Below are 72,089 nucleotides of genomic sequence, written 5' to 3'. Positions count from 1 at the left end.
GCTGTTGGGTTTCAGCTGGGGGCAGATGCAAAGAGCCACCCAACTCGAATGTGTTTATGCCTGGTGTCCAGGCACCAACTTTATTTTAGAAGCTGATTGCACTTAAGGAAGGAAACAAGCTTTTGTTACTTGCATTCACCCCCTCACAGAAAAGGCTTCTGCACCTGGAAGCTGGTAACAGCACAGCCTGTTGGTGCAAGTTAAAAATACTGTTTCACTTTGGAAAAATAATGCCCTTTTAAAAACTGCAACTAGTTGAACAAGTGATGCAATATGCATACAAGGTCTTTCAGACCAATGTAACTGTTACCCCTGGACAAAGTGTCTATTCCTCACTTCCTCTACATCACTATAGAAGTTCAACATCAGAGTTTCAAAAGAGATCCTCAGATAATGGTTACTTTTGCAAGACAAGTAGAAGAAAAGTCTGCTTGTGTCAATCAGCATGAAAATGTAATTTGATTCAGTGCAACAGAAATAATTTTTTTTCACCTCGAAGCTAAGATAACTAAATACCACATAGTCAGCTTAATTATTTTCTGATATTTGTCCAACTTCACCTTTGAAGTCTGGAAAAATCAACGTTCCCGTGTTTGTTCTTTCTAATTCCTTTCTATTCTGCTTTACTGCTTAGAAGAAGGAGGTTTACAAAGATTCATGAAGGCAATAAAGTCTTATTTCAGTTCAGACCTTATTTTGTCTGCCATGAGAAATCATTGGAATCAATGCTCCATCAGGCCATCTCATTAGTGTCACTAAAGCAAGCTCAGCAAGAGGAAAAACACAAAACCAGTGGTCCTTAAACCTTTAAAAAACCCCAAACCTCTCCCTTTTCTCATCAGTGGCCTTCCCTTGAAAAGCAGCAGCACATTAACTACAGAAGGCACTCATTCAGTTATCTGTTTCCCCAGAATTTTATCTGACCAAGTCTTTCCTGGTATTAGTAACTTCTCTGGAAGCTTCTGCTCTGCCACCTTGCAGTTCAGGGGCACCCAGATCCCAAAGTCTGGGCTAGGAGCTCTCCCAAACTCTCAAGTGCAAGCACACTACAGGTCCTCTGCCCTCCTGCAGCCCTGCCCAAGCATTCCCCATCTGTATTTTCTGGCCTGTCACACCACACAAGGCCCTGCAAGGAGTATTTAAACATACTAACACCAGAATAAGTCTTCTTTGTACCTGTGGTATGTGCCATGCTCTGCCCCAGGGAGTGCTCAGTTAGCTGTACCAGTCTCCAGGACCCAGAGCTTGGAGGTGGGAGGCCAGCAGCAGGGTGCTGGGAGCACAGAGCAGGTCCCATGAGAAGGATAACACACAGATTACCAGGCCACAGCATCTTCACCAGAATGGGGCAGAGAAATAAGCAGAGCAGAGCTAGTAGCAACCACAAGTCCCAGCAACAACACAGTGACTACCAAACACGCAAGGGTGTAGCAAGCCCTAAGACATGCTAAGAAAACTGGCAAGCAATTGAGGTGGGGTTTGGAAGCACCAGGAGAGGTTGATGAGGGTAAATAGCAGCTATTAGCACCCTCAAGCCCTGCCAGCTGGCCCTGCTTCTCAGGTTGGTTTGAGTCAAGGGTTTTACCTCTGGTCCATGAGACAAAGAAGATGCTTTGGTTTCCAAAATTCAGACTGCATGTCCTTGGTTAGAAAAGTTTTACCTGTTATAAATGTTTTAAGCAGACTCTTGCACTCATTCCTTATCCAAGATGAGGTCTGTAATGGTTGAACTGAATTGGCTTGTGTTTGGGCCAAGTTGGTCCCAGAAATCACCCAAGAGAAGGGTGATTTCACTTAGGTTTTTGCCTCACACACCCTACTGGCTACATAGTCCTTTTCCAGGCTCATATGCTTACCATAAGTGCTATCCTTGAACAAAACCAGGTCTGTGAATTTCACAGGCATTCAGGACAGGCCTGGTCCAGCTGTTCCTATAGGTCACATATGTAACCTAGGATGAAACAGATTTCAACCCCCATGTGATCTATGTCCTGTTCTCTAGAGCACAACAAGCCCTTTCATTAAGCCATGCTCACTAAAGGGGGCTTTACAGCATACCACAGCTATCCAGAACTTTTATGACTATGGTTAGTTAGGGAGAGAAAAGGGAAGGTTGCTCTAGCAGAGCTGTGTTCTTCTTTAAGTGCAAAGTCATGATGTGATAAAATGAAAGATGAAAATCTGCATGGATATGCAAAGTGCAGTGATAAAGATGATTATAACCTCCAGTTCTCTTTAGACTTACCAAGGGCAAAGGGGTGACAGCTTAGTTAATCAATCCTGAGGAATCTTTTCCCGATACCTTTTTCCATCAGTGAAAGAATGAAAGCACGAATTATGAACATGATTCATTCTCAGCAAACAGAGGCACAAGAAGCTCAAAGTGCAGCTGGCTCAACACAGCTTAATTAAACCAGGCATTGCAGCCTGTTGATAATGCCCTCTCAAATCTCTTCTTTTTGAAGTGGCTGCATCCCAATTAGATTAAGACCTCAAGTAAAACTGCTCTGACAATGAAGGCAAAGAGTGTGTCACTGTAACACCTAGATCCACTGAGGCAGAAGGCATTACTAGTATTCCAGTCAGGGCACACATGTCAGAAGCTGTATTGGGATCACTGTGTTTTTGCCATGTGTGTGGCTGCTGAGGATTTCAGAGGGATTACCTGAGTGACAAGCTGATTATCAGCAAAAGCTGAAGCATGGTACAGAAAACACAATCCTGCCCTTAAAAACTTGTAATTCACAGTTCATTACTGACTCTTGGTTTAGTCATAGCACTGCAGAAGATATTGAGAAATGAGCATGTGCATGTGTCTATATAGAACTGATTGTAGAGGGAAAGAGAATAGCATAAAAATATTAAAATTCAGACTGTCAGGAGAAGTTCGTTGGCATGAGGCCAAGCCTCTGCAGCATGTTTGATTACTGGTGATGGCAGGAATTCTGTGCACGGTTTAGAGTCTTCTCATCTTTATATTCCCACTGGAGCTGCTCATAACATCTAAAATGAAATCTCCTTCTAGAATCTGGGCTGCAGTCATTCTCTGCCAAGTCAGACCTACTAGTCTGCCCTACCAACACAGACATTAAAAATACCATGCAGAGGGCATCAAAGATGAGAAGCCTAACTTCTTGTTAATGAAAGCTGATACTGCAGCATAGCTACTTCACTTCAGGAGGTGGATTTTTCTAGGAAAACTAAAAAACCTCAGAACTTGCAAGATTCATGCTATAAACTCTTCAGATCAGTTTTATATCAGAGGATGATTATGGAGAAAAATCAATCCTGTAGCCATAATGGTGCTTGTCACTCCAAGCTGCAGCCTTCAAACAGGTCAAATAATGGAAAACAAAGGAAAGACCTTCCCCCTTAGGAAGAATGACTTCTCTAACACAATGTGTATTTCATTTTCCTTATATTTCATTAGTTTAAAAATTAGCTAGTTTCCAACTGCAGCTTTTTAAGTCCAGCTGCATTGCTGTGCACCAGCTTTTCAGAACTTTTGACAAGAACTCATATTGGGTCTCAGTTTGTCTTTTCAGGCATACTTTCAACTTTCTCATCCTGTAAATTGCTGGGCAAGCTACTCAAATTTTAACTTTTTCCTGTCTTGTCTCTGATCCTCATTACTTTTTCACATATACGGGGAACTCTGCTGAACGCTGCTACTGAGAGCTACCTCCTTTCTGCTACTTAAATAATAACTTCCATGTGGATTTATCCTTGGGTTAGAAATACATACCAAGGTCTCATCTGTTTGTTAGCTGGAGAAAAATTAGGTTTATATGGAGATGGAAGGTGTTCATGACAAGAGTTAAGAGTAGCACTCATTTTTTGATCGCTGTGGCTGTAACTACATTTGGCATAGATCAGGGCCAATCAATTAGTGGCTGAGAGCAGAACCGACCTTTGAAATCACTGATGGGACAAGTATTAGCATCCAGTGTAATACTACTGACATCAAATAATGATACAGAAAAAATATGCAGCCCTGCAGCCCATATGGACCAAAGGTATGGATCACACCCTTCTAGGACCTCTTGGTTTTCTGCATTGGTACCATCTATATTAAGATCCCATGTGTATGGTGGAGCTTAGAGCAACCCCAGACCAGCTTTAAATAATAATGTGGCCGGTTCTGGTCTGGGAAACCATTGCATTGGAAACAGCTTTCTCTCAGTCTGCAGTTTCTAACATTTTATCAGTCTGCCTGAAGAACCTGACAGTACTCAGTCCGCTGTATTTAAAGAAGAGGCTTTTCTAAAGCAGTCATGATTAATTTTGGTTACTTAGTAAGACAAAGCAAGGAATTGACTAATTAGCAAACATTGTCTGATACAAATTGTCCAATATTGAACGTCTGATCCCCTATCTGACCTTTGTTGAGTATTAGTGGTGGTTAATTACTAGTGCTATTTTCAAAGTGTCTAAGACAGTTTTTACTTTGCTAACCTGGACACAGGTAAATCTCAGATAGCCACCCTTTGGTTCCTCTGTAGGATAGAGGTATATAGCTTGTGGGATGTAAAAGGTGTTCAATTCAGAATGTGTTCACTTTTTTGTGAAACAGCAAGTAGCAAACTACAGTTGTCCTTCTAGAAACTGACAGCCATGCCACTGTCCCTTACATTGCTGTAGGTAGGATGTAATTCCCTTCATTTCACACAGAAGCGAGCTGGGCAGGCAGACACTTGCAGCCCTCTGGGACAGCCCCAGTTACTGACCTGTTTGCTAAACACTGGTTCAGTTGTGTCAGTTCTGTAGAAAACTATTTCCTGGCACCTGTGCTCAGCTCAAACTATTTTGCAGTAACACAGCCATGACTGTCTCCCTTCTTGAGAAAAATAACCTCTCTACTTAGGCCACTGAATACCTGGGTGTTAAAACACCTTCCATATACCCTTTGTCAGCACCGTGTGCTGCCTTCTCCACTGTGAGAAACCATTCCTGTTCACAGCCTTTCCATTTGTCACTCTCCACATCCACAGACTGTTAGTGGGGTTGTATCTGATGAGCTACGTGGCACAAAATGACCTCTGAACATTCTGGACCATGCAGCTGCATTTATGCTTAGAAGAAAAAACCCAGAAGTGCTGTCCCTTGCACAGCAGAAACAGCAACAGCTGCCTTGGGCTGGGGGGGAAGCTGCTTCCTGACAGGCACCAGAGCCTGAGGCTGCTTCCTTCCCTGAGTTCTTCAACTTAAGTCATTGGGAAACAACTGAGGAAAACACATCTAATTACAAAGATCAGTTCTGAACATCATGACAGCATTTTGTAGTAGAAATGTGCATAGCTCCTTCAGTAGCAAGCAATAACAGTTACTCACCAGCATGCCTGCAGTTATTGAACACACACTGTAAGCAGCATAGAGCATAGCTTTGTGTCTGCATAGCAGCTCCAGCACTGCTAGATAATAATTCTGTTAGTGTGACAGCACTTCTGATTCGAATAGGTACCATGCCATTGCATTTCAGAACCAGCTAACCCCATACACTTCATTAGCACAGTGAGATTTGTTTGAATGAGATGAAGTCCCGAGATTCTGCAGCTCAACAGGGGAAATGCATCGGAGCAGGGAAAAACTACAAAACTACATGGAAATTAGTGAAGGTGTAGTAACTTACTTTTTCTTTCCAATTATGTTGCTGGAAATATACAGATGAGTACAGCACGGGAAGAAAACGCTGAAGGAGATGGAGTGGTGACAATTCTGATAACAGACCAGAATTAGGCATCAGCAAACAGCACATCCAGGAAAAAGTGGCAATCTGGACTGTCTTTACTGTCTTTACTCTGCTGCAGTCATTTCTTGAATTTCGTGCTGAGTCTGGGCATTATTTTATCAGTGGGGAGAGGTCAGAGCTGAAAGAGAAAAAAATTGATTATCAGATCACTGTCTTGGAATGAGCAACTTGGGCTGCATGGGAAAGATTAAAAGTACTAAAGTGATTTATGCCAGCTGAGGATCTGAGCTGGCTAGCTGAGCTCTAGCTTTTGGCCACTGGCCAGCCTAAAGGGTGAGAATGGAGCTCAGCAGCCTGCAAATAACTGAAGTCTGTTAAATACCAAAGAGGAAATGAAATGATTTAATGAAGCACACAAAGGTGTAACTAGGAGTAGTTTGACTTAATTAAGGACAAATTGTAAATGAGCATCCAAAAGGCTTCTTGGTTAAATGGAGACCGGTCATGATAAACGTGGCAGAGGGAGGGAGCCAGGATAGCCCTTATCAAAGTTCTTGAGTTAAAAGATATTTCCTGAGCTATCTCAAAATTCTTAGAAAATGCCTACACTGGAGTGAAGGCACTACAACGGGACTGTCTGTGCATTCCCTGGCAGGAGAGAAACTTTATGTCCACTGGAGCATTCAGGTACCTCCACGATGGAAAGAACTGGTGTAGAATTATTGCTGCTCCCTTGACATTAAAACCAGTAGTGACAAAACAGGGAAGTGACATTTTCATTTGTGAACAAACTGAATCACTAGCTCAGATATTTGAGATACAGAGATTATTCTGAATTTGCTAAAATGGCCACATCTGAATTTATTTCACAGCTCATTAGGGAGCTGTGTATAATAAATTATCCAGCACGTTCAGCTAACCTGCCAGTTCCCTGATTTGTTTTATCCTCTGGGCTGCTGAATGTGAATAATCGAGCAGTGCCTATTCAGCCACTGTTTCACTGTGCAAATGACAGAGACAGTGACTTCACAAAGCCTTTTTTCTTTCCACTGAGCCTAAAGTGGTTTCTCAAAAACCAAGAGGTGATTTCTTGCTTTCTCCATCCATGAGGGCTGTTTTCCAACTGATAAAGGACACATTAGCAGAAGATCAGAGCTACTTATGGGCAGGAAGGTCTATTTTTGTTTCCCTAATGGTGCCCACAGGGATGCCCGGGGTGCAGGATTTCTCAAGACAGGCTTGAGAAGTCTTGTAGACTTCATAGACATGCTGGCCTCCTCAGGCTCAGCCTTTCTGTTCTGTTACAACTGGCTGCTGCAGTGTGGCAACAGTTCCTGTGTTTTGTGCTCTGGCATATTTGCATTAAATCTGGTCTAAACACAAAAACTGTATTGGCTGCCTAGGCAGACTTCTGAGTTGCTTTCATGAAATCAGCAACATTCATAACTTTGATACCTATTGTGCATTTGAGACTCCCTTATTCACTGTTCCCTGGGTTGTTAAAAGGATTAAAAAAAAAACCAAAAACCAAACATAAGTATTTGATGCTCTTGCCTTATGTAAGGAGTGCCTGGTAAGAAAATAAGTGTGTCTCTTCCAAATCAGATTTAAAACAGAAACAGGAAGGCCAGTACTCAGATGAACTCAGATTCTTCCATAAAGTAAGCAACAATGTAGACTTTAAATCACACGCTGGTGCTAAGGATCAGTAGCATTCACAGATACAGGAAAGCAATATGCTGGCAGCTGAAACCACTGGCTCAATTAATAAAAACACCCCCTTCCAACTACTGGAACAAGGGTGAGGTTGTATTCTGCTGTGTGGCTGAGCAGCTCTTGCACCCAGATGGCTTTGGAGAATGGCAGGCGCCTGGCAGCAGCCATGAGTGTAACTGGGGGCAGGCTGAGCCATGCCTCAGCTTTGCTAGCTGTGGCCAGGGGAAGAGTTGTGCTCACTTCTGTATAGATCCTTTCATGGTAAGTGCTCTGTTAAAGCTAGGCACTAGGGCTATGAAAAATGGCCTGTCCTCATCCCCTGTGCAACTACTAAACAATCCTCCTTTACACAAAGACACCCAAACAGCTCTGCAACCTTCTGATGTCTTCTGACAGTGACCTAAACAGGAGATGGAAACAACCTGCTCCATGCAATGGAACAGAGGGATTTCCATTTTCTCCAAATCATACAGTCTACCTTAATTGCTTTCCTGTAATAACATAGTGATATGGTGTTGACTTTGTATGAATAATTCAGAGCAGTAAAACGATAAAGTTATCAACAAAAGATGGCTAACAGTGATTATTTAATCCATTTCAAAGATATTTCAAAGACAAAAAGATATATCCACAAGTGGAATGTGAAATACTACACTGAAAATATGTCCACATACATTAACTGGGGCAGAGGAAAAACAAGACAGCTGAAGATAGTGAATAAAACATTTCTGTGTTTCCTGAATGTACGCTACCTTCTCCTATTAAATAATGAACAAAAGACCTTTGCAAAAATCAGATAATCTCTTCTTGTGCAATGCACATGCTTTATATTATGAAAAGGAATAGCAAGACTTGAAGATTACACGGGACTCTTTTCTAGTGCACTGGTTCATAAATGTGGCAGTAGGTATGAAGCAGCAATATATAAGGGAACAGATTTTATGTATGGGCTACACATCATCAGAGGGTGCTTGGGCTTTAGATTAGAAAACATGCCCTGCATGTGAAAGCTCTTGTGCAGTTCCCCTCACTCCCCCATGGTGTGGGAGTGGTGACCCACAGCAGTAACAGAAGGCAGATAAAAAACAAAACATGAAATATTGCAGCTCTGAGTGTTCAGGTCCCAGTAGCATTTTGTACTGTCCCTCTGGGACAGGGTCATGCTAGAACTGAAGAAACTGGGGGAAACAGCTCTTCAGAGCAAAACTCAGTGACTACTGAAGCCTCCCAATGGCTTCAGCTGTCTTACAAACCCGAGTGATGGGGTGAGGAGCAGCTCACAATTCCACAAATCACCAGTTCCCAGAGTGAAGAGGGTTGCTGTCAATTGCTTCCTGCTCCAAGCACTGGGAAGGTAGGGAGCCTCCTGACAATGCAGAGCAGAATGGCCATCTCTTCCCGTGCTGCTCTTGCAAGCTAGCCACCAGGAAAACAGGTAGAACAATATGTTTTATCTGGGAATCTTCCTGCATGCTCAGTCCTCACTTCTGCACCTCCCTCTCAAGGAAACCAGTCAGTGTCCTGTTATAAACACTGGGAGAAGTGGGGAATGCAGGGATGCACATTTGGAGTCTGAGTCTCTTGGCAGGGTGCATGTTCAACCACTGCCTCTGCTGTGAGGCACAAGGGACTGTGGGGTATCTATTGCTGCCCTGTACAGCCCATTTACAGGAGGCAATATAGGCACAGCCACGTGGCCCAAGAGAACTGCAGACTTTGTTGCATAGACCTTGACCAAAACCCACAGCTTAACAACTGTTGTGAATATCTAGGACTGCAAAGATGGAGGCCTTGAATTTTTAGGGACAACTCTAAAGTCACTCAAGTTTGGATCACAGTTTGCTTTATGTAAATAACGTGTCCATGCAGTAATGGGGTCTTTTTTGTGTGTCTGTTTACCCTTGAGAAGTGCCAGGACTGCTAATCATCTGCCTCTGAAATAAGCTTGGAGTTTCTCTTGAATTAAGTAAATTGCCTTGTTAAATACATCCCTTTTTTTCCACATTCCTCTGCATTTGTAGCAAATTAAAGGGGAGTCTTTACAGTCAGAGAAAAAGAAAAAAAAAATACTGCCTTGTCTCTTTTCCTCCCCATTCCATTATCCTTTATGCTATTCATTTGCCTACCCACTATTAAAATAACTATGTGATGGCAGCATTACTTGGTGAAGTGATACAGATATGCTAAGTGGAGTGGGACAGATTAATTCCATAATTTGAAAACCTGCTAGCTGTGAGGTAGTAGCCACTGCCTTTTTCTGTCTCTATTTACTATTAAGAGCTCTATTTTTCTGCACCTAGTGTTCCAGTGACATGCTTTTCCCTGCAAAACATCTTAGTTAACTATTTTTTTGAAACTAAAAATCTTCCCTTCTGAAGTTCAGGTGGGCTATGTATTATTGCTGTCATTTAGGCCAGAGAAAATACTTTGCTTTGCTAATAGGATGGCTTTTCATTAGCTTCCTGGAATGTAATTTTTTAATAGGTAAACTAAAACCATACTTATTAGCTGCAGTGCATGCAAGTGCCATTGGAATGCTTTCAGTATACCCATGCCAAAGCTCTTGCTGGCCAGGATGTGACAAGGGAGAGATCTGAGGTTACATGAATCCATCTGGTGTGAGTGATCCTGATAGGAGATCTGACCACAAATCCCTCTTAATTCCTCTCTGTGATTGCTTTCTGCTTTAATTGCTTTGTAAAAAGACAGAATGGTTGTCTTTTCGATAAACTGACATAGTTCTTAGATTGAAACTGTAAAGCGTTTTTCTTTGGTGGAGGCTCCCACTTTAAAGGACTGGGAGTGCTTACAGACTCAGATAGCTTCTCTCATTTTGGCTCAATTCAGTTCACCAACAAATGTCTGAGGAGCTACTTCATTAAATATGAGCTGTGTGGCAGGGGAACATTGCTTTGCCAAATCTATACTTATTGTGAAGTATGTTGTTTTAAAGAGGAAAAGCCAGGATTTCATTATGCATTTATTCCCATAGTGGAGATAATTGTCTCTCAAACAGCAGCTTTCATGGACTTTAATAAACGTGAATTAAACCTAACCTAATTATTTACTCTGCAAACAAAATGATAAATATCCATCTCTAAAAATCAGCTCTGACGGGCTTTTATTCTATGCATGTATTTGCTGTTAATTGGACTGTGTGCTGAAAATGAAAGGCCAGCTCCTGCTGTTGGTTACCTACTAAAGAATGACAATATATTTGCAGGGGCTGACAGATTAATGCAGATATTTTCACAATAAAAAGCTTGACTGTGAGTGTTAACGTTGGGATTGTGGCCTTGTCCTTCACTCTGTGGTGGCAGGTGTGCACAGGCTGCTCTGAGAATGGGGACTCAAGTTGCCTTAAGTCTGCTCTGAGTCCTCTGCTGCTGGAAGGCCTTTTGTAGCTGACATCCAGGATGCAGTTTCTCATTGCTTACAGCTGCCCTGGGTCCCTGCCTACCTCTTGAGAAGTCTGCTAATCCAAAACTTTGGCACTGCAGAGGTTTATAAGAGGATCATAGGAGCTTTCTTCCCTTGAGTTTATGGTGGTGGACATCTAGAAGGGTATTCAGAGAGCTCAGCTTTAGGCAAGCAACTCCGTGTAAATGTGTGGTATGGGTATGATTAAGGTGTCATGATCTACCTTCTGTCCAGTGTCTTTGTACATAGGAAAGATACAGAAAGCAGTTTCCTGTGCTGGATGTCAATAGACATCTTATTTATTTCTAGGCTAAAATCATCTCACTGAGACAACAACTCAACTGAAATCTCACAAAACCCTTTATCCCATAAAGTGTTACTATCCTTTTTAGGTTTCAAAGTATTTAAGTATTCAAAGTATTTAATTTCTTAAGTGCTTCATTTAGATACTTTTAATCAAGGACACAAACAGGCTGGTATCATTCAACCAAAAGCAAGTTTCTTCTGGCTGCTGCAAAGAGTTTCATTTTAGTTCATGCTGTTCCTGAGCTCAGCTTCCAGGTCACTATCTGCTGAACCCCCCGAGGCCTTCAGTGTTTGTTAAGCTCCCTCTGGCCAAACGCCCAGTCTACACTAATGCACGTGCTGTGATTTTCAAAATTCTGCCCATATGGTATTTTCCTAGTTTGTGATGATCAATCTCCCCTTTTCCTCAGGGGAGAAATACATAATTTAATTTGTGGTATTCAGTAGTCTTACTAATTACTTCCTGCTTGTTCTGTTGTTTTTAAGTAGTTACAGATGTTTCACTGGCACTTTTATATTGTCCTGTATTGTTTCCATCAGCTGTTGGATTTCAAAAGGGAGAGAAGTAACCTGCACTTCAGCTTCTTTGAGACATTAAAAATGACACACATGATGCTGCTGAAGATTTTGCTTTTTGGGTTGCATTCTTGCAAGAGAGAGATGGAAATGTATATCCATATGAGAAGCTAGTGATACTGAAATTTTTGTCTCTCAAAGTCTAAAGAGCATCAAGTGGGAAACCATTAACTTTTGGCTCAGAACTTGCCCTAGAGCAATACAAAACTATTAAATAGAAGACTATTAAAACAACCTTTAAGGATCTCACTGGTAAAGACATCTGACTACTCAGCAGAGCTAACTTAAGGCATGGCCCTCATCCCTGAGGAGCTCATCCTGTCTCCTGATCCCACAGGTTCACAGGGCTCAGCAGCGTGCTGCTGGGGGGGAGCCCAGCCTGCGTGTCACCTCCAAAAGGGTATCTCCTGGGGTGGGTGGGTGGCATTCCCTAAGGCTCTATGTCTCTTAAAAGAACCTCCTTCCTTGCTTAGGAATCTTTTAGAAAAGTGTGCTGCAATAGTTAGCATATAATAACAAAAATAATAAAGGCAGAACAAGCAGAAATGTTTTCATCCTTACCTTCTGGTAAGCCATTCAAAAGCAAGATGGATGGTGGCTATGTTCCTGTTCGGACAGGTTCTTTTTCACCCTTAAGAGCTACAGGCAGCTGAAAAAAAAAAAGTTTTCTGTGAGAAACTTCAAGACTCTCTTGTTTTGGTCCTATTCATTAAAGCTGTATTTTTATTCTGATGGAGGAATGAAATACTGGAGTTTAAATGGGTGTTAGTCTGCTAAGGGAGTGCTGTGAAAGAAATATTTTGATGGGGAGTTTATGGTTCTCTCTAAGTAGACAGACCTTTGCTCATCTTAGAGCAAGTGGTCAGTCTGTTTTACTCTAAATTATGTGAATTCAAAGAATAGGTATGAATTCAAATGTTAATTAGAAACCTGAGGCTTTGCAATATGTCCATTTTTTAATTACTAAAACTGTATATACCAACAGTTCACATTGCATCTGGCTGCTTTAATACCTAAACCTACAAAGAAAAACTGCAATAAACAGTGATCAAGTCTCTTTAGTAGTTGTTTTCCATGGCTTTTCTTGGCTGTGGAGCTTTCCCATGCAAATCAGCTCCTTTGAGAACAGAATCAGACTCCCAGTTCCTCTGCATGAACAGCAGTATAGATTCTTTACCTATAAAGAAACTTGCAGGCACGGCCAGTTCTTCCTGGGGCTGACAAAACGCCAAAAGCTCAGGAACAGTGACCAGAAACCTGATGGACTCAGGAATCTATGGTGCTTGTACATGGTTTGCTCTCAGCAAAATGTCACAGTTCAAAGCAAGCTGGAGCAGTGCTGATCACAGTTGTTTGCCACTCCAGAGAGAGAAAAAAGAGACAGAAACCGTGAAGGTACAAGTGTGACTGTCACATGTGAGTAGCGAGTCACCATGGTCAACTCACAGCTCCCAGTCAGCACGCCAGAGCAGTACACAAGGATTATGTCTAAGGATACCTGCAGCAGTTCACGATTTGCCAAGTACCTGACAGCATCAAGTACTGTGCATATGGAAAAATAGCTGATGGTCAGAAGAGAAAAAGAAGGCTCCACCTCACTGCTTTACAGGACACAACACCAGTACTAAGGCTATATAGGATGTCTAGCAACCTGACTGGTGGGACTGGTGGTCCTTACAAATGCAGATATAATCCAGTCTCCTGCTTTAAGACAGCACAGGTAAGCCAGGGTTCTTGCAGAGTTCTCCTCTTAGTAAAAACAAAATCAATAAACATGTATCTCTCCTTGGCTTGTGGACCTAGTTATAACTGTATCATGGCTGTTGGGCAACTGTGGATTTTCCCTTTCCACTGGTAAATTTTTAGCCCTGGAAGATTGCAGATGCGACACTGAATCTTACTTCATTTCACTCTTATATATGAACTGTGTCTTCAACATTTTAGAGTACTTCCTACAGTTGGGTACAGAGGAAGGACATTGTTTCCATCTTGGGGCTCTATTTTACAGCATTTTTGAAGCTGTTTATGGATCTGTGTTGCTTTCTGACACATAAGTCCTGGTGAAGCATTCTGATATCTCACCTGCAATGCCCCAGTGTTGCTTCCAGGACTGTTAAATGTCAGGCTCTCCTTGTCACATCTATCTGGATGACCTTGCCCCCAGCATGAGCTTGGAAATTGCAGGAATGCCTAACACTTGTCAGCCTTCCAACAGCATCAGCTTTTTTTTTTTTTTTTTCCAAAGCAAAGATAATTCTGACAGCTGGATGTAACCACACAGTGGTTGTCCTGATATTGCTTGCAAGCTGATCACAGTCACTCCTGACTAAGAGCTGTTCAATGGGAGCTCAGACTCCAGAGGTGTTGAGGGATCTGCTGTTGTCCTAATGTGTGAAGCAACAAGTGCTGTCTTTTGGCAGCCTGAGCTTGTGTATCAGTTCCTGTCAAGGTTTTAAGAGTCTACTGTGGCAACCGTCTCCTCTGTCTTTGCTTGTCCTTAGAGCCAAATTATGTGCTGCTGTCACATGCTAACTTACACAAGCAGCAAGCCTCCTTTCTTATTGCCTACAGGACAAGGAATTCTGTGCCTTTCAAACTTCACACAATTTAGTGCATTCTTTCCTGCCAACTGTGCTGTACAGAAGCAAATGTTTTACATTAAAATGCTTCTCTGCCAATGTTGGTGTGATAAAAGAAAGCATGGATAAACTGGGATGTGTCAGGAACAGAGAACCAGGTGGAAAATGCACCTTTTTTCCTTATTTTAAAAACAGAAAGCACCAACCAGTCATGGACAATACCCATACTGGGGTGGGGTAGGGTCAGTTCTTCATCAGGGTCATAACTGAGAATGGTAATAGTCTGGGAGCAGGTAATTTACCTGTATCAGCAAAAGAGTCTGAAAAGGAGAAGGAATCAGAAAAAAATTTCAATCTGCTGTGCATATCTGCCTTTGTTTTTTAGTTTTGCTGCATGTCAATATTTTTCCAAATATTTCAGGCTTGAAAAAAACTGGCACTGAACAACAGTTCTAATGAAAAAAAATAAATCCTCTTTTGTTCACTTCTGTTCACTAAGTTCAAGTTTTATGGAAATCTGCTGTTTCTCAAAATCAGTCTGCTTTGAGAGAAAAATGTGACAAGAAGATTTTTTTCAGTCACAAAATTAATATAAAAAAAGACTAATCAATTTCCTTTTAACTCAATAATAATCTTTGGGCTGAGCTTCAATATTAAAGGTCTCGTATTAAATGAAAACTTTTCTGAAAACTTGAAGGTTTGTGAAAGAAGGAGGTTATGCTGACAGATGTTTCAGAAACATACTCAGTGAAGCCCTGAAATGAGAACGACCAGGAACAATTTGGCTTCTTGTATGAGAAGAAATAATGCATAACATCTCAAAACACCAACCACCCCTAGAACTCCAAACAAAAAAGAACGATTGTAAAGCAGGGGTGAGGTTTCTTCTCATCATTGTAAACTTTTAAAACACATTTCTGGAGAGAACACATGAAATTTTGTGACATTTACTGAGATTTCAGGATTTTTACACATTCTACATTGGCAAAAAAACCTTTTCGAATATTTTTATGTTGAATAGCTCCTTTAGGAACCTGCAGGTGCTCTAGTCAAGGTTGTTCTTTCCTCCTATTGCTCAGAAATTATTAAAGATACCAGACTGTTCTGAACCTCAAAATCTTCTCATACAAATAAATCATTTTATGTGCTTCAGTGTCAATGAAAGCTGAGTACATTAACAATGTTTTGTTTTCCTGAAACTATTCCAAGTGGCTCCAACTTCATCTTGCATGTAATAGTTTTGCACAAAATAAAGATGCATTTAATCTTAGCTGATCATGACTTTGGGCTTTGCCAGTTCTGTATTACTGCCATTTGTGAAAAACAGCTTTGCTTTACTGCATTTCTTTTCATCATCCTTGCTTAGTGGTTGATCAGCTTCCTATAAGATTCAATCTTACCCGGTGAATTACCATCTATTATCTTGTCAGGAGATGTTCTTGCAGGGGGATTAAAGAAATCCTGTCAGTAATACATACTCAGTTGAAATTAAGCAAGGACATGAAGTAAGCTTACACCGTTGCAAAGTACAGGGCATCAACACCTGTCCTTCATTAATCCACTCAAGTCCTCTCTTTGTACTGTGAAGTGGCATGATAACATAAACCCACAATGGAATACATGAAAACTGTCTGTCTGTACATGCTTTGAGGGCTCCCGTCCTAGATTCTGCCTTGTTGCTTGCTTTGCTGCTGGGCCTGAGTATGGGTGCTGAGACTGACAGAAAGCTCATCACAGTGGCTTTCCCCAGGCCAGCAATCTCTTGTTATTACAGGTATTTTGTCATTTCAGATGCCCAGTCCTGTTAACACTGTTCACTAATTCAGTCCTGCTAATTCACTATTAGCTTCTCCTATGACTTCTCAGTATCTCAGGACATGTCATGCATGAGGGCTTGGCTCTCTAGAATTCAAGCATTTTCATGACTTGGTGTAGTGTGGATTATTCCACCAACAGCAACCAGATAAACTCATACATGTGAAGATGATCCCATGTGTGAATAGTGACAGGAGAAGAGCTTTAGTTTGGAAATTGCCTTCCTTTGGGGGTCCCCCTCACTCTCCTTTTTAGTTCTGGCAACAACTGATCAAACTGTCTCCGTTATTACATGGAGCTTCTTGTTCTGAGTTGCTAGACAAGATGTGTTAAACCCCTAAATTTTCTGTAAGATATAGTAGAATGGAAAGAGCTGTCTGCAGAAATCCATGGTGCCCACTGTAGTCCTAGAGTGGGGACTGTAGTCCTAGGCAGCTCACACTGTAGTCCTAGGCAGCCCAGTGAAATTTGGGGAGAATGCCTAAAAAAACCCTGCTAGTTTTCTTAAATCCTACCAAAAAAGTCATAAAAAGAGAACCAAAGTTCAAAAAAAGCTTGGGGAAGCCCTTTTAGATAAATTGTTTTACCATTAAGGCTTATTTGTTTGCTGTGGACTTGTGAGAAAATTAGTTATTAGGAAAGAATAGGAAAATAATGAAATTATCCAAGCCTTGAATTAGTGCTCTTATGGTTTTAACTTGTTTTACTTCAGTTGAGTTTCTCTGGCAGAGCTGCAAGGAAATCTCAACCCCATTAAATGAGTCCACAGTACTAAATACAAGAAGGTTCAAGATCCTCTGTATATTTGCAAGCAACCCCTATGTTGTCCTGATGGACTCATGGCATTTCATTAGTAAATATTTCTGAAATAGATGACATTTGACATAATTTTGTAGCTGTATACTAAGGGTGCATACATAGATACATACACAGCTACCAGTACCTATGTATATATGTGGACACTATTAAACATCTTTCTCTGTAGATAATGGTGGAATTTGGTGCGTTCATTCCCGATTCCTTGGGGGCTCTGGAATGTCAGGATCTAACTTCTAATAGGTAATCTCTAGACGTGTTGTTCCTGGTTTAAATACTTTAAATTATTTCTAGAGGTTTAAATTAAAAAGCCCCACAAACAAAGCAGCAGCAATACAGCACGTTACAAGAGCAGGTTAAATATAGACATGGATCACAGAGCCATTGTTTTCACTCCTGCTAAATAAGACAATACTCTTTAAAAGGAACACCACTTGACCTTTTGAGTCTCACTAGTTTGTGACTGCATTTAACTAATGGGGGGAGGAAACATTTTGCCCCCGGAACTGTCTCCTATTGGTATGACAATCACAAGTGCTGGGTCACACCATGCAGGGGAGGCAGAAACCCAGCACTCCAGAACACCAGGAGGATCTTGCAGCTCGTGAAGGAGCTCTGCCCATGTCCCAAAATGACAAACCCTCTATTTTCAGTTTCTCTAAGCTTGCGGTCTCTACTGGCCACGTCAAACCACCACCAGTGCTCAAACATTCAAAAATCACTTACTTTGAAGTAGAAATTCTTGATGTACAAAGCAAGAAGCAGATCTGCATTGTGGACAAGGTAAGTGAATTACTTTTCCAGCATGCTGGGGGTGTACTTGGTTCACATAGTGCCAGTTCAGGGATTCTGTTTTCATTCTGTAATAGAAGTACATTTTTTTTTAGAAGAAAAATTTCTCTAGAAAAGGTAAAAAAACTTTTTATCTAGAAAAAGCAGAATTTTTTTCCTCTAGGAGATACTATGAACTTCTCATTAGTCACAGCCCTTGGCTGTTAATCTCCCAGCTTTATCCAAATAATCCAATGCTCATTTCTTTTAGACGTCCTGGCTGCTTTGTAAAGTCAAGATATGTGATTAGGCTGTGTCATGACACTGAGATTACAGATTTTGTTTCAGAGCATGATACTTAAATGTCTACTTCAGAGTGGATATTGAGTTTTAATACATTTGTAAAGTTTAGCATCACTGCAATTCTGTGGTTCCTTCTTGGTATCTAAATGTATTCATCTACACCCTCCTAAGATCAAGTAGGAACCTGGTAATTAAAAAAAAATTTTGTATTTTTAAACACAGAGTCCGAGCTAAAGGAAGTGGCTTTTCCGTTATAACAATGTGCATCAAAAAATCATAAACTATATATAGTCCAGTTGTATAAGTAGGATGAGAGGACTGGGTAGAAAGAAAGTTGACAAGATATTAAACAGCAGAAAAAAATTTTCATAAACATTTGCATCACAGTTTTTGTGATTGGTTGTCTATCAGTAGAAGAGCTGGTTGCTTGTGTGACATAAAAATGGGAACCCTAATCTATTTAGACTACAGAATTGTTCAGTAGCATAGTGGAGTTTTAAGGCTTACTGTTTTGCTAGAAGAAAAAAAAAAATTCCCTTACCCTCACTGGCAACAGCTGGAACCAGCACATAAGTTTGCTTCAAATGAATAAATAATTAAGCCTTTGAAATACGCAGGGCGTCATACTACCAGATTTCTAATGTTCTTGATTGTTTAAAGGGTGTTTTTGCAATTTGTATGTCTAGTTAAAGGTAAATATCTCATTTGTGGGTTTTTTTCTTAATGAAGAAAAATATTGAGGTTTTCTTTAATTGAGCCAAAGAGGAAACATTTAAAAAATTGTCAAAAAAAAAAAAAAAAGTATTGAGTATTAATACCAGCTTGAATGATAGCATTTGCATTATTTAATTTACTCAGTGATATTTACACAGTTAGTAAAAACGTTTTATCTAAATAACATACTGAATCATGTTTTGATTTAAGAAAAAGGACTGAGTCTGTTTCTTATCATAGGCTTTCCTATGGTGTCATTAAAAGAAACATATTAACAGAAACCAAATTAGGTGAAGAGCCATATTTCAGGAATCCTGTGATGCACAGAAGAACTGCCATCTGCTGATACACTAGCACACCTACATTTTAAGCATTATTCTGAATTTTGATGAGCCTGGAGATTTTCCTCACCTTCTCCAAGCCATGGACATGGGCAATGAAACTGGCGAAAGGCCTAGAGCACAAGTCTTCTGAGGACCATCTGTGGGGACTGGGGTTGTTCAGTCTGGGGAAAAGAAGGCTGAGGGGGGACCTTATTGCTCTCTACAACTACCTGAGAGGAGGTTGTAGCAAGGTGGGGGTCAGTCTCTTCTCCCAAGTAACACAGGACAGGATGAGAGGATTTGAGGAAATGGCCTCAAGTGGCACCAAGGGAGGTTTAGATTGGGTATTTTAGGAGAAATGGAAAAACCTGAAAGAATCTGCTGAGGAATCCATGTCCAAGTGACATAGCTATTTATTTTGCCCAGTACCAAGGGACTGGTGCACGTATAGTGCAAAGCCAAGATTTCCAAGACTGCCTAAAGAATTTGGATTTTGAATGCAAATTCACCTGTCTAAATCCCTTAATCTGCCATTATAATCCCCTCCTAAGGCAACCCTGAAAGTACAGGCATTGAGTTCCTTACTTCCATCAACACTTGTTAGTATTGGTGAACTCAATTTCAGCTGGTTATTAGAGCAAACAAGAGACAATTTTACTGGATTATGCATAATCACCTGCTTAATTAAATGTAACATTGATACGGACCCAACATGACACTTCTAATGCCTGTTTTCTGTTTGTAAGATAATTATGATTAGCTTCATTTCTTGTGGTTGCATGTAATTACTACTTGTCAGGATTTATAATAGGAGTGAATAAGAACCATAGATTTTGAAATGTATGTATTTATGCTCTTTCTGCAGACTGTTAGTAGCTGAGACTGTTATGATTTAGCAAATATGTTAGTAAATATTCTTGGATTAATAAACCTAAAGGGAAAAACTATACTATAATGGCAGAGAGAAGACCCCTTTTCCTTCTCCACCAAACAGAAGCTCAGGAATAGTGATTAGGTAAATAATGCTATGTGGTTAAATGCCAGTCACTGCTTCCAGAGGGCTGATTTCTGTGAGTCTCTTGCATATGCATATGAATCCTATTCAGATTAGTGGGAGCTCTCCAAAGTCTGCAAAGTGATGATCCATCTAACTCGTTCCAGTATTTAGAAAGATAAGATGTCTTATGCTCAATGCAGAGTCAGGGATTTAGAAGAGTTGTGTTAGCAATCAGTTGATACCAATAGGCTCTGGATTCAACAAAAGTAACTGTGAATTAATTCTCCATCTGTAAAATGAAAATAAAATTCCTCTTGTCTTTCTAACCCATCTGATACCTTGGGAAAGGATCTGTTACTTATATCAAGTGAACCTAGTGGTCTTGATTGTCTTTAAGACTGGTTTAAAGGAACGGAATAAAGACATATTTGACTGTGTTTTTAAAGCCTGTAAGATACATTCACACCCTACTGCAAGCTTTTGCACAGTCAGGAAAGTCAGAAAAAAAATACTGAAAGAAACTAGTAGAAGAGGAAAGTTTACTTTGCCCCATGATCATCCCCCTCAGGAGCTGGGTCTTGAGGAAAAGTATGTAATCTTGGAAAACTTCAAGTAAACTCACAAGAATCAGCACCACTGGCAATTCATTTTTACATGTGTACTTTGAACATAGAATTTTTTATAGGAATATTATTTTTTTATTATTATTTAATATTGTTAACCAGCTTTGGGGACTTCCCCTGCTATGGATATGACATTGTGAGAGCACTTTGGTGCTCTAAGACTTTTCCAGTGAGTTACTTAAAAGAATGTAAAAGGGAAATAACAGTAGTGTGAGATTTTTTTTCTCAGATTTGCTCTTGGTATAGGAGCTAATTTTGAGCTGATATGTCATGGAGGAGGCCTCAGATTTTGGGGATGGGGATATGAGGGAGGAGACTCAAACTTGCCTCAAAAATTTTTTTTTCCAGTTCTAAAAAAATGTCCTCAGACTACTGCTTCTGGCAGGACAGAAGGCATCAGCAGTTTATAGACTAAAGAGGGCTACTTGGCAGGTGGAAAAAGGCTTCAGAAAGGAGTGAGAAGGAAAAACTGAACTTAGGCTACAACTCTTTCCCCTTTCCTGCTGTCCTTAAATGCTCAGAGTAGGTAAGCTGTGACTGTACTCATGTGGCAAAGGTACCCACTGCAATGGCAGCAGGGGGACAAGAGGCACTGCAGCTCCAAGATGTACAAGTGGCCTCCTGCCCTGTGCCCTGGCTGTGAGAGGCCAAGAGCCCGGGCACACAGGTCAGGCTGAAGGACAGAGCCTGGGGCTTTTTCCTGCCACTCCCCAGGGAAGGCAGGCCAGGCCACTGACCTCGGCTGTACCCAGAGCATCATCTTGTCTGACCTGAGATCCCTCCAGAGCCCAGGAGAGGAGTCCTCAGGACAGAAAGGTGTTTACCCAAGCAGACAGAGGCCGTGCAAGAACTGGTGGCTGAAAGCCACTATTAGGCCAATTTACCTGATAAATTTGGCCCATACAAGGGGTGATAAGGAACAGCTAGGCATCTTGTGGGTCAGTGTTCAGGCTCTTGAACATGCAAATACTGCTTTTTTTTTCAGATGATCTGTACTTCAAACGTGAGTTGTACAGTTTTCTTGCATAAGGAGTGAAAGAAGTATTGAAAGCAAAGAATAAATCTCTTTTTTTGGGCAGTGTAAAATGACGGGTGAGCCTAGATTATCAAACATCAGTTTTTTCCTAACAATTTATTAATTTCCATGGGTGGAATTCCTGCCTGTTTGCAAAGAAGAGAGGACAAGTAATTAGTGCTTTCTTGTTAGAAATATTTTTAGTGAGAGTCCCAAAATATCTATGGATTTTGATTCCTATATTAATTCCAAAAAAGCAATAGAATGCATCAAAACATGTGGAATTCAACAAGACTTTAAAAGGAAAGAAAATTATTTCACATTTTTCATCATCAGTCACAACTTCAGAAAAATACATAGCTGCTAAAAGTTGTTTTGTTTGTACATTATTCCAAAAGCCTGATGTAGGTTAAAGTTACTGATATGCAGTGATTTGATTTATAAATGCTGTTAAGGCAACTTATAACTGTTTATGTTATAGCACTCATCATACAATATTATTTTCTTCAAATTATCTTGTAGTAAAACATCTTTTCCCACAAATATAGTGCAATGTAATTAATTTTGCATGAGTTGCTTTTAAAGCAGAAAGTATTACACAATACAGTTTTTATAGAATAAATCATGTCTGGGGAAAGCAGCAGAGAAAGCTTTCTCCCATCAAAAGCCTCAGTAGGGGTCTATGATTTTCTGAGTTAAGCTATGAGCAGAGGTGCAAACTCAGGTTTTGGATACTACACAGTGGCCCTCCTTTCCAGAAAACTTCATAAGGCCTAGAGAAGAGAGCTTGCTTCCTAAGCTGTGCAGGAATCATAAAACTGCTTTTGATGGAAAAGACATCTAAGAGAAACGAGTCCAACTGTTAACCTAGGACTGCCAAGTCCACCACTCAACTGTGTCCCTAAGCATCAACTTTACATGTCTTTTAAACACCTCCAGGGATGGTGACTGGGCCACTCCTCTTGGCAGCCTGTTCCAGTGCCCTACAACCCTTTTGGTGAGGAAATTTTCCCTAATATCTAATCTAAACCTCCCCTGGTGTCACTTCAGGCCATTTCCTCTCGTGCTATCTGACCTTGCTGAGACTCAGCCTGGCCTTGCTGCAGCCTCCTCTCAAGCAGCTGTAGAGAGCAATGAGGTTTCCCCTCGGCCTCTTTTCCTCCAGGCTAAACAACCCCAGTTCCCTCAAATGCTTCTCATAAGACTTGTTCTAGACCCATCACCAGCTCCATTGCCCTTCTCTGGACTCCCTCCAGTACCTCAATGTCTTTCTTGTAGGGAAGGGTTCAGAACTGAATGCAGTTCTGAACTGAACACTCGAGGTGTGGCCTCGCCACTGCTGGTGGCCCTTCCTGGCCACCCAAGCACCCTGCTGGCTCACATTCAGCTGGCTGTCAACCAGCACCACCAGGTCCTTTTCTTCTGTGCAGCTTCCCAGCTGCTCTTCCCCAGGCATGGGGTTGTTGTGACCCAAGTGGAGGAGCTGGAAGAGAGAGACTGGGGATGGGAGATGCTGGTACCTTTAGGTCACTAAGCATTTGTAAAAGCATAATGTGAAGGATTACAGAAGCCAGACAGAAGACTACTACTTCACCTACTACTAATTTTCAAAGCTAAGAAGTGCCTTTAAGTGACAGGGTGGGGAGGAGAGAGTGAAATACAATGAATTATTTTAAAAATTAAAGCTTGATTCAAAGTTCAGAGAAAAGGAGAGAATGAATTCCTGAGACAGTGGTGGTGCTTCAGCTCTTCATGAATGTAAGCCATTCTGGCCAGTAGGAGAAGCAGCTATGCTACCAGAAGAGTGAACATTGCCACAGGGGTATCTCTAAATCCCAGCCAGTGTGAAAATGTTCTCATTCCCAACAGGGGAAATTGTCCCAAATGACATTTTAACCAAGCTGCACATTTGCCTTATTGCATCAAAGATAATTCACAGCTTATTGCAAATCATGAATGTACTGGAATAATACAATGGAATATTTTCATCTGTTATGACACAATGAAATCAATATAAATAATAAATAGAGCCTTAAAGGCCTGCCATCTAACACCTGATGTGTGATACCTGAACTGCTTCAGTGTACATGAACAGCAGCACGAAGCAGCAGCCTCATTTCAGGCAGGAGGGACACAACCTGTCACCCTTGCTGCTGAACCCCTCAGGAAAACCCTTTCATGTCTTTAAGAGATGTCCCACAACGTAACTTTAAACAAGCCTCATGTTCTCCCTCTGGTTTGAGCGTGGGGCAGTTACTGCCTCAAACAGGGCCAGAAGCTTTCCCTCTTGACCCGTGGGACTTGACCCTTCCATTGGCAAAGCAGAGGTGGTCCAGGTAAAATGTAAACCAACTGTGGACAGTCCTTAGTAGCATACAAACATATGAGAGCAATGCTGCTGACTTGCTTCATTACTGCCTCAGGAGCTTGCAGACAAATCGAATTATCTCTTTGTTAGAAGAGGTGAGGAAGCCAAAGAAGCCTCAAATTGGTGCTGTGCACGAGGTGACTTTACTATCAAAAAGTATATAAGAAGGAAGATTCTTGATCCATTTTCTGATTTGCAGAGTGAAGAAGAGAGAGAAATTAATCTGCATGCATTTTGCTTTCATTTCCAGGTGTCTCCATCATCCACCCTTCTTGATGTGAAACTCAAATTTCAAAAAGCATGTAAGTACTATGGCTAGCAGGCTGGAGTCATGGTTAGAGGCCTCTCAGCTTGGAGAAATTTTCAAATTTATTTTTCATGAAAGCTGAGACTGCTTGACAGCTCCAGTGCTAAATAAAAGCAGTGTTTACACTGAAGTTCTACTGTAGCTATCAAAAATGTGAGAGGCTGGAAGGAGAAGGCTGCATAATTTATCACTGCCAGCCCATGAGGGGCAATACTTTTCTATTCTTTTTTTAACATTACCCAGTATCAATTCAAGGCCAGCACTGCACCTGCCCTTTCAGTGTTATAATAGATAAGCTTTGATAACATGAGGTTGCTTGAAGAAGGCCATAAGCAGCCCATGCAGACCAAACAACCACTATAGTGGGGAACTCAAGCACAGAGATTAAATTACTGAGTTGGCATTTTGCAGCCAATTTGACACTTCCCAACTGACTCAGCCACCTGCAGGTTCCTTAATGATCAGAGCAACATTCTTGCCCTTTCTTCTAGTACTACTTTTTTGTTTGTTTGTTTTTCATATCCATGAGAAGGGGAGAAAGTGGGGGAGAGGGTAACTTTTGTACAAAAGGCTGCAGATATGGACCTTGTACATGAGAAGAGATTCATGCAATCATGCTTGAAAACTCTCTCCTCTCCTCTCTCTTCTCCTCGCTCTTCTTTCTCTCTTCTCTTCCTCCCAGATGAAAGCATCTCTGTTGGATGCTTCCCTTCTGCCTGCTCCTAGACACTTGCCTCCTGCCCTTACTAGAGTGAGGTGGTTGGGAAGGTGGGAAGAAAGAGCAGTGAAAGTAGCTGAGCACCAAAATGGCATTTACCTTTATCCACTGAATTCATGGTCAGGGTTTTGAGGCCAAATATACCTGAAACCTACAGAATGTATTTGTGTCCCCTTTGCCTTCTGAAATGCTCAAGTACTGCTGCAGTGTGTTTATAGAAATCCTAATTGCCATCCTAGACTGAGAAATATTTTCTTCCACTCTTGCCTGTGGAAAGAAAGGTGCTACTTGTGATAAGGACTGGATGACACCCACATTTGAGATGTGCAGGTCTGTGCAAGGCCAATTTACTTGAACTGAATTTCTTAGAACTGCAAAGGTATTGAGCAGAAAAAGGGGCAATAGGAATTGAGGGTTGGAAGTGAAGGCTAGGGACACACTCAAATTAGGAATGAGGTATTCGGTTCCAAAAGGCAGTTTACTGTTGGAGTAAGTGTCTTAGATGATGGGCTTTCATTAGTTTTACAAAAAAGAATATTCAAATAAAGGCTATATTTCTTTTGAAAAAAAAAAAAAAAAAAAAAAGGTTTAGTAAGACACTAATATTCTGAGTTCAGAGACAGATAAGTAGAAGAAATATGCTTCTCCTCTGCCCTCAGAACTTTATAAAACACTAAAGCTGAAGGCTCCTCTGGTTGCATGAAGTCTCAGCTGATGAAGCAAAAGGCTGTTGACCTGACTGCTCTAAAACTACTTGTTTTGACTCCCTCTAAGGGCTTGTAAATGGCAGAAGACCTCAACTTCAAAATCCCTACAGCTGAATATGAAAAGACTGAGTGTTTTCATATTTCAGTAAGAGTATGTCCTCCCATCAGCTTGTGAAATGCAGGGCATTTCTGCTTGGACTTCATTAAATCAACTGAAACTTGATCTATACTGATGCAGCTTAAATAATGAAGATCACTGGAACGTGGGTTTATGCCAGTTTATCTGGAATTAAGTTTTTAATGGATTTGGGCTAAAATGGTGCAATTCTGTATATATAGTATGGTGCCTCTTTTCATATTTAGAGGTATCTTGCTCCTCAAATACTGCTAGTGATGTAAGTGGAGCTGAGTACAAAGGAAGACAGCAAGCAACACAACAAAGGATGATACAAAATGTGAGCTGAAACTCTTGACAGTACTGTTTCCCAGCACAGGGAAGGGCTGGCCTCTGCATTCAATGCTTTTTCAGCTCTCCGGTTTTTATATTAATTCCTCCTATTCTCAGGAGTACACTGTATCAGTGGCCTGTGTTCTTTCTTCCCATTCCAGCTCATTGCTTTGATCTCTCTTTTCCAGTTCAGCCTGGATGTTGTCTCATGAGGTTCCCCCCTCCTGCTTTCCCACTAACAAAGAACAAGCCTTCCCCTTTTTCTCTTCATACAGCTTGGAGGATGACAGCTAATGGAATACAGTTCTTTTTAGGCAAGAGCTGAGAAGGGGCTGAAGCTGATCTGTGGATGCCTTTGGTTTCCATGCTATTTTTTGAATGCTCATGCATTCATTTCTGTCATTTTCATGTGTGCCAGATTCACACGTTCCCCTATAATCTCTTGCTAAAACACACTCCCATGCACACCCCCATAAAGTCTACGTCTTCGTGCACTCTCCTTTGATCACCCATGCAATTAAGTTTTCTCCTGAGCTGGTATCTTGTCAGCCCTTTAGTGAGAGGAACCCCTGTGCAGCAATTTCACAAGTATTGTCTCTGTCACTGATTGGTTTTCACTGCCTGATTCAAGATGAGGAAAAAAGACTGAATTGTGAATTTCAGGACAGGAGCCTGTTAATCATTAAAATAAAATAAAAGGGATGCAAGTGACACGCAGCATGTAGTTTGGTAGTTTCTAAGTCAGTGAAACACTAGTTTTGACCCATGGTTATATGAAAGGCAGAATATGGATTTAGAATTCCAAGAACAAATATTGAAATACAACTCAGACCTCACTTCAGAAAAACCACCTCTGCTGAAACTACTCAGGGAAACATGAACCCCGTGCTTTCTGTGACACTCAGTTTAGAGGAGCAATCCAGTTCCATAACTGGAGATTTGGGATGGATGAACTCCTAGGGGACAATACCCACTGAAGACATACTCTCATTTCTATGGGAATTCCAAGGCTTTCTCCAGACTGAAGATGGCTGTTGTGAACCAGCCCCTTGTCTCTGCAGCCACTGTCCCTGGCAGCAGTTTCCCTGTTACAGCCTTCCAGCCATCAACTCTATAGGGGCTTTTTGTAACAGATGTTAGATCCAGGCTGTCATCCTTAATAGCAAACATCACGAATCTGTCTAATCCTTTGTAAACCTACTTACAGTTTTAACCTCAGCAAAGTCCTTTGGGAAGCAGTTTCACAACAGGTATATTGCAGACAAATGTCTACACTTCTACTGCTTGATATTTTCTGCCAAAAACTGAGTGGCAGCTCAGTGCCTGGGTGTTACTGGCCATCACTGTATTACCTATGTTATGGCCAAAGAAGCCTCAAATTGGTGCTGTGCACTAGGTGACTTTACTAACAAAAAGTGTATAAGAAGGAAGACTCTTGATCCATTTTCTGATTTGCTTATAATGAGTTAGGTACCTGGCATTTTCTTTATCTATAAAGATTACATTTTCAGTGGAGAAAGAACTACCTTTTAGGCTAAACTTTGCAAGCACTTGTCCTTGGCAATAACTCTTCACCTTTAATTTATTTTTATCTTTGCAAAATACATTGGACTGATAAGGGCGGAAACCTTACAGATAAAGTAAAAACTGTAATAATAATGCTAATTCAAATATATAAATTCAAAATAAAATACACCTAGTACAGGTAATATAGTGGAGTCAGTGATCAGTGCATATTTTCAAGGTTGCTGGATGAAAATTGCTGAAAAAGCTCTTGAAAGAAAAGGAAGGGAGAGGGGAGAATACTGTAGCAAACTCTTGGGTGCAATCTCCTGTGCAAGGACATAACACACTGGAGTTTTAAACTCAAAAAAGAGATCTTAGGGAGGTGAGAAATTGACCTTTAGGGTGAAGAAGAAGTCAGGGAGGGAAGGGAAGATGGAAGGAAGCCTGGCAATGGGTGGAAGGAAGAAAGGAAGTTGAAGAGAGAATTGAAAACATCATGTGCAGAGTACCTCTGCCTGCAGTGGAGAATGAGGTGCTCAAGGAATAAGTAACATCACAAGCTGCCAGCTGTCCCAGTAAAATACTAATTCCTAATACTTCAGCTCCAAAATTGCAGGACCCTCTATCTAAGCTAATAGATGTCACACAGGACATTTAAAATAAGCACTGTCAATGGAAGTAGAGCATTAAGATAGAAATTGTCAGTAGATGGCACTCAAGAATAAACAGCATAATTTCTGAACACTGAGATACCTGAGAAGGCAGCTGTGCCATCTTACAAATGCTCCTTACAGGTATTTCTATAGCAATCCTATGAGCTATGGTCCCTGGAAAACCACTGAGGTATTTGCTGTTGATTTCCTCTAGAGAGAGCACAAGGCAAAATCAGTGCAATTAATTCCTCACTTTGGGCAATAATCTCTCTTTTAGTCTCCTCCTGTAGAGCAGTGTGTTAGGGTGTGTTCATCTGCCCAGCCTTGCTTACTGCTCCCCTCTGCATGTTCCTCAGAAGCCATAGAAGAACAGGCAGCCCTATAGATGCCTTTACCCTCCCAGGCCACCCGAGTTTACCTCATCTGACTCCCTGCACAGAAACAAGATCAGAGGCTCCTGTGCAGGCCCTTCTAACATGCCATTTCACCAAGTCTGCCAAACACTCCCACTGACTTCCATGTGCCTGGTGAAGAGCAAGGAAAAGAATCTCTAATTGCTTAGAAATGACAAATCAAGCCTTATTAAAGGGTGTACTAAAACTAATCATTTAGCAGAGCAAGTTCTCTTTCTTTTCTCCTTTCCAAGTAATCTGCTAGTGGGTTTCATTCTCTGAATCTGCAACTTCCCTGTTTTTTATGACATCTGAGAGCTGGTAGCATGATTCCAAGAGCAAGGGGTCATGGAATAACTCTGTATTTTGCCAGACCTGTGCTAAATCACAAGAGCTGGATGCAGAGCTGTTGTGTGACTGCACCACATAATTCCTTTCTAGAGGCTGTCCATGATGTTATACTGCAAAGCTCAGAGGTGAGGAAGGATGCTGTGGGGATTAGTCATTAAGAGCAGAACCAGAGAGAATGGTGACTGCTAAGTCAGTGCCTCACCTACCTGCTCTGTATAATCAAGATAACTGATAACAGAGCCTTGCTGAGAACCTGCAGTTCCTTCTATTTCTCTAAGCTATTACAACTGGATTCTCAAGTTGAAGAAAGTTAATGAATTCTGCCACTTTTGATGCCTGGAGAGACTCATACGCCCGTTGAATACAGCTGATGGGGACACAGAGATGCTGAATTATGCTATTTATGGCTTTCCCAATCTGAGTTCATAATTTTGGCCTGTCAATCAACCAGGAGCCCTTCATATGTCTCCCAAACTGAAGAGACCCAAATAAGTAATATCTAGGGCATACAGCCTTCCAGAGGAATCTTCCCTCTGCCCTTCATTAGCAAATAGGGCTTTGGAAAAGCCAAAATTTTGGAAAGAGATCTGATCCTGCTTTGAGTCACCTTGAGCTGGATGCACTCCTGAGTCTGAAAGGCAGCTACAAAGTCTATGGCTTTTAAAATCTCAAACTTCTTCCCACCTCACTTTTATCCCAAGTGGTTCATGCTGGACCAAAGTGACAGCTGAACCCCATGTAGAAATGGGCTTTAAAGGGTCAGGGAAGATCCTGCTGGCTGACTTCAGAGCTCAGAGGCCCAACATTATGTCTTCAGTAGAGATTCACATTTGGCTGGCAGTCACATCCAACTATTGTTTTCAATTAATTTTCCCCTCTCTGTATTTGTAACAACACAACTAGAAATTAAGAATGAAGGCAAATCATTGGGGAGGGACAGTTACTGCAACAGTTACTGCAAATGGGCACTAACAAGTACAGTCATTTCATCTGGGTAAATTGCTCATTCATCTATGTTGATTTTGTTTCCTCCTAGATTAGGAGGAAACACAATGATTTTTTTTTCATCTTATATATTTTTACACTTCATTTTTCTTTTGTCTCAGTCATACAGCAGATAGCAATAGGAACCTGGTTTATGATGAATTTCAGGATCCCTCAAATGAGACAATTCTAAGCTCTTTTTATTTCTCCATGCCTGTCAATACAACTCTGCTTATTATGAACTCCTCCATTTTCTTGTTACTGCCACAGTGAGGCTTGTATATATTTAAATACTTTACTTTTTGTTTTGCAAAGCTAAGCACAAACCAAGCAACAGCTCCTGCCATAAAACTCAAACTATTCACTACCATCTTCCTCTCCATTCGCAATCAGAGATCTAATCTGTGAGTAAATTGCTTACTGCATCTGCAGTGCGTGCATGTCAGAACACAGACCTACATTCTTGCCTTGGCAGGCTGCTTTAGCCACGAGGCCAGCCAGTCTGTGAGGCTTAATTTCTGATCTGTGCAGGGAGACCTATCAAGAAGGTGACCTCCTCACAGCTTATTTGTGGCATATTTGGGCAAATTTCTCTAAAAAAAATAACAAGAGTCTGTCTGCTGGTATAGATTTTTAAAGCTCAAATTTACGACTTAGCTGTCACAATAATTGGAACAGACCTGCAAAAGCTGGGAATACTTTCACTGCTTTTGTAACAGACAGTCAGGGAATGAGAAAGGTGTCACTGACCTAAGAGAGCTGAAAGAAGACACCAAACTGAGTTAAACTCAAGATTGAAATCTTCAAAATTACTTAAAATTTACCTTATACTTAGACTCCAAAATATTTACCCTTTTCCCTTCCCTCCCCCATTTCCCTAACCCTTCACTCTGCATTGGATTTACAGAAAACAAATTCAGGCCAGTTTTCAAAAGGGACAGACAAGGCATGGAGTGCTAGAGCTGAAAACACTGTGGTGTAGCCCTCCTGAAGGTGCTGTGCACTTCACAGACACTGTTTTGCATCTTGAGCTGTGATCATAATAACCCTTCCATTTGAGCCTTGACTCTCGTGCCTCTTGTTGGTACTGCTAAAGCCCAGAACTTGCATTTGGACATTTCTATCTGGAGTGCTGATGTCTGACTCCTTTCTACCAAGTTAATTGGATGTAATGATAGGAGCAAGCATCAGATGAGACACTCACAGTTCACTTCTGCTGAGTGCTTGAAATTCATTATAAGTTATGGAGAAGAGGTATTAAGTCAGTCTGAAAAACATCTGGTCAGACATCCCTGGAGTTCTGCTTTCTGAAATGCAGTGATTCAGGAAACTGTGGCTGAGGTGGGGCTCACCCAGCTGGTTTAGAAGCAGTGCACTTAGTGACACAGCACCTTCAACAAAACTTGCAGGGTCCAATTTTTAAAGAAAGAATTATGGTCTTCTAAAGGTAACAATAAAAGCCAGCTGGGATTTTTTAAGCCCCCTAATTCACACTGAAATCAATGTAATTATGTTAAGACTTAGGTCTTTAAGACTTGATTCAAAATGAATGGGAGTCACACTACTTCCTCCCTTTTGAGCTTACTTCTCATCTATTAAAAAGAATAATTAACCTGCCTTTATGCCACCTTGGGGTCTTTTGAGTGTTTTGGCTGTGATCCTGTAAGAAACATTTGGGACAAAGAATGACTTAAATATATGCCTAATAACCTATTGAACCAGAGGGAATAAGGTGTCTAAAAGACAAAAGCCAGGCTGCCTGTTAAACGCTCAGAGAAATAAGATGACCTTCAGAAAAAAACCAGCAATATTTAAACTAGCAATGGGAAGAGTGAAGATCAACTTAAAACTTTAATATAAATTCACATTATTTCTCTTTTATTTGGCAGCTGCTGCATCTGATGTTATTGCACTTCATTAGCAGGATTACAGATATCATTTGAAATTAGTAACATAATAAAAGAAAAGGCAGCAAATCTATTGAGATGTGGCTTGAAGAAGAACTGGCCTCTCTGCTCTCTGGGATATTGTTCCCAGCTGAGACTTACAGGGCTCTAACAATGCATCACAAATTACATCCTATGTAAACAACCAGAGAATAAATGTGATATGCTATTTAAATGCCTCATTAAGAAAAGGAAATTTCATACCTAGAATCTTTGCTTTTCCTGCCTTTGCAGTAGATTTAAATGACAGGTCTAAATGAGAAACACCAAAATTTGTTTACTAGAATTGCCTATTATTAGTTACAATGTGTCTTGTTTTAGTGCCTATAGCTGAAATCAGAAAAGGACAGTGCAAGGCCCAATAGAAGTAATATGGGCCCAAGGAAAGTGTCTAGTCTCATGTAAAATGAAGAATTAAAGGCTACTGGACTCTTAATATAAGACATCAAAATAATTTTGTTTTCTAAAGAGCTCCTGCATCAATTTAAACTGGGATATTACCTTTTTTGTCTAAAGCACAGACAGACTTCAGAGCTGGTGTTCACAACCAAATACATGTGGTTTTATGTTCCCTCAGGGAACTCAAGGTACTGAAAGCACCAGTGGGTGTTCATGCTTGTGAAAACAATCTCAAATCCATTAACAAGACAGACGCCTGGAGACTACAGCAGAGTAAAGATCAGTTCAGGCCTTTAAACTTGCTCCTCACCTACACCAGGTTTTCCATAGAAGTCCCTGTGTTTTTGGACACCAGGTAGATGGTGTTAAAGGTTGTCTTAGTTTACACTGGTATTCCTGCTGGGCAGAACCTTTGCTGAAGGAATATTTCTGATCCTTAAAAAGAACTAACACTGTCCTTGAGGTTTTGGGGATCTCTCATAAATGTTTTGAAGTGAGTAGCTGTGTGAGTCCAAAGGGTTTTCTGCTACCTAGATGCTGTGGTGTGAGCCAAGCTTTGACTATGGCCAAGTACAGCAACAGTTCCTGTAAGGTTTAGACAAGACTGACAACATGAAGGTCCAGGCATTTGACTCCAGGGTAAACGTGGGTGCTTTGGGGTATGCTTAGCATACACTTGGGAAATCTTAACTTTTCCTTCACTTCTTTTGTGTTGCTGTTGTCATGACACATTTTGGATGTGGGCTTAAGGATGCAGCACGGACACTTAGCCAGTTTTCAATGCACGCTTACATTTTAACTTGATTTTGGGTAATATGGCTCATAGTCTTGATTTCCCATCAAAACAAATACAGGAGGCACTATGATTTCAAATAAATATTCCCAGCTCAGAAGGCTAACTTATGCCTAGCATCAAATGATGAGACTGGATTTTCTTCTTAAGGCAGGCAGACATATCTACAAACCCTGCCAAGCAGAACATACCAAAATTTCAGGCAAGAAAAATAAAGTTTAGAGCATAAATTATTCCATAAATCTGGTTAGAAAGAAACTATGGAGGCAGAAAATGTAAATAGAATTGTACATGAATAATCAGAGGCTGCAAAAGAACACTGAATTCAAACCTAAGTGGTTTTTTTCTGGGTTTGTAATATACAATCTCACTTTCTTCATTTTACTCTGAATTCTCAAAAAAACCCGGTGTTTCAACAATATCAAAAATGTTCTTTAAAACTTTCAACTAATGCTGCCTGCAAATAAGAAGATCAGCTCCAAAAACTGTCACCAAATGGCATAAATTACTCACCTCTCTATTCACTACAGACCACTGTGTCTGCAAACATGGAGCCAGCCCAGTGCTCTTGGATCACAGGACACAGCCCTTCCTCTAGCTCTTGGTCCAAAGACTCTCCACACCCCCTCCCTGACTGAGCTGCCACCACCCCAGCAGGACAGAGCACACTTCTGGCAGGGTGCTGTGTGGCACAGGCACTGCAGGTAGACACGAGCCCCGGGGAGCCAGCCTGTGGGCACTGGGCCGGGCAGAACCTGGGGCTCACTGCTGCCCCTCTGCTCTGCTCTGTCCGGCACCCCCACACACTGAGGATTTGCCCTGGGGAGTCTTGCTTCAAGCCCCAGCCTTGTCAGAGGATCTACTTTCTTGTTTCTCTCTATTCTCCTCCCTGGTTGCTATTAATGAATAGCAGGTGAGCCACGTTCCCTTCCCTTGCCCACACACAGTAATTTAAATGCAAAGCCTCACAGAGGGATCAAATTTAATTATACTTTCTGCAGCAGGCGACACGGAAAATTGAAATGCACGAGCCTGGCTTTTATTTTCCCTTTTCCCTCTTTTTTTCCCTAGTGGTAGGGAGAAACAATATATCAGAAATATTAAAATATGCATCTAAATGTTGTATGCCTGCTTGTTTTTAAGTTTCTGATGGTTTTTGCTTGTCTAAATTTTCACAGCTGCTTGCAGAGTTAAGCTTTCAGAAGAAAAATTGAAAGCTCAATCTGCTAGTGACATAAATTGACCTCTAAATGACAAATAATATTCTGTTAACCACTAATAACAATCGATCTTCATGAAGAAAAACTATGCTGACTCTTAAGAAATTTCCCATTATCGCCCAATCAGAATATAGCTAAAGTCCAAGAATTTTCTTTTTTTTTTAAGAGAGACAGAGAGGAGAGAAAAAAAAAAAAAAAAAAAAAAAAAAAAGGTGTCGGGTAGAGGAATGCTCTGCTTCTGCTTCTCAATGAATTCAGGCACTTATATACATATATATATACACACATATATATATCTATAAGATTTTTTCAGTGAAAATGCAATCAGGTGACTTTGCGACCCAAGGTGCAGTGCAGAGTTCTAGGGGATGGAATCCCCTGCCTGGGCACAGTCACAGAAAATCAGCTGTTCCAGGAATCAACAGAACTAGCCTGCTTGCCAGATCCTAGGCAAGAAAAGCACAATTCTGAGACTTTTAAAGGGAAATGGTTGCAGGCATTGTAGGCATTTTAATACTCTTTGCTATAGAGACGTTAGGTATGCTCTAACCAGGCTCTGCAGGGTATCAGTGGAGGTGCCAGGGTGACAGCCATGTGACTTCAGGTAGGAAAAATGAATGCTCACACATTTCTATGTTGTTCTATCCCTTGGCCAGATCCTGTCCTTAGCACTTTTTGTCTTAGCAAACACCTGGAGACCTCAACCCAGCCTGCCCACTGCTTGCTCCCCTTGTATGGTTGGAGCTAAAAGAATTCATGTATTACAAAACAGAAAAAAAAAATGGATGCTTATGATCAAATAGCTCCTTTGCAAACTCCACATGACATTAAGAAAGTGGCTATTTGTATCCCCATAGCAACTAGAGGTCAGGGTGTCCTTGTAAAACACATGGCCAGAGATCTTTTCTCAAAAGCTTACAAATCAGAGAAAAGACTCGGAAAAAAAGCTGTAAAGAAAAAGAGATTTATCCCCACATGTAAGCCATTAAAAACAACATCCATTTCAGTACCCTGCTGTGATTTGACTGAACAGGATACATTGGATCTCCTCTTTCCACTGACTTCCCATAAAGACATGGTTCTGGTTCCAAATCTTGCTCCTGCTTTTTAAATATTTCGATACACCATATCAAAGGTCCTCTGCAAGAAAAAAACAGCCTAGCTGAATGGTCCTACATCCAGCAAGCACCTTCTCTGTGCCCTGAAAATTCAGTGAGAGGTAGAGGCAACCTACAACTGTAGCCTGGCCCCTGCAAGACCCTCTGGGCTCAGGTCAGTACTGTGCCAGGCCAGCACAGCTGGGTGGGCCCAGAGAGGGGCTGGCCAGAGCTGGTCTGTGAAAAAACACAAGACCCAGGTGACTGTGCTAGCAGTTGGTGGGTGAAAGCAATAAAACATGATTTTGACCTGTTGCCAAAGGGAGCCTTTTGAGTGGGGCCACGTGAAATGATGCTGGGGCTTTGCTTGCCCTGGGCTTGCTGCTGAGATGCAGTTCCTGAGGGGCTCATAATTCAGACTGCAGTACTCAGCAGATGTCATTCACTACCGTGAAAGCAAGCACAGCAAGGAATAGGTACTTCAGATGCTTTCTCTCTTAGTTTTAGTATCCTTTCTTAGGTGTGCTTTCCTTACTGCCATTGTGCTCAGAAGTCACTTAAGTGCAATGTTAGCACAATAAACCCCACAACCTTTTCTTCCAAATAAAACAGAAAAAAACAGCTACAAGTTATTTCAGTGTCTTGTTTTCTTGCTGCCAGCTCAGGGAGGCAGAGGTATTCCAACTTCAGTTCAGCCAAGACTGCACCTCTCTGCATGGTGGTATCTTTGTCTATTACTGTTTGCTTAGAAGTGTTCTGGAGACTGGTAAAACACACCAGCACTTACAAAAAGAAACAGCACTTACAACCATAGCTGTTTGAAGATGCAGACATGGGATAACTGTGTGTGTTCAGCATTTCATAGAATCATACGTTCGTATCTGTCTTAATATCTTATTCACAAACACCCCATCCTCACACATACTAATATGTGAATCTTTCCTAACCATCTCTTCTTTTTGTTGCATAGATATCAGAACTACCAACTGGGTAAGGTGGTAGAATGCATTTCAGCCATGCTCAGTTCACATGATCAAGTGCTGTTAAGTTTCTCATTTGGAAACTGTCTAAGGGATACTGGTGCCCCAGTAGTCCCCAGAATTTCTTGTATTTCTGCAAATTTTAACAGCATGCTGCTGCTTGGCTAGAGTAATTTTGTATTTCATATCATCCTATTCATATCACAGCAGGTATTGCTTGTAATTATTAAGGCTATTTGTTATTAGAGATGCATGAGTAGTGACATACAAGGAGAAGCAACTAATTTAACTGATAATAAAATTAGGTGATCATGGAAAGTCAATTTGCTAATTATCTCCAAACTGTGGCTGTCAGCTCTGTTTTTCATTACTTAGGTTCCTCACTCCTCAACAGAAAAGCTTTTGCAGCGCTGAGCTACAAAGAACACAATTTCCCAGCCAGAGAAATCATCTTATTTCACCATCTAAGACCCCACTGCCATGGGATCCTTTCACTGAAACACACTGTAATAGCAGGCAGGGGAAGGAGAGGGGAAGATTCCAATTAAACGCAAGTGCGTTGCATTTCAGGCTACCAAATAACTATTAAGATTCCTGAAGCAAATCATCTCTTCCTTGACAGGCCAGGCAGCTGCTCTTTTTCTGTCTTCCTATTGTTATCTTTAATAGCCACAGAGATTTGTGGTACCATGAAAAAAAATACTTGCCACTTGATGGATGTCTCACCTTCTGCCATCAGCCCTGGTTCATGGGTTCACCTAATGCTTGTTCTTGCCTATAGAACTCAGACCAAGTGGTTTTGAAATGAGTGTGCTGGGTGCCACTGCACAGTGGGTGCAGTGCACACTGTACAGCTTCCTCTTCCCCCCTTCCTCCTCCCCCTCCAGCTGGCAGACAGGGGGGTGAACAAGCTTTCCTGATCCTCCTGAAATACAGTTAAGGTAGAAGCAGCCTCTGGAGCTCATTTGGTCCTGGCTGCTGCTCAGAGCAGGGCTGAACTTTGAGTTCCCATGGTCTCGCTCAGCTGAGACCTGACTACCTCCAGGGAAGCAAATCCCACAGCTTCCCAGGGCAAATGTTCCCCATTTGATCATATTCATTGCAGATAATTTTTTTTTCATTTGCATTAAGGGAATTCTACTAGCTTAAACACAGGAATACTAACAATTGTAAATTAGGTCTAAAGAAAAGCATTTCTATATTTGACCAACTTCACCCAGACTTTGAATGGAAAATACAATGCAAATCTCTTTCAGGCTATCTACTGTCCTAGGAGGTGTCATTCTCGAAACGCAGTAGAAATTCTGGCTGAGGGTGTTGAGAGTGCAGCTGCTCCCTCTCTTTCCTCTGTCAGACTTTGCTGCCCCTAAATCTCAGTCAGCACCATGGGCTAAGTAAGATCTCCACAGGCTGCTCTAGGTCAGGCCTAATATTAGCCAGGTCAGCCCTTAAATACCTTCAACAGGAAACCAAAGGGGGGGGAAGAGGGGCTAGGTTATGTGTCTTTTTTATGTTATTGTGTCTATTGTTCATTCAGTCAGCACAGCTTTCTGCATGCAGGCACCACAAAGAGCTGGACAAGTTAAACCATTTCAACACCTGCCATCCCTCCTGCAGCCTTTCTGTGGCACTCGCCCACCCACTTGTCCTGACACTGAGACAAATGCAGCTGGAGATTTGTTCCTGTTAGATCAGACTGATGGGTCTCTGTCCAAAATCACCAAAGGGCACCTGTTAACATCTGCCAACTGCTGTTGTGCATTTAGGAGCAACATTTAAACCAGAGTATTTAAAAATGTGCTCCTAGGAAACATCCTGAAGATGATGGGTCTTATGGAAGTCTTATGTAACCCAGTATTAGCTACTTGGATGCCTCTGGTTTTTTGTGTCTCTATTTGCCTGATTAATCTGTGATTAAGAACTAGGGCCAGCTATACCTCCCTACTCAGGCTTTAAATCCCTGTATGGGAAAGACCACCTCCTTTGGACCAGAGATTACAACAAGCATCATTCTGGAAGGAGGGGCAAGACCTGCACCTTCAGTATGAAACTTTGGCAAATACCACAATAAACAAGGTCCTCTTTACACATCCCAGTAGTGGGTACACATGCACTGATGGAGCATTAAGCATGGAGATTGGCCCTTCCAACACTCAAGTGAGAAGAAGGGACTTCTGTAAAGTGGATACTGTATGCTCCTCCTAGCTCTCTTGTTTTGTCCTTGTATAGGTGAGACTGAGAGGATTTTTTTATCATCTCACATTTGCAGCTATCAGCAAAAAAGAATACTAACAGAGAAATGTCTATCTTTCACCATGAAATTAACAGCTATGCTTTGTGATCTGAACAGGTCCCCAGTGGTACCCTTCCCGTGTTGGCCTGCAACTGGAACGCAGTAAGTATTCATATGGTGAATACAGCCACCTAATACATTACTGAGCCTCTGGCAAGTTCTCCTCCTAAATATTGCTCTCTCTATACTTGTTACTGGGTGAACTGTTAGCACATTTTCATTAATTGATATCAATAATTAACTTATTAGCTTTCTTACTAACAAAGGAATCTAACAGGTTTTGTAACCACTGAGTAAAAATGTTTCAGAAGACAGTATATGGTCGAACAATGAAGACAGGGTAGTTTTAAAACCATTCACTCACTTCCCTCACTTCCTGCATTATCTGGTTTAAAACTTGCTCAGATCATAAGAAGATGCAGCTGGCTGCAGAAGGCAGCCTCTTTTTTTGTACCAGTACACCAGTTCTTGGGAGACTTGACTGTGAGAGGTGGACCTGCCAAGGGCTGCATGGCATTTGGTCTGAGGACAAAGAGTGCTGCAGAGCCAAAGAAAAGGAGGGCTCAGAACCCAGTCGAATTGAGCACCTTCTCTGATTTAAACAGTCAATAAACACATATTGAGAGGGAAAGTACATAAAGAAAAAACATGACCTGAGAAAGAAGTGTTGCAGCTGCAGCAGCACTGCAGCAGTGGCTGTTGGAGTTTTTTAATATCCACCTCACTGCCTCTAGGGAAAAAACCCAAACAAACCAGAACCAGATACTGCCATCTTACATCTCTCTCTGTGCACTCTATATCCATCCAGACTGGAAGCAGATGCCCTGGAATACTGTGAAAATGCTCAAAACACCTGGTCTGCCTAGGTCAGACAGTTCACAAAGAAATCTCAGCCTGTAGGCCTTTGCCCAAGAAGTTGTGTTCATCTTGATGGTGCCAGCTATTGTAACATACCCTGAGAATGCAAACACTTCTGCAAAAGGTAGCAGTGAGGGAGACACTGTATAATATCGACTTGCTCTCTAATGATCTAGAGATTAACAGAGACAGCATTGTAACAGTCCCTGTGCATTGCTGCCCAGAGTAATGTCAGCCTAATTCTTTTGTTAAAATGAGAGGAGAGTAACTCTCACAGAAATGCTCTGGGTTGCGAACCTGGAGAATAAATACCAAGTACACAAAAAAAATCAGAATACAAGTTGAGCCTACACCTTGACCTTTAGCAGGGCAGCCTATATATTATGCTGAGTCTCTGAGGGGATGCTTGTTGTTCATGACATCTCCTCTTCCCTTTTTATCATCACAGATGGGCCCTATTTGAAGGATTCCATTAACATTCAAAGCCTTGCTGTTTCCTCCATCATTACACTGTATTTTACAGATCTAGGTCAGCAAGTTGGCTGGACCACAGTAAGTATGTCCTTGCAAGATTCAACATGATACAACTTACTGTACAGTAAGTTCTAGCATCAAATTGCTTCCCTATGTCAAATGTTGTAATTACTTTATGAAGAGTCAAACCAGAATTAAATGGATATAGAGCCAAGTCAACACATGCTAACCCAGAAATCCAAGTGAAGATTAAAAGGTGAACATAGTAATATTGCCTGAGGGGGAAAAAACAATTTTTGAACGGTTTTAGCTTAGCTAGCACTCATATGCCTGTGCAAGACCTGTAGCCAAATACACTAATTTGCTGAGAGTCTCCTCAACTTTGAAAGTGGAAGGATATCTAAAGGAAAATAAAAAGGGTTTCTGGTAATCTTGTTACTAATGCAGGAAAGTTATTGGATGGGAATGTTTTACTCTCTGCTCACCCAAAGAGAAGTTCTGAGTGAGTGGCGAGGCAGAGGATTCATGGTGGAAGAGGTCCACCCAGACTAAGAAGCCACAAAACTTTTAAATCTCTTTGTAAAACTAAAGCTTTTGCCATGAGCAACAGTACCTGCATTAGGCTAAAAGTAGAACCACAGCCCATTTTTATTTCTACCTCAATCTGACTCCAGCAGTTTCCCTGTGAGCAGCTGTTGGAGGTCAGAGTGATGGGAGAGAGGATGTACCCCACACCCTGAGGGGCTGTGGGGAACCTTACAGGCTCCTCTGTGCATGTGAAAGATTCAGTTCTTTCCCAGGCCAAAGAGACAAGAGACATCAGAAGGGTTTGACAGGACACTGAAAGAATGGGAGATGAAGAGACCTTTCCAATATCCTGCAGCAGGCACAGGTGCCAGAGCTGAAAGTAGTCTCACTACTAGACTGACCTGGTTTCTGCTCTAGTTTGTATGTGCTGTGGAAGATGGAGTCACACACAGCCATCATCTGTATATGGGGCAGAGAGACTCCCAACTTCTGTGGTGAGAAACACGGGTAAGATAGAACTATAGTGTCTGAAAGCCATAAGTGCTGATATGAGACTATTCATAGCAAGGTGAAACAAACCGCCAGCTGCTTACAATTCCTTTAATGAAGCAAATGACTGCTTGTGAACTGGCACTGTGGCTCTAGGCCAGATTATTAGAGCCTTACCTCAGGTAGCCCACAGATCACACCCTGCTCGTGGGGGCTGATCACAAGGCCCACTGAGAAGTCATGTCCTCCCTTGGCTGAGCCTATACAGACAGAGCTTGTGACTTTCAGGTCTTTAGCCAGATGATACATTAGACCTTGAGCACACTCAAGGTGGATGCTACTGCTAGAACTGCCTTTGACTTTGGGAAAAGTCAGCTTCTGGACTTACATACCCATCTACCCTGCTTTAGCCTGTGTGCCCTACTTTCCCTCCAGAGCAGCAGATTGTTCCCAGCAGCCAAAGTCTGAGAGATATTAGGCCCTATGAACATGACCTAAACCTATTCTTCCCAGTTCTAATAACAGGACCCACAACCCCAGGTGGTGACAAGCAGTTTGCTGCAGTGGAATTAAAAAAGTTCACACTGTGACACCTACCCATTTCAGCAGAGGCCTGTGGGTTTACCAAGGCTGAGGCTTTATCCCACTGATTCCCATACAGATTAATGACCTACTGAGGCCATGCCTTACTAATGATAGTTGGGGTCCTGTTTCCCCCAGCCCATCTTACCACTTTTCAACCATGGAATTTCCTTGCAAAGCAAAATGGTGAATAGCAGAGACTCTTGCTTACGACAACTAAGTAATCTGCAAGAACCTTATTTACTCTCTCCTTTCCTGGTGGTTTATGTAGCCTAAGACAGTAACATAACTAAACCTTAATATCCCAATATAAATAGTGCAGTTATGACTTGGCATTGATATCGCAAGCAGTGGATTATTTTTATGATTTAATCTGTGTGTGCAGGAAGTTGGCTGCATGAGTTTCTGAATATTCATCTTTTCTCACTCTGTTCCATGTTCTGAATCTTCTTCCAAGTCACCCCATTTAAACAGTCAAGAGATTATTATAACTAGTCTATAGCAACAGAGAAAAAGATCATACAAGCCTGTATCCTTACAATAGCAATTAAGAATGTGTTTGTACGCAGGATGTATAATTTTACTGCCACTTTTATTGTACTTACTGCTCCCATTGCCCTTGGTGGTCTATCAGATTTATGCACACAGTAAGGGATGCTTCTGATTTATAAGGGTGACATTTAAACGAATAACACGCAGAGTAAAAATATTCTCATTTTGTCAGCAAAACGACAGCTGAGGTACAAAGGGCCACATTCAAGTCTGGACTCCAAGAATAGCCACAGAAGCACATGGAGATATTCTAGTGCTCCTGAGGTTGATGCACTGGGTATGGATTTGTCTAAGGGAAAACTAAGCACAAAGGTGGGCCCTCTGGGGCTTTGTCACCTCATTGGAAATCACACCTGAGTTGCCCACATGAGGATAAACAACAGTAAGACCCCCTCGATGCTGGGGATTTACACCAAGACAATGAACTCATGTTTTTTAGAAGGGGAAAGTGGTGCCCAGTTAGTTCAACCTCCTGGGAGTCCCCCTCCACACATGTTGTAAAATAAAAGATGCTGTTGTTGTCTGTTCCCAAAGAGTGAGTCCCTAAGTCTAGGAGCTTGCTTCTGAATCAAGAAAGCAGTGTTTCCCCGCTGGAACATGCACTGTCTCCATCTCACATGCCTTGCTGCTCTCCACTTTGGTAGCTGTCTACTCAGTCCCTTTGTCAGAGGCTGCCACTTTGTAGGAAGGATGTTTCCTTCTCACTCTCAGCCTTCTTAGAACACATTTGCACAGCGACCAAAACATTTTGTATGTTTTATGCCATGAAAGGCTGGATATCACCTGGGCTCTGGTTAGACCAAAGCTCTGAGGTTGGTTGACTGGACTTCAGAAAGTTCTGGGGGCTGGGTTGCTCTGATGGAGGAGGAAAGACAAACAAGGGTGAGAAGCTGGCAGTTCTCCTCAACCATCTCTTTTGAGACCCTTTCATGGGATAATGTGGGCAGAAGACCAATCTCAGATGGCTCATTAAAAACAATGGAGGCCCTCGAGGCTTATCTCCAAAGAGCAATTCAGGGAGAAAACAAAACCTGTTTCTTAGTATCAAGGATTTTGTTGGAAATCTCTCTCTACTCTTCCTATATATTTTTTTTATAAAGCAAATATTATCTTATCTAAAATCATTAAAAACTAAATAACGATTTCAGGGAAATGTGGGTGCCTGGAAAACTCAGCAGCAGCACCACATAAACAGAACATGTGATTATATGTAACTCTACGAGTCACTTAAGGATGATTACACTGAAGTGCCAAAAACAAAGAAATCCCTAAAACAGTTTTTCAGGGCTCAGTAGATAATTTGATCACTGAAGGTAATATCCAGGAAACAAAGAAGTTGCCACTTTTCCAACTACAGGTATTTGTAATGCAAAGCACTGCCATCGACATCCCACAGTCTGTACTGGGCAAAGGTCTGTGCTGGTAACTTGCTTGGTAAAGCTGGCCAAGTCCTGAGGTTATCCCAGTCAAACACCATGAACTTTCACAACATTGTACCCTTCCACAAAGGCCAACTGCACACACACAACAGTGGCCTTATTTTTCATTTAGTTTAAGTCTAATATTTTTCAACCTCTGAGGTTATCAGGAGAGAACAGCTTGCATTTGCCTGATTTCTTGCCATGGTTTTATATTGTCTGTGCCTTTTCTTCAGCCACATATACTTTAGGTTCTTTGTCCCTGCCCAGCAGTAGCATGAAGTCAACTGATAAGGGGAGACCTCTGAAAGGTGGTCTTTGACCGGGATTCCTCAGATGCTGCTATTATTAAGGCAAACAATATTGCAACAGTTTCTCTCGGTCTCAGCTGCAAACACCAGAAACTCACAATGAGCCATGCCAGCATGTCAATTTTTCAGGTGCCAAAGGGAGTTACAGAGCTACTAGGAAAATTAATTCTGAGCAGTCAATGTTTTAGTTGCTGTTCAGCACAGCACAGGCTGCAAAACTAACTTATCCACAAGTGTTTACAGTAATACCCTCGAGCTTTTACAGCTTCAAGTGTAAAAAGAAGGTAGAGGGAATTCAGTAAGCAAGAAAGAACAAGAGGTTTCTTTCAGTTATACAAAACCATGCTTAAACGCTTCCCGCTACTTAAGGAACAATGAGCTACCTGATCTATGACGCTGATTAGTGCGGATCCTTTCCTACTTGTATTTAGAGTAACTAAGAACAATTGCAATCTGGCAATCTAAGAAAATCTGAGGAGTTTTAGTTGCTCTCGAATGCTTAAGCCTGGCAAAACAACTTTGTATGGAGGATTTTTCCCAACCCCACGCTGGGGCTTAGGAGAGCAGAAAGAGGAGAGTGAACCAGAGAATGAGTCAGTGGGTGGGAGAACGTGGTACCCCCCTTTGTCAATTTTTGCCCAGCTTGTACAGTGACCTTGACAAGTCACTGAATTTCTCTGCATCTCAGTTTCCAGATCTGCAGCAAGAAAACAGAAGTATTTTTTTCCTCACAGAGTGCTTTGAGGGTTCTAGATGAAAAAGGCAGTGTGGCAGAGCTAGTTGAGGTTATTAGTAACAGCCAAGTACTTAAAAACACCATTTCTTTTAAGTAACTACATATTAGATGATGCAAGTGATACAATGATACAACTGTAGGGCAGATTTCAAAATGCTATTAAAGCTTCATAAAGATTTGACAGGAAATCTAACCTCACATTTCTGTTTGGTTACAAACAGGATTTCCGTGCTTCGGTAAGTACATATAGGTACAAACATACATAACATGCACATCTGTGTGTGTATAAGAAGAGCATTTGTTAATGTGCAGTACTCTTTCCAAAAAACATGCAAATGCTTGTGGTCTCAGGGGAGAATCTTGACCAGAGTATGAAGTTGTCTGATGCCAACTCATTAGTTTCAGTCTTTGAAGACGAGACAGGAGGAAACTGGGATTTCCTCCCTTTTTCCACAGAGGGACCACTGACATGGCTCAGAAAGAAACAGCGTAGTTACCCTGAACTCCCCAGCTGCCGAAGCTGTCCTGAGTCAGCTGTAGTCTGCCTTTAAAACTCCACAGTAAATCCGTCCCTATTCTGGTAATTGCAGTAAATATTGAGCTGCAGCCTGAAATCCTACACACTGAGTTTCTGCAAAATCTGCCCCGCAAGGAGTTTCAGGTGCCCCTGCACATGGCATTGAAGTTTTGCAGAATGGATCAGCCAGTTTAATGAGAACTGGAACACAAATCATTAAATGTTCAAGCAGTCCTTTAGAACTGTAATACCTGATGCAAAACTGCTGCTGCTGCTGTGGATTTTTGCAAACATGAAAATACAAAAAAATTTAAAATGGTGTAGTTTAAAGATGCTGCTAGAATTCTGCTATTATCATCCCCAGGTAACTATACAGCGTTTTATGAGTTAGCAAAGCCTAAGAAGTAAAAATTAGCCCCAAAATTAAGAACGTTTCTTAATGCTCATTAGCTTAGAAGTACTTAGGAATTGGATTGTGAAAGGAGTCCAAGGTAGTTAGATGTTAAGTTTAATGTGATCTGGGGACTAGGGTGGGTTTGCCTGCCTGTTTCTTTGGGGTTTCTCAGAAATCCCAGCTGTTCTCTGTACACCTGTCAGATACCAGTACATCCTCCTGCTATGCAGTACCTACTGCCTCAGTCTGCCCTTCACTAGACCTGCACCTAGTGCCTTTGTCTCACCTTTATCAGAGAAACTAAGCTCTGCCTGTTAGATAATTTATATACTGCAACTGCTTTCCACCCAAGTTACCTAGGACATGCTTGAGCTATTTTGTATCTCTTGCTGTGCCTAGAGCTTCAGGCAATGAGTAAAGTCATTGCCCCATCTGCAGGTAGCATCCTCACATTCCAGGCTCTGCTTCCCCTGCTTGAACCTGGTCATCCTGCTGGCAGGAGAAGAGAAAACACCATGACTGGGACCGATGAAATGGGAAACTGCCCCTACATGGCATGGAAAGATCTGTGCGAAGGGATTAGTAGGGAAAAGGCTGTATGGCCTTGCCTCAGCTCTGCTCTGCAGCTTATCATAAAGAGATAATGTGAGAGACTATGCCAAAAGGCAACATGATCCCAGCCATGTGCCCTTACAGAAAGGGCACACCATGAACGCTAGGGAAAGGAATTAGCTGATGCCCTCCTGTGAAGATGCTGACCCATGGGCCGTTATAAAGGTTCTGCTGGACTGGTTTTGGACTCCTTCTGCTCCAGCCCTTCTGTTTATAGCTTCCTTTTATCCTTTTCTGCCTTTTCCCAACCAGTACACACAGTACAATTAATTCACAAAAATCTTCCCATTCATTGCATTCGTTGTGCTGGGTTGCTGTCAGGCACTGTGCCAGCTGCCCCTGCCAGCCAGAAAATTCACCTCACATTCCCTGAAACAAATTTAAAAAGTTCCTTTTATCCCTAAATACACCCTCTGCAATGTGGGATTATAATTCCTAACTGGGTTGTTACCCAGTTAAACAAGGTGTTACCCACATGGTCACCTGCACAGAGATAAAAGCAGCAGGCACAGTCTGGCTCAGGCAAGGTCTGAGGATGAGCTATCCTGGGGTGTTTTCCCACTTGTATCACCATCCCTTGAACGATGGGGACACCTATGTTAGGGGTTGTTTTGGACCTATTCCAGATCTCCATTTTGTTGTTTATGTAGTGAAGGTTTCCAAATTAAGTATTACTGTTAAAGAAGCCTGAATTCAGCATCCTCTGTGAGGCTCATTCCTGGGAGAGGTTCCCTTCAGAAACATCACTTTTTCTGTGCCACTCAGAATAAGAGGTGCATAGAAAGCTCAAGCCAGGTGGCTGGAGGGACAGAAGGCAGGAGAACTGCACCCTTGGCAAGACAACAAGAACAGTGTGCAGCTGTGTAAAGAAGGGCATCTCTTGTTCTCTTCCTTCAGCTAAACTGTTGAGCTATGCACATTGTAACAAAGAGGTACTGATCCTCGAGGAAAAGATCATTGTGTTTACTATGGATCACCCTATTTGGCTGCACCAAATACATAAAAATAATCCAGGCAGGCCCACAAGCTGGTAAAGACAGAACTGTCCTGTAAAAACTGCATGTTTTTTACATGTCTGCAGAAGAAAAACGCTCTGTGCTTTAAATGATCACCTTCTTGGTTTATACAAAATATTTATTTTCTCCATAAACTAAAAGTTACAATGTTACTCTTTTCAGGGCTTTGTTTAAACTGGATTATTTTTGCAGCAGAACGACTATCTTCAGAATTTTGCAGGCTTTTTGAGCATCTGTAAGAATTACAGGCTGAACTGAACCTTAACACAACTAATAACTCCCCAAGCCCAAAAATTAGCTATTGGATAAGTATGAAGATACTAGGTAGGCTTAATTGCATATATTCATTGAGAATCGATAGTGAAAGAATGGTGCTTGTCTTTGATTGCCAATGCTCAGAAATAATTGTCATTTTGTGTTAATTTAAAACTACTTTCCCTTCCCCCCACTTGACCTTGTTAGATTTTTTTAGCAGGGTTTCTCTGCTTGCCTTTGTGGAACTCACTTCTAATTTCTGATTAATATAAAATCAGTGGACCAGAAAAGGAGAGTGGAGGTTGCAGCATGGGGGATGCAACAGAGGGAAACAGACCAAAAATCACTTAAAATATAATAAAAACCAGGACAACCCCAAGGAACCACTGCAGCAAATTGAACCTCATCCTCTAGAACACAACGGTAGTGATGGTGACTATGTTCCAGCCCTGCGATGCAGTTATGACAAGGGCAAATGTCTGCCAGACATTCAGGTACCACATGGCTGGTAGCTTTGGCTGTTGAATGAAGACTGGTTTTTTATAAAATCCTGAATCTTTCCTTCTTCTTTCAGCATCTAAAATCAGCCAGGAGGTAAGGAGAGAACACTTGGTGCAATGACAAGCGACTACAGCTAAATACTAAGCCCTGCCAGACTCTTCCTGGCAGCTCTGTACTTTGTTCATGCCAAACAGATGATAAAGTCAGGCAGTTATGGGTGTTCTTTGCAGTGCAACTCATGTCTCAGAGAAAAAGCTACACTGAAGCTCATTCCAGGCTCTTACACTGACCTGCCCAGAACATATTACCTGCACCTCTGTGTCATATACTACCAATGTCTGTATTTAGTGCATTAGGTTTTGATGGCAGAGGCTGTTCCCTTACAGTGCTTACAGAGTAAACCCATGCAGTGAGCTCACAAACAGTTAGGAATAAGCACATATAACTGCTATTAGGGCAAAACACTGGTAAGCCCTTGGCTGTGGTGTGTTCCACAAAACTGTGGGCTCTTAAGACACTCCTTGATTTAATGTTTTCATACACACACACACAATTGCTCTTGGGACCATGCATGGTCTAAATGGAGCCCTGAAATCATCATGTCACATGGAACAAAAGAGAATTTGTTATTTCCCTGATAGGGAATACTGAAGTCTGTTACTTTTGGAGTCAGTCCTGCTATGAAAGGTGAACACTTTTAAAATTTTCCTCCTATAACACAGGAGAAGAGACCATACAGAAGGTCTTAAATTAAGGAAACCTAACTGTGGAATATTTCTGCAGGAAAACCTGTTTCAAAACTCTTCTAAGGAGCAATTAGAGGAACAGCACACTGCGGGTCAAACTGCCTGTCAAATAATAGTTTTGGGAAAGACAGTCTAAATTCAGTGTTGCTTCCTTAAGCCACAGGTATTTTATCCATTACAGTTCTATAGAAATGCAAATAGTCACCGTAAAGCCACACTACCCATTAGTTGTGAATCTTTATCCCTTAAGCAATACTATGCACTTGAGTTCTGATTTGCCAATTGCTGGTCCTCATAGATATGTAGGACTTGACTATTTCCATTTTATTCTCAGATTCATTCCAGTGGGGTCAGATGGTCAAACCACATAACTCCAACCATGTTTTACTTCCTCCAGCTGTTTGTAGCTTAAGAGTGTGCCCTGACTAAAAGCAATACTGGCTGTACCAAGCCAAACCCAGAACATAAACTGAGAGTTACTCATGGCATCACCTTCTCTCCCTGTCCCTCTGTCTCCTTTCAGCTCTCTGTGGGTAGCATGGGTGACAGTGGGGAGATAAAAACATTTCTTTCTGTTTTACAGGGTAACTTATTAGTCCAGTCTGCCACCACAGGCTGCTTCTGCTGATGCCAGCACAGGGAGGAGACCCGCTCAGTCACTCAAACAAAGGCTCATAAACTAGGCAGGAAGGGCCAGGCTTTCACCCACCACTGAATTTCAAGCAATGATCCTTCCAAATGTCTCTGCTAGCAATTAGGATTCAAAAATGAGTTTGTCTCTTTCATGGAAGCTGGACTTTTACCTTAAATACAGAAAACACCAGCAGCAAGCAAGCTGCCCTCTGCTTTTGGGCCTTGATTTTCAGTGTAATTTAGATTTCCAAAAGGTGTCTGATGGCACAGACAAAAGTATGAAGAGGAGAACTCTGATTTTGATCACTTTCCATGAAGATTTTCTGACTGGGTTCATGCTCTGGACAGAAAGCTCTCTCTCATTTTCTTGACAGACTTTACTCCTTTCTGAAGAGGCAGCAGAAAAAACTGTCATTTAAGTCCTCAAAATAAAGCCAAAATCATATTTGAAGGATGAATAGGTGTTGTGGATAGAGGTATTCTTTTTCTCATGTTTTACTGGTACAATTTCCTAGCCTGACACAGCTATTTTCTTTTATATTTCTAGTTTTTTTTAACAGAATACAGTGGCCCTCTTTTAATATATCTGCTCTTTTACATTCGGCTCTCAACTATTTATGATCAAGTGGAAAGTACGAAGAACTTCCGTCACCCCGTGGTTCAGTAAGTGACACTTGCATGAACAATTTTCCTGGAGGACAGGGAGCCAGAGGGATGGAGACTGAGGAGGTGACGGGGGTGTGAAGCTGCATGCCTGGCCTCAGAGTCAGAGGGAGTTTCAGACTGTTCTTATCAATAGCATTTTGGCATTTTAGCAGCACCCATACATCTGACCAAAAATGAAGGCCCTGGTCACAGGGGGAGATGCAGTATTTTCCCTAAATAGTTTGCACTCTAGACACACAGCATGAACAGAAGGTAAAATGATAAACACAGCACCCAAAGTCATACTTGACAGAGAAGAGAGGACAGGACTTGAGGTGTCCCACAGCCAGTCTGTTAACAGTGCACTGCCACTTGTAAGATGAATAGCATCAGCAGCCAGCACAGAAGATAACCACCTCCATGCCAGCTCTCAACTAAGCACAGGAAGGAAGAAATGAGAGGTCTGCACATTGTGAACAACTGAGAAACTCAAAAGAAGCACCATGGCAATTCAGAACTGTTAATCTGAACTTTTAATCTAACCTACAAACTGTAACTGATCTCCAAGGTTATATGCAACACATTTGAATTCTGAAAGACTTTTAAGGAGTAAAACACTGAAGTGACAAACAAAAATAGAAGCTCAGCCACTGTTATAGAACAGTGAAGAGCATGGGTTGTATTTAGCTGTACAGAAAGAAATCAAAGGACCTTATATGTAAGCATAAACCAGACAGCTTTGCCTCTCTCCATCACACAAACAGTAGTGATAACAAGGAAAACTAAACAGCTCCAGTACAACTCAGTGTGAACTGACCACAAGGACACACAACCTGCTTACTCTGCTAGAACTCAAAGAGCATGCCAAGTGCAAAGAAGAGAGGACAGCCAACCGAGATAGCTTTTTATGACCTTCAACTCAAGCCTTTGGGAGGACTCTGGAAGAAACAAAGCAGACCTGATCAACTGGGGGATTAAGAACTGTGACAGAGAAGATTGTGGACAGCAGCAAGACACCAGAGCTGCACAGGAGGCTCAAGGCACTGCCACCACCAACTGGATGGTGATTCATGTACCAGGAAGCTGGGAACTTTCACATTTCTATTCACTGTGACTGTCCCCATTCTGGGGGATTAGTGCCTGGCAGAAGGATGGAATGTGACCATGAAAAGCCTGTCCAATGCCTAAATTGGAGCACTGGAAGTGGGAAGGCACGCAGGGAACTAGGAACCTCAAGCAACTTCACCACAGCACTTTACCCACACTATGATTGCAGAATCAAGGGAGCTGTTACACAACAGAGAAACACAGCAAGCTTACAGCATTTACAGATGGAAGAACAGGGACTTGGAGAGACATTAAGCGAGTTAGTGGAGCTGGGAATGAGAACACATAGTAATTGAATTCTAATCCAGAGTTGTAAGATGCTTGCTTTCCTTCTCTTGCTCACACTTAAAAGGACAGAGCTTCTGGTAGCACAGAAGAGCCAGCAATACTTTTACCTTTTCCTTCAGTAGGCAAAGGCAAAGTGTGTAATCATTCCAGTGGGTTCATCTGGGGTCCCAATCCTAAGCCAAGTTAATTATAAAATTCCCAACAAAGCTAAAAGTTTGCTCCAGACTTTGGATGAGTCACTAAGTGTTTGAAATTTTCTTAGCTCAACTCTTTCTGGTTTAATTACTTTGAAATTGTTTAATCTTTGGCTACCATACCAGATGTGTAACAACAGCATTTGAGATTTCACATGCTGAAAACCACTTTTCTGTTATGTCTCATAATTGGTTTGCAATGAGACAGACTCTGGTAATACAGTAAATGTAACCAAGATAAAATGCCACCAGGAATCACTCTTGACATTTGTTTCTGAAACTCAATCTGTATAAGCTCAAACTCATTCTCAGAAGCAAATCAGCAGTGCCTGTTATTGTTTCATAATCTTCCTCAAAAGAGAACCATTATAATAATTTCTACAACAATTACCTCATTTCTTTGTAACAGGCAACAAAAAAGCCATCAGAACGGATTAACTTTGCAACAAAATCTAATTTTGTGTCCACTAGGAAATGAAACACAAACTACTTCCATACAGCTACTTGAGTTGGCAAAGGACAAGGAAACCATTCAGAAGATATTCAGAATGCTTTTAAATGTCAGACACATCCTACAGGAGTGTTAAGATGGCCTTAAAATGTGGGAGATGTCTTTGGAAAAGCAAGTCAGATGCCTGTTTACATAGGCAGCTGTCCCATTTCAATGTCTTGTCAGGGCTATGTATCACATTCAGAGCTGAAGGAGCATTCTTTAATTCAAGGCTAGCAAAAATAAGTTACCTCCCTGCAAAATGAAAGCAACTTTGTATAACACTGAAAATGACACCATTAATCTCAGCTTCCAGATGCTTCAATTAAGACAATATCTTAAATCCCACAATTTCAGCGTGACTCTGCAGTTTTGGAATATTAGTCCTAATTCCTTTTGTGACATTAAGCAGTGCAGTAATAAAAAGCAATCTTTCACTTACCTCCATTTTTTTTTTCCTCCTTCCAGCTTGGCGTGCTTCTGCCATTGTTTACACTACATCAGACATCTTCTGGAGACATTATTTGTTCACAAGTTTTCCGGAGGGCACACTGCTCTGAAAAACATGATAAAGGTGACAATGTGTTTATCAATTTGTGTAAGAGAGAATATCTTCATATCAAAGCAGTCCTTGAAATAAGATAGGAATATAAGAAATATTTTATTTTCTAGCTTCAGAGAGCATGATTAGTCAAAATACACATGTAGAAGGAATTTCAGGGTCATGTTCCCAAGGACATGAACTGAAATCAATGTCCATTTTAGCTCCTGCATGTCAATGCTCCTTTGACTCATCCACCCAAGAAGCTTTTTGTCATGCCCAGGTTATTTTTTCAGACTAAATGCTATTTTATAATGAGATATACTGCTGCAACATTCAGCAGTGCTTGCTGACAGAAATCACACTCTGCTTCTTTGGTGCAATATAAATACAGAGCAAGAGAAAAGTCTTGCATTTGGAAGCTAAAATCAAATTACAAGTAGGAAAAGAAATTTATTCTCCTATAGGTGGAGGCCTCAGGAAGGAAGATACTGAGCTGTCCTAAAATCTGTCTGTTAAACGCTCCTGAATTTGAACTGTGTGTCATTATTCATAGGCTTATCTTTATTTTATATCACATACTCACTTTTGGTCATTTCATACCACCCCCCATCCCACTCAGTGTGATGTCAAGACCCTTCCTTTAAAAGTTTTGCCATACATTTAAGGTCTTTGTGACAGAGATAAAGGGAGGTTAAACTCGATTGCACTCAGAAAGGAGATAATGAGATGAACAGCTACAGATACTGTTATACAAAACAACAACAAGAAGGGGACATAGGCTAAAACAGAGTGCCATTTCCAAACTGAGTTATGCACCTGGGAGTTAAAGACTCACAGCTACTACTGTTCTCTCCTGTCTGTGGTGCATGTACCACACTGGCATCACATGAAAAGATTAAAAAAAGGAAGCCTGACTTGCTGTAGCCTGTCCCAGCACACTGCTCTTCCTGAGAGGGTCCTGAGCATGGGACCCTTAACTCATGAGCACTCACAGAGCCTTGATCCAGTCTCCAGGATGGTTTCAGTTGTTTGGTTTTGTTTTTTCCTTGTACAAACAGGAGCAGTGACCCACTACGCAGGGTAAGAACATGATCACATTATCTCTAACTGGGCTTTCCCAAGCCCATGACAGGTGCAAAGGCATCAGGGATGCTGCTTTTCAACAAGAGGATGAAGTGGGGTTGAATCCATGGGTGTTTAGCTCAAACATCTTTATTGAGACTGTGTGCCTTTTTTTTTTTTTTTTTTCCCCAGGGTTAAACCATTCCTATTCAGTTTTACAGTTTTTAAAATACAGTTTTGGCTGGCTTAGCGTTCTGTTTGACTAGCTGTGCCTTGCTTGGAAGTGCAGATTTTAAGGTATAGTAATATCTCAGCTGCTTTTATCAGCCACAGATCTTTAATAGTACAGCTCAGAGAAATGTGCCCTCCAGCACCACAATCAAATAAGAAGAAAACAAACGTCAATTCCCACAACAGGAATAAAACACTTCAACATAATAAAAAAATCTACACTGTATATATTCTGTGACTTAAGAAACCACTGCAAGGTCTTTCAATGATTACTTGGGGTTTGCACTTAAACAGAATTTATATTCATAAACTTATGTTTTTTACTTGCTTATTGTCCTTCTCAAGAAAATAATAATAATAATTAGAAAAAAAAAAAAAGAAAATAATCTTTTGTCCCTTGCAGGGCTGTGCCTTTTACTGGGGATTCACTTCCTGGATTGCATACTACATCAACCACCCCCAGTACACACCACCCTGTATGTATGGATAAGTATGACAAAATACTGATGCTGATTTAAAAAAGCTTTTGGTATGCAACCTTAATTGCTCCAGAATTAATAGGTGACCCCATGTGAGATGAAATTACTGATCTAGCCAGAGGTTAGCCTTTACCCCCTGTCACAAGGATGACTGCTGTGTGGGAGGCACTCCTTCACTACCACTGGAGTCCCTTCCTGTTCAGCAATGGTCAGTTCCAGGGATATAAGCTGGCAATATTGGTTAAACGGAGAAAAGAAAGATCAGTGTATTTGGTTATCTTCACAATATTTGTATTAAGAATACAGGAGAGAGCTAGAACTGACTGTTCTTGGAGATGTTTACTTGCTAATGATACACCCTTTCCATGAAAATATTTTCTTTTTTTCTTTTTTGTGAGAAAATAGTAAGTCAATCAGAAACTGCTGATAAAAAGCCTTATTTTTTTATGCAAGCCAGAGGAAAAGGGTCCTCAGTGAGACTTGGTCAGGGAAGTGAGGTACACACTCATGGTTAGTGTCCCTCAGCCATGACCAAGATTTGAAAACTGCAAACCTTGGGAAGTGAACATGATACAGCACCACAGTGCTCTGGTGACAACAGCAAAAAGGGCAGAGCAGGCAAAGGGAAAGTAAATATTCCAAAACTAAACATATCTCTTGCATGGGGAGACTGTGAGAAAAAAATAAAAAGCTAATGGATAGGTTATGTCTTAGGTTCTCTGCTTATGGGTAAGGCTGTAATTTTCAGCTTGGGTGTGCCACTGAGCTTCACATCTCCCCTTTTCAAAGAATTTAACACCACCAACTGCTCTGAGAAAGCACTTGCATATATGAAGGTGACTAATATTAGCAAGCTGGGTGAAAACTGCCTTGAAGTCAGTGGTGAAGAGACTGGCATTTCTAGAGCACTGCCACTCTGCCTCATCTTCATAGTTGTGTGTGGTTATATCCATTCTTTCTGCAGAGCCTGTCAGGAAAGAAGTATTCCTACTTCTCAGCACTGGAATGATATCATCCATAGCAAGCCATGTGCATGCCATGAAATGCAATTTCTAATTTCATTCTATTTTCTAGCATTTGGCCACAGACAAGTTTCTTTTGCTGCTCTTGCTTTTCTGGTACGTACAAAAATCAAGTTTTATTAATGACTGTGGAATAGGAGAAACTCACAATTAACAAAAATGCAGTGTTTCTGCTGTGTATTTGTATAAATATGTAGGTGCATGCCCACAGCTCTCTGTCCTTACACTGGGTTTAGTGACAACCTACCAAGGTTTCTAGGCCAGGAAGTTTTCCAGTAGGTATTTACCTGTAGAGAGCTTAATGTGAAGTAGTGTATCTAAGAGCCAGAACAACATCATCAGCATTATTATTTCTTATAATTACACAAAAATACTAATATTTAGACCTGCAATTTTTAAAACACTGAAGCATTACTTCCTAAGCAGACTGTGCAATATTTCTGTGTACTCTGAATAACTTAACCTCAACAGCTATTAAAACCCCTTCCAAAGTGGGTCAGGGCAAGGAAAGCACAGATGATGAGGGATGGCTGAGACTGTCTGACCTGATGCCTGAATCAACATAACCACAGAGCGATACAGAGGCTCGGTAAGAAATTCTTAGGTGGACATGTGCATTCTCTTCTGCCCTCTATGGGCACTTCAGAATGGAATGCTGAGTCAGTATGGGTCAGTAGCCAGAAAAGTCAGCCCCATTTGAAATCGGACAGAGAGCAGTTTCCAGAATACAACCAGAAGACAGGACAGGAACTCCCCAGGCACCTCCAGGCAAACATTGTTCAGAAAAGCAAACAAACGCTCCTTAGCAATATTCAAATGCTTCTGTCAATTGGGACCCTTAAAGATGAGTTTTGGTAATGTTTGTCTCCAGGGACTGGCATGCAGTTCTCAGCCTTTCTTGCCCCAAGGAGGTACAGCAAAGCCAAATAATCCTCTGCAGAAGTTCAGGTGCTCAGTGAGGCTCTGCAGCCCAAACCAATAATCCTGCACACAGAGACAGGAGGCTGAGGCACCCTGAGCCTTGTTGTCTGCCCCCTTCCCAACATGCCAACTGCTCACCTGAATATTCAGTCCCACCATCAAAATCCCAGTCTAGAAAAGAACCTCCTTTTCTAATGAAGCATCCTTTCTCTCCTCAGTGTCACACACCCTGCTATAGCTTTTGAGGAAAAGGCTGCCATCAAACAAAGTGATGAATCCTGCTGGGGTATTTACTATGAAATATTACCATCCCCTCCAGATCTGCCTCAGCATCTGCTCTATGATCTGAGCTCTTGCAGCTCTTTTGAAAACTTCCTACCCTTGGAAACTCAAAACCTTTCCTTTCAGACCTTGTTCTGGCAGGTTCACAGACAATATATTTAAATCAGCAACACAAAGAATAATTTGAAGCTGTTTTCTCAGCTTCCTAAAACATATGAATAAAATATTTGGAAGATTTCTTATCTCTCCCTCTTTTAAAGCTTGTCTTTATCCCATATCCTGATCCAAGAGTATTCATTTGCAGCTGCTGTAAACAACAGCACTGCCTGATCTGAAGAATGTCAGCAGGCCCTTCTGGAAGATTCTCAGATTTAGAGAAATTACTCTAAGCTTTGCAGGGACTTTTTTCTCATAGGGTACACATAGAATATAAAGAGGGAAAACAGTACGTAGACTTGAATATTTTGTTGTTATAAACACGGTAATCCTTTTTTCTGCTGTTTCCCACTGCCCCATATTTCATACCTGAGACACTGAGGAAGGACAAGGTTACATTCAGCAGTATTTCTCGACACAGAGAATTAGCAGCCACATTTCTAAAGGGGAACATGAGCTAATTACAGCAGAATGCAGCTCCTGAGTCAAAGGTATGCCAGTAAAAATCTCTGAAGAAATGCCCTTTGCTTGTTTTACTTAGAACTGATGACAGAATTAGTAAATGTTAACTACAGTATGTGAATCTCTCTTGCTCCACAGCAGCAGAGGCACTGCATGTTTCAGAAAGGTGTTTCACAAAACCACTTTTAACTTTGAAACTTCTATCTTTAAAATAATAGTAATCAGAAGCAATCATGTTCCTAGACCATAACTGGAAGTATGTAAATGATAATTACTTCTATCACTTTGGCTATTACAGCTTCTGATATGATAATTTTTAATAGATTCCCTTTTGTGGCAATTTAGAGCTTTACATCTGGTGTTTATGATAGATGACAGCCAGTTAGCTGTAATTAAAAACAAAAAAGGACTGCAGGATGTGACCCGTGACTATACATCTATGCAGAGTAACAGCTTTGCTAATGGAACCGATTCCTAGGAAAGCCCACAGAAATCACTCTGCCAAAACGTAGGAAATTCTTCAGCAATGCTATCTACGATGTCCTTTCAGATTATGGCACATTTCAATATAAAATGAAGTTACATACTGTTTTCAATTAGTTTGAATTGAGGTTTGTTATGGATGACTTTCAGAACTGGCTTTTAAAAATTACCTTCATATTTCTTCTTTTCTGTATTAAAATTGTCATTTTACACTTTTAACATCTCTAGGTTTTAGCACTCTTCCTTTTTATTACAGTTTGGTTTTTTCAGCCTTGTAAAATTTAGACTGACAAATGGGATAAGAAAACACACCTGTTTAACACTGCCTTTTGTTTGTTTGGGAGTAGAAATCAGTCTAAAAATCCAGAAATTATTAAAATAAAATAAATTCAATTCAGCCTGAAATTGAAATGTAAACAGCATTTTGGGTTTCTTCATAAAGCAGGAGAAAAAATGAAAAAATATAAAATTACACTGCTGTACTGAGAGGCAATTTTTTTTTCTTCTTTTTCTGGAACTGAAACTGGTTTTCCAACCAGTTCCCACTTGAAACATGGGTAGTACTTGAATTGTTTTCTCCAATAGTTGTAATTGATTGAAGAACCAAAAGCAAACCTTTATCAACCTTGTAGTACATGCTGTATAACCAAGTAGGAAGAAGTGGTACCTCTCCCAGAGGTTTAAATCACCTAAACATGAAAGGCCAAGTTTGAGAGGTTGGCTAGTGCTGGGAATGGCACAACAAGAGAACAGCAGAACTAGCAGTAGAATAACCCTGGCATTCATGAGCTCACAGCTACTATACATTCAACCACCCTGCCCTTCAGAGAACCCCTGCCAGTTTTTTTCACCCTATTTTTCCTTTGTTTCCTCTCTCCTTACCATGAGAGCCGGGTAATGGGCTCAGGAACTGGTGGTGTTCAGGGGTGTTCTGCTGAATGCCTTTCAAAGGCTATGTAAGAAGTAGAAGGCACATCAACAGCTTCACAAAAGCAGTGATCAGCGTTCAACCTTTTTCTTTCCAGGCTGGATTAAATTCAAATCCCGACAGACAATGACATTAATTTCAGAAAAGTGTCTTGCTAATTGCTTTAGACTTCAGGGAGCCCCTCTCTTATCTCCCTAGACCAAAACATGCTGAGCACACTGAAGGCCTGCTGGCACCGAGATCTACGGAGCTGATACACGGGCTGTCCCCCCAGACTCTGTTTGAGAGAGATCACAGTATTCCACATGGGAGAGTCCTTTTGGAGTCAGTATTTTTTTGGAAACAGAGACTAAACTGCAAAAAGGGGATTCTGGTCATGCACTGCTACAAAGTTACTGCAGCGTTTCAGGCATGCAGCTGAAAACATGTTTTTCTTTTGCAGATGTGTGAGGCTGGAAATCACTTTATCAACGTAGTTTTAGCTCACCAAAACCACTCAGGTCTGTCGTTGTTTCCTGATTGTCTATTTAAGGCTGAAGTATGCCTGACCTATCCATCTTCTGCTGGTATACAGTAATACACGTATCCGCATCCACAGAATAAAGAAAGATGAAATAGGTACCATGCCACCAGGATAACATCTTAAAATAAATGTGGTGACAAGGAGACATTAGTAGGAAGGCTGTTGTCTCAAAGCTTATAGCAAATCTATCCTCCTTATACACAACTGCAATTTCAATATGGATATCAATGTGGAAGCTCTTTTGCTGACTGACAACAAAGAATTCCACTTCAAATAAGTTGTGAAAACTTTTAAACTAGAGTTCTTAGGTACATGCACCTCATGCAAAGGTACATAAGCACACACAGACAAACAAACACACAAAGATAGGCTCAGGAATAATTACACAGACACTAATGTATATGTATGCTTTTAAAAGCCTCTTCCAACCATGAGTTTTCAGTGGTTTTTGTACCATGAGAAAAAAAGTTATACTATATATAGTAAAAAGGAAAATGTCTTTTTAGGTAATAGCATAATTTCACACTAACACCCTATTCAAGAAAATACTTTCCTATGGTATGATCAACTTCACAGCCTGGAGTCAGTGTCTATTCTTTAAAGCTTTTGATGCAATGTAGGTAGGCAGGGGATTGTTTTGTTTGTTACAAAGGGCTTAATTCAGTTTAAAAGGAGCAAGAGCCAAATAATTAATCTAAGATTTCAGTACCTACTGAGTATGAAATTGTTGCCAGAACTTAAAAATGAAGTGTCGTGCATGTGTAATTTTGTGTGAGCATTATCAGTGGCTGTAGAGAGTCATGCTATTAGCTCTGGAATTGTTTTCCTGTGCTACCCTGAGAGGTACCCTGAGAGGAAGGATGAGGAGGCAAGAGGTTCATATTCCTAAGTCAGGCTGACTATGATACAGTTGCATCCTTTATATCCCAGAGGAGTGCTCTTAGCCCTCACCTGCTGGCTAGTCTGCACTAAAACATTTGTCTCTGTTCCACTAAACCACAGTTGCATCCTTTGGACATGCCAGGACACATGGCTTGCATTCTCACTAGAGTACACACAGCTTTTGCTACCTAAAAGCTGTCACTGAAACTTTTTTAAAAAGCTGTCCTTTAGGAGCACTGGTCAAAGGCATGACTGTTACATATGCAAGTTGCAATAATGCTCAATTCCCCTCCCTGTACCAAAACTGGTTTTGTCTGTTTGGCCACTTTTTTTTTTTTTTTTTTCCTTTTCTTTCATAAAGGAAGTAAAGCCTGTTTTCCAAGTCCAACCTACAATCCCTTCACGTGGCTCTTCTTTCTGGTATCCTGTCCCAACTATACCTATGAGGTACATTATTTTCTTCTCTTACATGCACAGGGTAGGTAGTGACTGTTTCAGCCCTTGCCTGCAGAAAATCTGCAACACCTCCACGCACCTCCTCTGCACATCAGTCATTATGTTCTGGATGTATGTTTCTCCACCAGGCCCTTCATATCAGTATCTTGACTTCTCTGTGTATTACCCTGCACAAACTCCTCAGTGATCCAAGAGGTCACCACCCATCTCTCTGCCTCCAACCAGCACATTTGAGGTGCCCCTTCCTGGCTGGTTTTTTCCTCTCCCATTTCCAGTACAAGTATCACACTCATTTTGCTGGGGGAGATTTTGGGAAAGTGGTCACTTTTTACATCTTGGTCTTTTGCTTTACATGAAGCATACAATAAACAGTGCCTTTTCCTTTTCAACAGGTTGGGTCTTGGATTAGTTTCACAGTGATGACACAAACCTTGCCAGGTATGTTTGAAAAATAATGAAGATAGCCTCTGAATTGCTGTTTGAGGTAGCAAAATCTGGAAAGCTAAATTTTGCCAAAAAAATGTATGACATAGGAAATACTGCCATCTTATCACCCCTGTGACATAACTGTATAAACCTTTAAAGTGCTGCCCTAAGAAAACTGTGGAGAGCACAAACACTACTGCGGCCTTCCTTTTGATGAAAATCAGCTCTGTCTGCTTTTGTGGAATACTGTTGTTTCTTCTGTTTCCATTTTGAAAACAGACTTTGAAATTTAGAAAAAAAAAAAAAAGAAGTTGGTGTTCTTCATTTACAGTCAATAATTTTTTATACAGGAGAACTTATTTGCACTGTAAACCTGGAATAATACATCTAATAGAGTGGCAAACCAGATGTACTTGGTATGTCAAAAGCAGAAAGACTCACACATTCCTAGTAGCATTTCCCTGTTTGCTTATTTCAGGCAGCAAGCTCGTAACAGCAGCCTACTTAGAAGCATTTGCAGCTTTTGCTCCATTCTTCCCTGCATCCTCAGAGACCTCAATATCCACACAAATATGGTCCCTGGGCCTGAGCTCTCCAAAATATTAACTTTTTAATAATTTTTCCATTCCAAAATTGAAACGTATAAAAGCTACTTGCAAAAAGCAGCCCCACATGGTTTACAAATGAAAAAGAAGGGAATTTCAGAAGTGGATTAAACTGCATCAATGCAAAGCGTTGATTGAAAAGATACAATATTTTTGCCCTTTAGGCTCTGGTATGGAAATTATCTGAAAGCTTGAAGACACTGTAGGGCTACAATTATGAAGGCAGGGAGCAGCAACACACTCAGCGCATGCATCCTTGTCATAATTGTCACAAACCTAGCTTGAATGACATTCCAGATGAATGTTTCTGATCCTTCAGCTCAGTGTAAGGCAGAAAGGATAATGAATTTGCAAAAAGCATCTGTAAAAGCATACTCCCCTTCGGTGCCTCTCAGCCTGAAGGGAGAGGCACCCAAGAGATCACTTAGTGGTTCCTGAAAACCAGAGCAGGAGCCCGGGTATCTACAGTGGTCAGGCTTTGGGAGACCTCACTGCCTGGCAGCTCAGCTCTGACTGCTTGTTCAAAGGCCGAGCTCTCCCTCCATGCAACAAAGTGACAGCACAGCTCTCTCCTGTGATGGGGAGCCAGAAGTAGAAACAAAGAAATGTTACAGGTCGAAAGAAGACCAGGAAATTAGTCAAGAGAGGCGATGGGTAACTCTGTGCTGAGACAGCACCATGCCCAAGGAGGCCTTGTGATTGATGGTGAACTCCTAGTGACACAGGGGGTGTCTAATAGATGTGAATATCATCTGTATGAATTCTGACATAGAGGCTGAGCCTCAGGTTACGGTATATCACCAACTACAAAACTGAGACTGAGGGCAGATGTAACTCGCCTCTGCCCACAGCAGACTGCAGGCTTCTCCATAAGCCCTCCTTTATTCCCAGAAACAAACAGGGAAAGAGGACACACGATCCTTTTTTTTAAAAAAAACCCTCTTTTTCCTTGATAGTTGGCATTTTCGCTTTCCTGATGGTCATCCAGATGTCTCTCTGGGCCCAAAGGAAACACAAGCTGTACCTGAAGAGATTTTACCCAGAGGTGCGGAGAAAAGCAGCTTTGATCCCTATCATCTTCTAAGCTCTTCACAGGAGTTGGAGCAGTTCAAGAGCTAACTCAGAGGGAACAAGCCATTTCACTCAGTAACCAAAATGGATCAGAGGAAGAACTATTGGATATCTTTTTCTGCCCAGTTCAAGAAGAAAAGCTTAAATTAAGTAAAAAACATAGCATTTCAATTCTTGGTTCCTGATAAAAGATATGATTTAATTAGATTTTCTGTAATGGAGCTAATTGATTAGGGACAAGTGAATTGGTTATGTTGAATGTTAGGCTGGATGTTTAGCTGATGTCAATGAGCACAGATGCTGTTAGAACCAAAAAACAGCTCATCTGTGTGTGTTCAGATCTGGTGATTTCAAGGTTTGGTGTCAGATGCTGACAGAGTCTTGGATTTTCACATCAGATTTTTCACAGCCTGATTTTTATTAAGCTGCACAGAAGCAGCACATTCTGCCTCAGCTCCTCTAAAAGTATCAAAGATAAACTGCTCTGCTCTTAACAGTTTACTCGAGTTTTACGAGGTTTTTCTTACTTCGTTTCTTTTTTAATTGAATCTCTTAGCAAGTTGTTCCACACAAATTGGCTTCAATTGATCACTGCAGAGGTCTGGCTCTCTTTTATTTTCAGGTAGGCAGATCAGCCCCACCATCCCAGGAGGGGACTGTTTGCTAAGAGCTTTCCATCTTCCTACTGATTTGCAGCATGACCTTGGATTAATTACTTAAGTCCATCCCCAGCTTTCTGACATTAAACAGTTCTGGAAACAGTTGAAAAATTCTGGACTAGCAAGCATGTTAAGATCCCCTTTTCTGGATGCAGTCACTACCTGAGTTGTATCAAGCACTGTGAAATTCTTGGGCACAAGAGTCCAGATGATCATCAAAAAGGAAAGGTATTCTGCCAAATGTTTTTCAGTCAGTATCTGAACTGCTTCGGAGGGACACTGCTGAATAGCTTCAGCTTCCCTTCAATTGGTCAATATCTGCTTTCCAGATTTTCTATAATTTTTACAAAGTTTCTGCTTTGCTTTTCAGGATGTTATTTTGTAAGGGATCCTCTGGGTTTGTTTTTGGAGTCAAGAAAACTCTGTTTAGCTGCAAATGCAAATTAGTGGCATCCATGTAATGCAAACCCACAATTTTTAGTTACAGAATCAAAAAGAACTAGAACAACTGCAACAGATATTAAGATACTCAGAGTCCAGTTTTCATTCGATGTCTGCTGCACATAAATATCAATGTCTTTTGGCTCCCTGAGGTCACTGAAAAACCTTGCCTAAAGAACTTCAAAGAAACAGAGTAGTACACAAGCAAGGCAGTCAGTCTGACTTCTAAAGGCTCTGTTACCTTTGCAAAACCTTGAGTGTTCTAACAAAATTAATTTGCCCAGTAAATTCTTCTAATGCCTGAATCACAACACTTGTCCTATTAGCCACTGTAACTCAGTTTCTTCTTGGTAATGTAAATAAATCACTTTCCTTATTTTTTTAACTTGTAACCCATGTACACTTAAAATTTTTTATACCTCTTGATGGAAAATCAGAGCCACACTGAACAGACTGCTAATAAAGATCTATTTCAGAAAAATTATTTTCTCTCATCTTCAATCACTTATTAAAACACTTTTTTCCCCAACTGGTGTTGTATGTGTGAAACAGGAGTGTTGTCTATTCTCTAATTCCAGCTACTGGGGTTGTTTTCATTTCATGTTTAATAAATATAGCAATCTTCCAGTTTAAAATATTTCATATGGGAGGGCGACTGCCCAAACTACTTCTGTTTCTTGCATACAATGGCTGCAGCTTTAAGCCTGTTATAGAGTGACTCCTATTGGCAGGAACACAGTTGCTATTCAACACTTATCTTAGGCAAAGGAAATACTTCAAGAATTGTTCACCTCCCTGCTTATCAGTTAATCATCTAGTAGATGGGGTGGGAGAGAGACGGGTTTTGTCTCCTGTAGAACACAGAGCTCCTGGAATGTGTCCAGAGGAGCCACTCAAATGCTCAAAGGGCTGAGCACCTCCCTGGGAAGCCAGGCTGAGGGATTGGGGTTGTTCAGCCTGGAGCAGAGGAGGCTCCCAGGTGAGCTCAGAGCAACCTCCCAATATCTGAAGGGGCTACAAGAAAGCTGGGGGAGAGCTTTGGACACAGGGGTGTAGGGAGAGGACAAGGGAAATGGGTTAAAACTTGGAAAGGGGAGATTTAGGTTGGAAATGATGAAGAAATTCTGTCCTGTGAGGGTGCTGAGCCCCTGTCTCAGGTTTCCCAGGGAAGCTGTGGCTGACCCATCCCTGGCAGTGTCCAAGGCCAGGTTGGATGTGGCCTTGAGCAACCTGGGCTGGTGGGAGGGGTCCCTGCCCATGCAGTGGGGATTGGAACAAGAGCGTCTTTAAGGTCCCTTCCAACCCAAACCATTTTATGATTCTGTGACTTCAAATGGGGATAAGAGAAACCTCTAGGTAAGAAAATGAAGTTACAGAAGACTGGCTCAGGTAAATATTGCAGATAAACTGAGATTCACCAATGGCCTTTTGATCAGCTAAAATTGCTCTGATCAGTGTTAAACAGCTTCACAGATAGTAATAAATCCAACTCCTGGCACCTTTACAAATCTTTCTGTATTACTCTACCCTCTCAGATTTTCATGTTCCCTATGGTTGGAATAGTAAGTTTACTTCCTGGCAGGAGAAGAATGTTTTGCTCTAAGACAAAAAGTATATTAAATGGTCAGTATTTGTTTTGATTAATGATTTAAAGGCCTTGCTTTTGAAATAAACAAACAAACAAAAAAATCCATTTAAAAAAAAACAACCAAAAAAACCCAAAGAAAACCAGGTAACATACATAGAAAAACTGCAATCAACAGCTATTTTAGCCACTTTTAACACCTTCTGAACCCAAAACAATTGTCTCCACACAAACATTTTCAAGGGAAAATTTCTCATGACTGTGCTGATTACCTGGGGGGGGGGTTGTCGGGAAGGGGAAATGCCCTGTTAAGCTCTAAATATACTGGTATTTCTTGTCTTAGGGCCTGATGAAGAAATAAAAGGTTAACTGAAAATTCTTTGACAATTCTTCCTCTAAGCACAAAGCTAGATTTTTCAGAACCTTCAACAGAAAGAAGGCACCAGCAAGGCCACACAACTTCCAGAATATCACCATGTTTCAAAGCCAAAGAAAGGGAAGGAGTCAGCCTCCAACATGAGTCATCAGATGCAGCTTGTCCACTCCAAGCACAGAGCCACTTCAGAAGAACTGCTAAGGTGTCACCAGCCCAGTGCACTGGAGGCACTGGTGTCAGTGGAAAAGGGAGAATATTTGGGAAAACATGGATTGGATTACAATTCTGCTTCTCCACAACAGACATGCAGTGCACTACTTGCAACAAGAAACACGTCCGTTTGAGCTAAATGCCTTCCTGATTCAGTTTTCCTCAGGTTTAATATCAGGAAAAGGGACAGGCTGCAGGGCAGTGAATGTGCTCTGCCCTTCCTCTGCTCCAGGGCCAGCCTGAGCTTTGCCTTCTGTCAGCCCCAAGGGATCCCTAGCGGCTCCTGGAGGCAAATTATGGTATTTGCCACCAAAGGCAGGAGACAGCAAATCCATACAGCAGAAAAACTGAGTGACTTAAGTTGGAGATGTGTTCTGGTCAGGCTCAACTGGGCTTCCATGAACAGGGACAATTTTCCATGAAGAGCTAAGCCATCTAAGCCAAGAGGTCAAAAATAAAGCAAGATACACAGACCCTGGGTCTGCTATACAACAGTTTTGTCAGGGACTGTGAGAAAACCTCTGATTTCTTAATATTAGGGTCATTCTTAGCCTGCCCTGTAAGGACTGTGCACATGGCGTTTCTGGGCCTCTGGGCTCAAAGCACATCCCAAATCAATGGCTTCCTGGTCTACCTGGAGAGACTGGTCAACATCCAGGGCCCTCTGTATTCACTCTGCAGCTTGCAGCTGGGTTTCTGCTGTAATCCTACAGAGGGGCAAGTCTCATTTTTCTCAAAGTATTCTGAAAGCTTTCAAATTCAGGACACTAAAGTGAAGCCTTCAGATACACACCCCTGCCTTTTTGTGACCTTCTCTTGCCATGAAATGTCAGCCTGGAAAAGCACAGGCACCCTCTCAGGCTCCTTGGTGTTGCAGGAAGTTGCTGTGGTAGGGAACTGAAATTACAGATGCTCCTGTACATAACTTGGCAATCTATATTTGGATCCCCAGTTTGAAAAAGCCCTTAAAGACCCAGGCATATGCTTTTCTCCTAAGACCATTACCACACTCTGCAGCTGACAGGGCTAGAAATTATCTCAGTGATTTCATCTTCCCATAGGGAAAGTAGAGCTGGAAAGGACACTGAAAACAGAAGTGAATAAAAGCAGATGGTCATCTTTTTTTAAAGATGCTATTATCATCACAGTATCTTGTACTTTCCATTGTTTTGCATAAAGAAAGTGACTCTAAATTGGCTTTTATCACACTTGGAACTGAGATAAAGCAGCCTGATATCACAGTAGATCTCTAAAAGAGAGCCTATAGTGATAGCTAAATATAATCAAACAAAAATCACTGAATGTGAAGACTTCAAAAGTACACTCTAAGAGGCATAAGGGTGTATTAAAGCAAGAGACTATCTATTTATAGTTTTAACAAGTGCTACTGAACTAAAAATTAATTCAAACCATGAGGAGTTTTCCAGCAAACTAATACTTCCCGCATGGTGTTTTATTGGTTTTCCTTTTCTGTGTTTCCCTGACACAAGTTTTATCTTCAATATTCTGTCATTAACATTCCTGAAAGCTTTTAGAGAAATGTACTGTATGCCTTTTCCAGTGTTCCACAGATAAATGTAAATAAAGCGTTGTGCTGTCATTGCACACAGATTAGCATCTACGTGAATATTTTTTATTATGAAAAGTATGGTTTATCATGTGAGTGTGCAAAGGCAACAGCTAAAAGCAATTGTCACATTAAGCATGTTTAGCATCATAGAAGAATGTTTGTTTTGATGGTCTCTGCAAGCCTTCAGCCACACATGATGCAACCATGCAAGTCTTTCTCCAAGTACCAGAACCAAGCTGCCCCAGGTTTTTATCATGGTCCTGGTGCTAGGTTATTTATTTTTCTGGCAAACCAGAGACTGGCACTTACCAGGCTCTGCCTGCAAGGACATCTCACAAAACATTCCTTGTCCATCTTGACAAACATTTCTCCAGGTAAGAAGCATCAGTCATTGTACCCGAAATCACAGAATCACAGATTGTTAAGGGTTGGAAGGGACCTCTGGAGACCATCTAGTCTGGAGCAGGACTACCCTGGAAATAATTCTCATGTCTGTGGATGATTCCTTGGCTAACTCTATGAAGCTCATGCACTTTGACACACTCAAAGTCTGGTGTTTGCCCTAAGGATTTGGTATTTCAGTTTGTAAGAGCAGGACAATTTGCTACCATTTCTCTGGTAGGGAAAGCACAATGAGCCAAATCCACCTCAGCTCCATTTCTCCTCTCAGAGTCCCTTTGCCCAAGGGCCATGACCTGGCAGCAGTTTCAGTGCCCAAGCTGAGGGCATTTGGACTGCTGAAGAGCTGAAGCTGTGCAAGGAGATTTGCTTTAAGTACAGGGCCAGAATGTTGAAGCCAGATGCAAGACAGGCTTGATCATTAACATAAGCAGCCTTCCAAGCAGTTTCTCATCTTTGAACAAGTCATTGTTGGTTTTTTTCTCATCCCTCAGCTAACTCTTTTGGTCCTTTCCAGCTTGTGATTCATTAAGGTACACATCTGACTCACTCTCAGTGCCAGAGGACTGCCCAGACCAACAGAAGTGACTACTGCAGCTGTTGACATCCAACACTTAGAAAACTGACTACTTTTATTTATTGGCAGACAGTTTTTATAAAAGCTCTACATCTAGGAACAAGCAACAGGCAATTCTGGTCAATCTTGCCTCCTGCAGTTCTGGGGTCTTGGGATGGCAGACGCTTGTCTTATCCAAAAGGAATATCTAAGCAAGCCAAAGTAAATACCTCCTTGTAATCACATTGTCACGTTGCAATTATAAACCATGTTGACAAGACCCCCACTTCTCAGCAGCCCTTTAAGCCTGCACTTTTCAAATATCATTGAGCAAACAGAAATAAAATCAAGTCCTTCAGAGCCCACAAATGTATGGTTGACAAACACAAAGGCAGTCCCAAAGAGAGAAAAACTACAGGAGATAAGGAATGGGGAGAGACACTGTGCTTCCCCTCTAACCTCAACAGAGAAAATAAAATTGATTCACTGGTTACAGTGCAAGGAGATGAGCATCTCCAGCAGAAGTTAAGGGTACAAATAAGGTCATGATACATAAAAACTTCAAGCAACATCAGACAGGACTCGCTAAACTGCCTGCCATTTTAACTGCAATTGTCGATAAAATGGTCACATTAAGAGGCAGGCTCAAAGATGGTCAGAGGGTTAAGCCAGGCAGGCTATTAGAGAAAACATCAAAAACATCCTCTGCTACAACAAATGTCTGCAGATGAGGCTTCTGCTGCTGTCCTGATGAGCAAAAGGAGGGAAAACTTTGGTCAAGCAAGGGTCCTGATGCCTTGATCTCAGACAAGCCCTGTACCACTTGCAGTTAAAGCCCATGTAGCTTGGGGCACCAAAATTCATGCCTAGTATTTTTATTACTTCTGGAGCTTCTAATGAATTTCCCTGCAACATTTGCTCTTCATCTCAATTTCCTTTCCCCCTAGAGGATATACTATCTGCTTTTATGTTGCAGAAAAATATTCTACAGCTGCAAGAAATGAAAGCCATCTGTTCTCTGAAAGTAAAGTGTTTCACTTAGGACTTCAGTTTAGTTTTGTTTTGATTTTTTTTTCCTAATTAATACAACTTATCTATCAGCTTGCTTGAATTTCACACATGGATGAAATACTGAGCATTTCAGCATAAGCTAGTAGAAAAAGTTTAATCAATCCAAGATCACTGGGTTTTTTCCTTTTAATTTTTCATTCACAGAAAGTGTTGAATATTTATGATAATACCAGGAGTAAAAATTTACACCTTCTCTATGGGGACCCCCTCTCCAAGTCTCCTTTTTAGGAATGAGTTGCTCACAGTGCTTCTTTCCTTCAAACCAAGCATCACCTCATTGCTAATTACTACAATTTACAAGTGGAAGGAACAGTACAGCCTTCTTCCTAGAGGAAGTATCATCTGGGCTGAATGCTGTAAAACTTAATGTTTGATTCATTGTATCATTCTCTGACCTCTCTGTACACAGCAGTCTGACACATCTTTGACTGTGAGTGACCCAAACCTGATGTTACAGACCTCCAAAAAGTCAAAAGCAGCAGCAGGAAGATTCAGCATGCTGCCAAAGAGGAAGCAAACACAGCTGGAAAGCTTTGATCTTTTCTATAACAAATGTAATATTGGGTAGAGTATGAGGGGAAAAGACTGATTTTGTACTGAGAATTCTCATACACCCAAATTTTTGTTCAGAAAATAGGCTGCCTTAAGACTTGAAATGGAAGTATAGGTGTGTTCCATCCATGGGATGGATGTAGAGGGAAAACAGGTGAGAAACACACTGCCTCTCTCCTTACCTCTGGCTGATGCAATAGAGGTTTCCACTACCACGGGCTCACTGTCCAGGGCCCAGGAGTAAGCAAGGGAGGAAACCCTCTGATGGAGCAGAGGGTGCCTGAGACCCATTGGCTTCCAGGGTTGAGCAGGTGGTGCAATTGGGCATGCATTTCCTCACGCCTTCCTTGGGGTTCCAGCCCAAAATGGCTTCTCCTAACATCACTGGTCTGTACGGCTCCAAACCAACCCTGGGGCAAGAAGGGGCAAAATCCCCAGAGGCATCAGTGTGTCCTGGTATCAGGCTCCCAGTAAGCCTCATCATTTTGAACCAGCTAAAATCTTTGAAGCTCTGCCCTGTCCCTCATTTCCTCCTGCCCTCTATGGCACTTCCCTCAAAAACAAAGGCTGCCCACAGATGCAGATGGCCACTGCAATCTCCCTGAGTGACATAAATAAAAGAGATGGATTCAAGCAGACTAATGATCTACTCTAGGATGCTTCCTATGACACATTGAAAAGAACAGCTGGTTGTCAGCAACATATTTACTAGGAATTTAAAATACAACAACAGTCATATAATCCAGAAGACTTAATGACAGAGTGGAATGAATGCTGAATAAATACTCTTATTTGATAAACTCAAACATCTGAGGGATGCAATAGCGATTTACATTCTTCTGGGACAAACAAACAATTTAAGGATTTCATGGCCTTGTGGAGACCAGATTTTGTGAATGTGAATTCCTGTGTACTTCCAGATTAACCTTGTCTCTCTTGGTAGTAGAGGGAAACAAAACATGGAATTTTCGACTTGCAAGAATCTCCAGATTTTTGCTACCCAGTTTTCCTTGTTATTTTTTTTTACCCAAAGTCAAGTCAGGAAAATTTGGTTCACATTCAAAATGTATTGCGGAACAGAATTTCAAGCCTGGCCTATAGTGAAACCATGAAAGGACCATACCAAAGTTCTAACTTTGTGGATCTCAAAAACATTTGAGTAAAAAGTTCAGTTTTCATAATGCCAGAATGTTTCCTTACAACATGGTGGAACCACTGCAATTCACAGACTGTGACAGTTGCATTTTTAAAAGTCTTGTAATCCAAACCAATACAAACATGTATTACTATTTATTTACTACAGGTAAAATAAAAATTACTTAAGAAAAAAAAAAACAAACCTGGATTTTTCTGTTGGATATATTCCTACAGAATTTGCAAAAGTCAAAAAAAGAGCATTTTCCAACAAAAATCATTCCAGAAAATGGCTTTGCCAGTCCAAGAAATGGGCTATTAACAGAAGGTACAAAGTCCATGAGTTTCTGCCCCTTCCTGCTCTTCAGCACTGAACCTCTTGCATCTATTTGTCCCCAGTCCTGGCATCCATCTATACCCTCTGCAAAGACACAGTGACAGGCAGCATAGGACAACCTCTCCAGGCTGCACCTGCAATTCACAGAGCAATGCTTACACAGAAATCAGACATTACTGAAATGCTGGCAGGACTCTCAGACATGGACAGTAGGTAGAGAATCCTTCTGCTTACTGACAGAATCTTTTTCTTACTTTTAAGCACAAGACTACTTTGCTTTCTTTTACTGAAGTCTTCCCTTAAATGCAACTCCTGTCATCCTGCCTCATCATCAGACAGAAACTTCCAGATGTAAACACGCAGCACTGTTCATTTACTGTCATTGATGCTCCTGTGCTGGAGATAGTTATTCTGTACCTTGATGAACTGCTACCAGCACTGTTATTAATCTGCATTACATGAGCCTTCAGAGCTCTCTGGCTGCTATCCTGAGCC

General features: G+C 41.3%; 1 protein-coding gene across 1 annotated transcript; it reads left to right on the top strand.

The window, feature by feature from the left end:
* Positions 1-17,425: 17,425 nt before the first annotated feature.
* TECRL (trans-2,3-enoyl-CoA reductase like) lies at positions 17,426-62,717 on the top strand. The gene is made up of 12 exons (XM_030449948.1): positions 17,426-17,700; positions 24,282-24,333; positions 38,883-38,927; positions 40,132-40,235; positions 49,995-50,110; positions 52,640-52,745; positions 54,412-54,484; positions 55,562-55,605; positions 59,184-59,241; positions 60,508-60,593; positions 60,995-61,040; positions 62,590-62,717. Exons 1-12 carry the CDS (start codon positions 17,467-17,469, stop codon positions 62,715-62,717), a joined length of 1,092 nt encoding a protein of 363 aa, XP_030305808.1. The 5' UTR covers positions 17,426-17,466.
* Positions 62,718-72,089: the final 9,372 nt, after the last annotated feature.

This window comes from Calypte anna, chromosome 4A (assembly GCF_003957555.1).
Source record: "Calypte anna isolate BGI_N300 chromosome 4A, bCalAnn1_v1.p, whole genome shotgun sequence".
In the NCBI taxonomy this organism is placed as follows: domain Eukaryota; kingdom Metazoa; phylum Chordata; class Aves; order Apodiformes; family Trochilidae; genus Calypte; species Calypte anna.
The sequence above is the reverse complement of the archived record's forward strand: the minus strand, read 5'-3'. Positions and strand labels throughout refer to the sequence as shown.

What these genes read in the sequence shown, in the direction of transcription:
- TECRL (XM_030449948.1), top strand. Translation starts at nt 17,467, where the DNA reads ATGCAGGGGAGGCAGAAACCCAGCACTCCAGAACACCAGGAGGATCTT. An exon ending in AGATCTGCATTGTGGACAAG is followed by an intron (nt 17,701 to 24,281) that starts GTAAGTGAATTA and finishes TTTCATTTCCAG; the next exon opens with GTGTCTCCATCATCCACCCT. An exon ending in ACTCAAATTTCAAAAAGCAT is followed by an intron (nt 24,334 to 38,882) that starts GTAAGTACTATG and finishes TGATCTGAACAG; the next exon opens with GTCCCCAGTGGTACCCTTCC.